At 34.0% G+C, this 59780-nt stretch overlaps 5 protein-coding genes across 6 annotated transcripts; 4 read left to right on the top strand and 1 right to left on the bottom strand.

The window, feature by feature from the left end:
• Positions 1 to 24619: 24619 nt before the first annotated feature.
• On the top strand, positions 24620 to 31152 carry LOC108214582 (squalene epoxidase 3). Its single transcript, XM_017386662.2, has 8 exons — positions 24620 to 25249; positions 26446 to 26557; positions 27381 to 27555; positions 27945 to 28113; positions 28354 to 28572; positions 28691 to 28966; positions 29690 to 29968; positions 30833 to 31152. Exons 1-8 carry the CDS (start codon positions 24728 to 24730, stop codon positions 30974 to 30976), a joined length of 1896 nt encoding a protein of 631 aa, XP_017242151.1. The 5' UTR covers positions 24620 to 24727; the 3' UTR covers positions 30977 to 31152.
• Positions 31153 to 31894: 742 nt separating this feature from the next.
• Positions 31895 to 39116, top strand: LOC108214583 (GTP-binding protein At3g49725, chloroplastic). The gene is made up of 13 exons (XM_017386664.2): positions 31895 to 32307; positions 32425 to 32489; positions 32591 to 32653; positions 32775 to 32864; positions 32961 to 33067; positions 33900 to 33968; positions 37065 to 37209; positions 37286 to 37341; positions 37472 to 37522; positions 37619 to 37673; positions 38022 to 38078; positions 38284 to 38403; positions 38526 to 39116. The coding sequence occupies exons 1-13, from the start codon at positions 31959 to 31961 to the stop codon at positions 38979 to 38981; spliced, it is 1683 nt and encodes a 560-aa protein (XP_017242153.1). The 5' UTR covers positions 31895 to 31958; the 3' UTR covers positions 38982 to 39116.
• A 524-nt stretch (positions 39117 to 39640) lies between these two features.
• LOC108213756 (probable pectin methylesterase CGR3) lies at positions 39641 to 42282 on the top strand. The gene is made up of 6 exons (XM_064088927.1): positions 39641 to 40750; positions 40868 to 40907; positions 41081 to 41125; positions 41228 to 41602; positions 41727 to 41782; positions 41936 to 42282. Exons 1-6 carry the CDS (start codon positions 40628 to 40630, stop codon positions 42086 to 42088), a joined length of 792 nt encoding a protein of 263 aa, XP_063944997.1. The 5' UTR covers positions 39641 to 40627; the 3' UTR covers positions 42089 to 42282.
• Positions 42275 to 44677, bottom strand: LOC108211629 (pentatricopeptide repeat-containing protein At3g49710). Of its 2 annotated transcripts, XM_064088925.1 has the most exons (2): positions 43709 to 44677; positions 42275 to 43594 (listed from the first exon to the last, which is right to left on the bottom strand). In XM_064088925.1, exons 1-2 carry the CDS (start codon positions 44538 to 44540, stop codon positions 42381 to 42383), a joined length of 2046 nt encoding a protein of 681 aa, XP_063944995.1. In that variant the 5' UTR covers positions 44541 to 44677; the 3' UTR covers positions 42275 to 42380. The 2 variants fall into 2 exon arrangements, with proteins under 2 accessions (XP_063944995.1, XP_017238766.1); XM_017383277.2 differs by having other exon boundaries at positions 42275 to 44677.
• A 12205-nt stretch (positions 44678 to 56882) lies between these two features.
• On the top strand, positions 56883 to 58824 carry LOC108211632 (1-aminocyclopropane-1-carboxylate synthase 3). The gene is made up of 3 exons (XM_017383281.2): positions 56883 to 57288; positions 57384 to 57544; positions 57658 to 58824. The coding sequence occupies exons 1-3, from the start codon at positions 57010 to 57012 to the stop codon at positions 58625 to 58627; spliced, it is 1410 nt and encodes a 469-aa protein (XP_017238770.1). The 5' UTR covers positions 56883 to 57009; the 3' UTR covers positions 58628 to 58824.
• Positions 58825 to 59780: the final 956 nt, after the last annotated feature.

Below are 59780 nucleotides of genomic sequence, written 5' to 3'. Positions count from 1 at the left end.
AGGCGTCGCCGTTAGGCGACGCCGAGAAATTTTAATTATAGTCATTACTATTTTTCATATATTTTATAAATGTTTTAGAAACAATTATCGAATATTTTTTTATTATTTTTACTATACAAATAATGATTTGATCATAGATTCATGAACATATAAATTTTTATTCCAAACATGAAATATTATTATTATATTAAATATTTGATTATTGTAATGATATTAATGAAAAATCTATTCCGTTATAAAATCAATATAGAATCTATTCCATTATAGATATTTATCACGTATATTCTCTTAGTATCAATTTTTAATATAGGCAATAATTATAGCATTATATAATTTTAGTAATGTAACTAAATTATGAATACATATGTATTCCCTAATTGATGTATTACTTTAAGGTTAATTATTTCTTAACATATTTATCAATTTTTATTAAGGACGGGAGGAAACTCTATCATCAGCATATTCACCTTAATTTTATAATTGAGGAATGGATGGAAGCTCTGTAATCTGCATAATCAGGTTAAGTTAATAATTATATATATTTCTAAATACAAAGATTTATATAGTCCGCGTCGTTATAATTTCTGTTGCGTGATTTTATTTTTCCAATCGACATTTGTATATATTATTTTTAACATCTACAACGTACTGTTCGCTAATAACAAGTATTTTGACTCTTACGTACGTTGCTTTCATAACTTATATCTCATATCATACTGTTTGTTAATAAAAATGTATAGGTTAACTCGATAAAAAAAACAAAAAACATACACGTGTGCGTAGCACGAGACAAAATGCTAATAAACATTTAAAATTCTATAATTTAAAACTCATAATAAATAATTTGACTGCGCTGATTACCCGCCAGATTTGGGGTTAATCACGACATAAAGTATAGATTAAGCTTTTATTTTTAAAGCAAAGTATAGATTAAGTAGATAAAAATCAAAGAATCAATACCGTGTGCGTAGCACGGGCCAAAAAAGCTAGTTATTTGTAAAAATATGAGGTTGCATTTGCAAGCATATCTGCAACTGCTAACAACCTTATATGCAATCACAAATACAATTTTCAAAAATTTGTTGAAAATTATATTTATTTGCATAATAAATTGCAAATTGTTGCAAATCGTTAAATGATTGCCCTGCGGGGCCAATACTACTAATATTGTAAAAGCAACCATATAATCAACTAAAAGCAACCAAAAAATCAACTAAAAACAAAAGTAATTTGCTAAGAAGATGATAAATCATAAGCTAATAACAACCAACATCCTCTACTACAACACGAAATGGCTCAACATTAGCATCCTCTTCCTCACCACTCTCTGTTAGGTATCAGACTATCATCCCATTACAAAGTAGAATGGACTTTAGTGATCAAAAATATATATGGATAATAATTGTATGTTTAGACAATTATTATAAAAGGTATGTTTTGGTCACAAAGTTAGAAGAGGATTGTTGGGTATTAATCCAGTTGAAATTGGATTTTGATTTGAGTTGAAAATTTCAGAATTGGATTCTAATTGCAATTAGGTATTTCAGAGTTAGAATCAGATTCTGATTTGTCTCTGTTTGATATGGCTATATATACATAGTCATATTGTGTTTAATAGGTGTTCTCAAGATGTAGACTTAGGTATCGCTTGCGGGCGGATACTTGGGTAGTAGGCTTGAGTATCCAAGTTTGGTTGATTGTATTATTGATAAGGGTTTTGATTAATAATACAAGTTGGGACGTGGGGTTTCCGCGTCAAATATATTGTTGTTTGTGTGTGCTTTGTATTAGAAGTTGAATCTTATGTTTTTATCCCTAACAAGTGATATTAAGAGCCGAGGTTAGGATCATGATTGATAGGGTTGAGGATAAATTCGGGATTTAATCGAGAATGCAGAGTACGATGAATGTTTGTTAGCAGGAAGAAACAAAGTTACGTGCGGTATGACGGTTGACTTGCACCGTGGATCAATCATGATTGATTCAAGATGGAAGAAGATTGGATCGTTCTTCTAGAGGCCGGAGGATTGTGAAAGCAAGGATCGGGTAACTCGTCAGATGGAAGGGCGGGCACTCGTGGTTGATGCACATGATTTTGTAGATGGATATACCGTTATGATGGAGAACAGTGGTTGGGAGTTCATTAAGGTGAAATTTGATGATACTCAAAGTTTGGAAGATTGAGATAGGGAGATTCTTATTCGAGGGGAGGCATTGGCGGATGGATGTCGGTGTCTTGATCGTGATTGTTGATTGTATTGGGCTGAAGGGGAGGATTGTTAGGTATCAGACTATCAGCCCATTACAAAGTAGAATGGACTTTAGTGATCCAAAATATATATGGATAATAATTGTATGTTTAGACAATTATTATAAAAGGTATGTTTTGGTTACAAAGTTAGAAGAGGATTGTTGGGTATTAATCCAGTTGAAATTGGATTCTGATTTGAGTTGAAAGTTTCAGAATTGGATTCTAATTGCAGTTAGGTATTTCAGAGTTAGAATCAGATTCTGATTTGTCTCTGTTTGATATGGCTATATATACATAGTCATATTGTGTTTAATAGGTGTTCTCAAGATGTAGACTTAGGTATCGTTTGCGGGCGGATACTTGGGTAGTAGGCTTGAGTATCCAAGTTTGGTTGATTGTATTATTGATAAGGGTTTTGATTAATAATACAAGTTGGGACGTGGGGTTTCCGCGTCAAATATATTGTTGTTTGTGTGTGCTTTGTATTAGAAGTTGAATCTCGTGTTTTTATCCCTAACACTCTCGTCATTGATCTGGCGAATACTGGAAGCAGAGTGATAGGAATGCAGGAGATTAGAACAATTATAATCAATGGTGGCTTGATTGTTTGTGGACGGTGACAATTGAGGCACAACAACGCTGTGTCCAGAAAGAGTTAGCGACTATAGAGCAGCAGCCATGTTTTCCAGCAGAGAGAAAGGAAGAGAGTGAGAAGAGAGGCAGGTGGGGCTGTTCGACGAAAGATGATGATAAACCCTCGCTTTTCAGTGAATACAATTACCGTAATTCTGCAAGTGTTTCATTTAGCTTTCTAACATTAATGTACAACAAAAGTAGACTGAACGTATGTTTGCAATTAATATATTAAAATGAGGTAGTGTCGCCAAATACCCTTTATTATTTAATAATTTATATAATAAATACATGTAGGTAAATAATATACTATAAAATTTAAAATTAATTTGTTACTATGAACGTGCCACTTAAAATCAACGTTTCAAGCACAAATAATAAAGTTATTCTAACATAAGATTTTAGAGGGAACAAATAAATACATTAAAAAGTTTAAATTATTTTGTAACAAGCGAATATAATATTTAATTATAAAATATTTTATTCTTTTATAAAATCTTATGCGAATAATATTTTATTTTATTATTTTATAAAGATAGACCTATTAATTATAGAAATTATTTGGGATTATAATTTTTATATTTATAAAAATACTATTTATTATTATACCGACGTTTTACTAGTTTGGAATGGGAGCCCAAAATTTTTCTACCAGAAGTGATACAGAACGGGAGCCCAGTAACCCCAGTTCGGTAACATACAGACCCATTATTGGTATATATTTTTGAGTAATTGACACTTTGCACCCCTCAAGTTTAGGCATTTTTTCAATTTGGTATCAAACAATTTTTTTGACAATATGCACTCAAAAGTTTAAAAAACGCTTCGATTTGTACCCTTTTGACCATATTCCGTCATATTGACTGTTAAAATCAACAGAGACCGGGGTAAAATAGTAATCTGGGGGCGGGAAGAGGGGTTCAATGATAGAGCGGTTGTATTTTCTGATTTTACTGAAATGTAATTTAACAGTCAATTTGACGGAATATGGTCAAAGGGGTGCAAATCGTAGCGTTTTTAAAACTTTAGGGTGCATACTGTTTAAAAAAATGTTTGAGACCAAATCGAAAAAACACATAAACTCAAGGGGTGCAAAGTGTCAATTACTCTATATGTTTCACATTATAGACCTTAAAATTACATAAATTACAGAGACCCAGTTTTATATATACAGGTGTTTTTGATTGCGAGAACATCTTAATTAGCTGTATTATGAGTTATGAGTCTTATAACGCTTAAGAAAGTTGCCTCAATAATTTACTACAATTTAATCTTATTCATTTCCTAAAAATTTTATTTATTAAAAATTTAAAAGTTGAAATGAAAGTAAATTGATGATTATTATGGTTAATAAACATATTAAGATAATGCTCATGTAAAAAATATAAGTCATCCCTCCAACCTCGATATTGGGAGCATCTGAAACATGAAAAAAGTATTATTATCTTACATGTAGAGGTGGAAATATGGTTGTAAAACCATTAAACCAATCCAAACCAAACCAAAATTGTGGATTTGGATCCATTTAAAATCACATTTAGAAAAATAAATTTGGTTTGGTTCCTAGTCTCACATTTCTCATAAAATATGGATATAACCACATTTGGTCTCACTTTTAAGATTTCTTATAACTCTCAACACACACTATTATGTTCCCTCTTTTCTTTCTTTCTTTTTGCTAGTTACCACACATGCACATCCCATGATTCGAACCCATGACCGTACTTGGAGAAGCCAAGAGTTTGAAGTTTGAACCACTACATCAACTCACACACTCACACACACTTTTGTTATATTTAGTATTCATTATATTGTTACTTGAGTGTATTAATTTTTATTTTTTTTTGAAAATGAGAATAAATCTCAACGAGCAGAATCGGCAAGATCTTGACCGAGGAGTTCCTTTCATTCAGGAAAGCTTATCATCTAACCATCGGACATGCAAGATGACCGGGGACATTTAGATAATAAAACTTTAATGTTTGATAAGAAAGCACCTTTCTTCTGGACAGCCTGAAATTAAAACGCAAAAATGTCTTATCTCAATGATATAGATATAATAAGTTAAAACCAAAAAATCTACATTTTCAGCGATTAGCAAAGGATTTTGTATAAAACATAAGGGAACCGATATTTTAATAGGAAAACTAAAAGTAAAATATAAAATATAGTTTAAACATATTGAGGACAGAGGTGAGAGGTCCAAATCAAAGGAAATCCTTTGGTTTGAACCTCTAAACAGTATTCAAATTTGTATCCATTCAGTCGACATATTTTTATCCAAAGGAAACGAAAACTAAAATCATTTTTAAAAGTACTAAAACTCAATTGTAGCATTATTTCATCAACTGGCGATAACTAATAACACCAATTATGTACAAAAATCACCAAATGTGATCACCAAATATAATTGACATTTTACCCTTAAATATAATTGGCATGTTTGAATGACAAAGCTCAATATTCACCCTTAAATATTTTACGGAGCAGATATTAAACATGGAAACGATGAGAACGTACGTTATGTGTGTAGAGATTCCTGCAGTTCTGCAAGACTGCAAACAGTCAAACTGACTAATGAATTCTTCGCCTCCCTCCTTTATCCTCCGTTGTCTCCCGCAGATAATCTTTGAAGGTAGGACTCTCTCATTTGTGCATCTCTCTTCCAAAATATGTATATAACATGATTTGGTCTTTTTGATATCTTATTCACACTTTCAATTCCGATCCATCTGATTTGCGTTTCCAACGGATTCAAATATTGGGATATTGATCTACTCACCGACTTATGCAAGGATATCTTTAAAGGACGGATCATATTTGAAAATGACTCATTTTGTGTGAATATACTCCACAAAATTAAGGTGTACTTTTTCTAATTCACAATCTTACTTGTTTATGTGATCCATTGATAATTTAGATATGTGCATCTAATCTTAATATTGTTATTCATAATATAGATCTTGTGCATTTTGATATTGCTCGCATAAGATTGAATTATATGCAATCACAACCAGATATGGGTTTTTAATTTAGTGTTAACATGTTGTATTTTCAAGATGATGGTGGTCTAACGGTGGTTTGCGATGGTGGTTTGAGGCTGTAATATTTTTGACTAAAATTATGACATAATTTATGATATCAGTTTTGTAGAATTGTATTTAATTTTCGGTTTTAATTGTCTGCATCTAATGTTTTAATGATTTTGGTTGTAATAGAGGGAATTTGTATTATGCGATTGACTCATTTTTATATATTTTTTTAAATTTAGATATCAACCTTTTTAGTAATTGTTATATTCATTATTGATTGATGTTTTACTTAAATTTTATAAGGACTTAATATAAAAAATTTAATTTTCTTAATTAAAATTTCCTTTATCACTTTAAAGTTGATTCTCTTATATGTATGGAAATTATTTGAATTTCTTTGAAATTGTCTTGATTGTTATTTAATGAGTTCGTACGTTAATTGTGCCTCTATTGAAGGCTAATTTTGTACCATTTATGGGTGGCCATGATGGATGACATAATTTTGGCTTGTAAGAGGCAATTATGTGCCACTTTGTTGGCTGCAATTATTTGCCACTTTGTTGGCTTTCTAATTATTGTTATATTATTTTTTCGGTATATTATCTTTTTCGTTAGTGTCTCACCAAAGATCCATCTTTGGTTGAGACTTTATTTAATTTCCTTTTTCACTAGTTGAATGATAATCACATGATGTTAATTATTATTAGTTATTGGATATATTATCCTTTATTTTTTAATTATATATATATATATATATAGAAGAAAGTTCTATGGAGACTGGATTATTTGGAGACTGTAGAGACCTAATCCTGGCCATCCAATCATTAAACATCCAACGGCTGCATATATTTTGTCCTGCACGTTTGTTTTCTCTCCCTATCCTGTCCTGCACTTCTAAATCGATGAACAACAAGCAGTACTTCTAAATCTTGCATAACATAAAATAATAATCCCATAATATTGGTGTTCAATCACCGAAATCCTAACAAATAAAAATAATAATTGCATACAAAACAAAGATGTAGTTGGACACTGCTATGATTGGCACTGAACTCATTGTCATTGTCCTGCAACGAATTGAATTTGTTGCAAGACAAAATAACACTTAGATATATCACAAATATGCGGGACAAATTATTAATATTACATTACTAGAAATGCAGGACAAGAATAGTGTAAATTACAAACATAGTTTTGAATTAAAACTAAAAACAAGAAATGCAGGACAAGAATATTAATAATACATTACTAGAAATGCAGGACAAGAATAGTGTAAATTATTAATATTACAAAACTGGAAATGCAGGACAAGAAATGCAGGACAAAGAATATTTAATCATGTCCATTAATTGCCATATTATTTAACGGTAGATCTTGTAGTCTCTAATGACTCCAAAATTTTTGGTCTCCATTGAGCCCAACTCTCTCTCTCTCTCTCTCTATATATATATATATATATGGGTGAGGTTCAAATTAGAACCTGTTTTAAATTAGAACTTAGAACTCATATAGAATCATTAGATTATTGTTAAATCAATGGTTATGATCAAATGCTGCATTTAATATTAGTTATTTAATATCTTTTTTACTTGATTATAGGTAATTAATGAATGCATTAAATGCCATAACTATATGTATTAAAAGTAAATTATTGCCTACGCATCAACGCCCCCGAAACCAAAAATTTTGTTCCTCCCTAGATTAAGTTTCTCGCCGAGAAAAAGTACTTGCGTTTTAAACCTCCGGTCCCAAATATTTTAGTTGAAATTTTCTCTAAGATTAGTGATACCAGAAACTATCTTTAGTTAAAACAAAACACATTGTTTTCCCTGTCGGCGCCTTCGCCGCCACTCACCAACGGAGTGGTGAAAATTACGATGTCGTCAGTATGCATAAAGACGAAAGAGTACCGGCGTGGATAGATAAAGTAAAACCCGATTGTGAAGAAAAAAAGATCGAGAGAGAGAGAGAGGGGCAATTAAGAAGACGGATTGTCACATGATGCTGCTCCGACTTTCAAATCCGGGGTTCCTCATGGCTCAACTGGTATGCCCTTCTATTACAATTATTTACAATATTCTTTCGTTTTCTCATGATTTTGAGTGGAATTGCGAAAGGTGTTGATTTTAATCTTGTTTGTTTGTTTGTTTAATCCCTGTGTTTTGTTTGGTTTTTGATTTTTTGGCGATTTTTCGTGTTACATATAATATGCTTCGTTGTTCGATTCGCATACGACGAGGCAACTTGATCGATAGCATAGCGGTGGTGGCCGATGGTGGCGGTAACGACGGTTTCAGGACGGGATCCGGTTTCAGAAAGGAAAGCGCGCTAATTGTGCCTTAATTGAGGGCGGTAATTGTGCCTCGTTAATTGTGCCTCGTTAATTATGCCTCTTTATTGAGGGCGTAAATTGTGCCTCAATTATCGAGGGCGTAAATTGTGCCTCTTTATTGAGGGCGTTAATTGTGTCTTAATTAAGGATATTAATATTTTATTATTATGTCTTAATTAAGAGCTTAATTGTCTCAATCATGAGTTATCATGATTGTGGGAATATTTTGATGTAATCTGTTAAATATATCGACTTATATTCTTTTGTTGCTCTTGTTTTATTTTCAGGATTCTTGGAAGAAGACGGGTTTTTCTTTTCGGACATTAAAGTTTTATCATCTAAATTTCCCCGGTCATCTTGCATGTCCGATGGTTAGATGATAAACTTTCTTGAATGAAAGAATTATCACGGTGAATTGGCGGATCATTTTTGTTGAGATTCATTCTCATTTTCAAAAAAAAAATAAAAATATAATTGACATTTAATCAAAATAAAGTCATCAAAATGACACAAATTCGTCCATTGAGGACAACAAATTATTAATAACCATAAATGTCCAAAAAGACATCAAATATGGCACTCTCTGAGGGCACAAAATAGCTAACTAAATTAGCACGATCATATAAAATGGCTCAATCCATATAAAACTTAATTTATTAAATTAGAACTCATTAACCCCTAATTAAGCACAAGCAATCATCAACCAATGATTAGTCACTAATCATCTAATTTAAAGGCAAATAAAATTGGCAATTTCAAAGCCATTTTTTTTTTGGAAAAAAAGGAAATTAATTCAATAATGAAAAGCCATACGACATCTACAAGAACAATCGAGTCGAACAAACATAAAACAGATCATATCGCTGATTAATCTAGTCTTTGCAAAGACACAATCAAGCGATTTGTTGAAATTGATATATGCACATATAACCTTCATCAAAACTTCATCAAAACCCGTTTGAGCTATCGATCGTAACTGCAATCCCATATAAATCTTTACCACTGAATCAATCCCTTGAAAATCTGGCAGATCTAACGTCCTGGACATTGAATCACACCAAAGCACACCAAAACACACCAAAAAACACACCAAGCTCTCACAAGGAGAGAGTAAACAAAACCCAAATAAATTGGGAACAAAACTCACCCAAAAAAGATTTTATCAAACAAAGATACAATCTTGAAAGATAGAAATCCTTACCTGGGGAGAAGTATTATTGAAAAACAAGAACAAAGCAAAGAAAATAATTGATTTGGGGCTTTCCACTGGTGAAAACCGATGGAAGCCCCTCACGACGGCTAGGGAAAAGGAAGAAGCCATTAAAACTACTAATTAAAGCACTATCAATAATCAATAATCAATTATTTATAAATGAACAAATAATTATCAATCAATTATAGTAAATGCGAATTAATACCTTAATAAAATCAATTAAAAACCAATATTCAAATTTGTAACTGAAAAAATGAAAGAAATCAATTAATCCCAATTTAATTAAATCAGGAAAACGCAAAATCGACAACTATTCCGACCAATGGTACTAAATCCGACCAATAACACCAAATCCGGCCAACTACATACCAGACCCAGAAACACACTAAATCAAACCAAAACTATTCCTTATTACTCCTTTGTCTCCAAGAGTCCCAAACCACCAACAACCGTATGGAAAACCAAGGCATTCCAGCAACCAACAACAAATTCGGTCACAATCCGACAACACAAAATGAATCCAGAAAATCGAATGAAAAAATAACGATAACCCCCAAAACACGATTGACAATAGTATGGAACTAAAAGTAATATGAAACGCCTATGTAAAGACAATCCATGTATATCAACAAACAACATAAGAAACTTAGCAATTAATGAAACCCAATAAATCTTGAAAAATTAAACATAAAGAGATGATGAATGATGGGATAGATAGAGGATTGAGAGAAATGAATATTGACTAATTGTATTCTCGATTTAAACTTAGGATTGACCTCGGGTTGACTTGGTAATTTGTTCTTCTCTCGCTCACACAACGCGCTAGCTAATTGACTCAATTGGGCCTCTAACTTAGACACGGCTTGCACATTAGAATGCAAAATTTGCCTATCTTGGGTTAGGGTTGTCATGAAGGTTTGTTGTGATTGAGTCAAATTAGTTTGCGATTTCACTAAGGCTTCCAAACTCTTTTCTAATGAATTAAGGCGTTTATCCGAATCATTAAAACCGGGAGGATTCAAAGGTGTTTGAATTGGGTTAGAAAATGAGTTCAGACTTTGGGTTGGGCAAGAGTTTGGGTTGGGCCTTTGAAAATTTGTTTGAGGAGTTTGAAAAGAAGTTGGGCCTTGATTCATTTGAAAATTGGGTTGAGGAACTTGACAATTTTGACCTTGGGTCCATGAGAAATTTGGGTGATTTCTCCACCTGGGATTATAAGTGGGTGCAAACGCATCATTCCTAGGATTTTGAAACATCGCATTTACTTGTTCAAGTTCATGCGAAGGTTGGGTGTCGGGATTTTGAAAATTGTAACTAGGGAGCATCGACATTTGTGGGGGAGATTTACTAGTTTCTAAGGCTTCAAGTCTCCTAGTTAGGGTGGCTAGTTTGGCATCGGTTGCCACATTATTTCCTATCGAATGCAAGCCCCTAGCGCTAGATGACTGAATTGACTTTTTGGGCTCCCTAGTTGACTCCCACATCATAGTCTTTTCCGCTAAATCCTCGAAAAATTCCCACCCTTGGTCCTCATCTTTTTCCATGAATTTACCTTGGCACATAGACTCTAATAACGCGGTGGTTTGACTATCTAAGGCCTCGTAAACTATCTTGCAAAGTCTCCATTTTTCTATTCCATGGTGGGGGCATTGTGAGAGAAGATTTTTGAAGCGGTCAAAGACAATCCAAAAAGACTCGTTTTCCTTTTGATGAAATTGATTTATTTCATTTGTAATTCGAGTAGTCTTATGATTTGGAAAATACTTTTTAAGAAACACCACAACGAACCCCTCCCACGTGGAAATAGAATTAACGGGAAGACTATATAACCATTTTTTCGCATTCTCCTTAAGCGCAAAATTAATGAGCCTAAGTTTAATCGAATCTTCCGTTAATTGGTGGAGCTTTTGGAGGGAACAAACTTCCTCAAACTCTTGGATAAAAAGATAAGGATCTTCACCCTCACTCCCGGTAAATTTAGGTAACATGCTAATATGATGAGCTTTGATTTCAAAATTGTTCCCATTTACGGGAGGAAGGGTGATGCACGAAGGTTGACTTGAACGAGATGGATAACAACGATCCTTGAGTGAAAGGGCCATGTTTACTATCGGTTCTAGAACTTCTAGGGTTTCGGAATCCGAAGAGGATGAGGGAATCTCGATTATAGGTCTTACTAATCTAGACGATTCGTTCCTAACCCAAGTAGTTCGCATAAACTAGATAGTAAACACGTAGCAAGCAAGTGCGAAAAATTAAAACACACAAAAGAAAGGGTGTAAAAGAGAAAGAAAAACCTAAATCTAGGGTTCCCTAAAAAAAATGAACTAGACCTTGCTCCTAACGTTAAGGACCACCAAAAACTCGATAAATCCAAAATTATTCGGACCGGTTTGGCCAGTTTGGAGCAGGCATTGCCAAGAGGCCAATCTCCGCGCTTAGACACCAAACCTTAATCGGCCAGGTAAGCTTTCGCTTGTCCTAGACACCGAAGAGTCGGAATAATTAAAGATTACCTCGTCTTTTAGGTACCTTCCTAATTGAGCGCGAATTCCTAGGGGCTAGCGTCTAATTCAATTTTATTAAAAGGCTAGGGAATGCAAAGTGAGGAATTAAATTGTTGTGGGCCAAGGAAAGAGTGATCAAATCCCTCCCCTTATCTTATGAATGGGTTTTGCCCTTAAGATTTATTTAAATGATGCTCCACACAACGAGATAATAAAAGCTATAAACAATTATGGATGCTCTAAACTACGTGTTTTAATCTAGAGAAAAGAAAGAAATTAACGCACCTTAGGGTCCTCCAGCGATCACCACAATTAAAGGTACGAAAATTTAAAAACAAAAATTAAAATCTAAATGATGTGCCCTAAGTGATTAAATGCATGATGCGACACATATGTAGTTCTAACTAATATTTTTGGATTTTAAATTTTTGATTTGTTTGTGTTTTTAAATTTTCAGATTTGTTTGTGATTTTCTAAATAAAAACGAAAGATAAAAGTGGAGAGATACGGTTACCAAAGCAAGCTTCCCGAATTCCAAGCGAAATCCGTCCACTCTAGTCCATGATTCCCGAATATTCCTCCTCGAAATAAAAACAAAAAGTGAGAAACAAACTAATCCGAAAGATTAAAAATAAAGGTGCGAAAAATTAATTTTAATCCCCGGCAGCGGCGCCAAAAACTTGATGTGCTAGAAATAATACCTTTAAATCGCAAGCGCACGATCACCGTTTTAATATTTATGATTCGATCCACAGAGATTAAAATTATTTTCGCAATCCTTTAATAATTAATCTAGGCGAATTAGAACAATTAATTTTTGAAGGTTTTTTTATTATAATATACTACCTAATTAATACTGTTAGCTAAATAATTAATTACATAATTAACTAATAATCGGATAAAACAATACAATAAGGATTCGTGACTGTGCGTTTACAATTCGCAGGAGGAAAACAATAGTAATAGAATAACGTGACTACCGAGCAAACACCACAGTTCAGAAAACAAAATTAATAAATTAATAATAATAATAAAAGAAATGGACGCGTGGTCGAAACGTAAAGCAGCAGTACTGACCAGAAAACAAACAAAACAAACAGAAACTAAAACATTTATCGGCCGACGGAAAAAAATAAGAGTAACCCGCCGGAATCAATGGAGGTCCCGAAATAGCTCAAATCTTGCCGGAAAATTAATTTCACCGGAAAATTTAGTCATTCCGAAATTAACTAACCAAACCCCATTAACCTCTAAACCAAATTTAACACTAAACTCTACACTAAATAGCCTCTAAACTACCCATTTCTTACCAAAACAAGATCCAAATCAAGTCAAAACAACTCCAAAATACACCATACTTTAAATCTAGCCTATATAAAATATAACTAACCAAAACCCACTAACCTCAAGTCAAAATCATAAACTAAAATTAACACCCAAAAGCCCCAAAATCAAGAACAAAGAGAACACCAAATCTTACCAAACTAACTCCAAATCACACAAAACTTTGAAACTAGCTTATCTACCATGTATCTAACAAAACCCCATGAAACTACAAGCTAAAATCAAAATCTAGAATACTAAACCATTGAACCCACTAATAATATTGAGAATTAAAAGGGGCTCAATCTAAATACTAAAAAATGCAAGCTTAAAACATATAATTAGGCTCCTTTCAATCCACAAGTAATTTTGAGTGTCATGTGGTTAGAGAAAGATTTCATAGCCTAGAAGTAAAAGTAAAGAGCAAGATTTAAGAACAAAAATGAATACTTGTATTGATAAAAGTGTTTACAAATTTAGAGTGCTACTACTAGATCTACTACATAAAAGAGAGGCTACTAAAAATATGAAATCCTAGGTTAAAAAGAAGATGATTACAAGTAAAGGGGGTGGGGGTATTTATAGCTAGAAATGTAGGGTTTAGGGGTAGGGTGGCTAAATCTAATCCATCCATGTGTGATGTGTGTTGGGTAAATCATAGCCATCCATGTGCCCCCTTGCTTGCCAACTCTCTTTGATTTTCTTCTTTTCTTTTCCCTTTTTTCTTGCATTTTCTCTTCTTTCTTTATTTATCTACAATTTCCTGAAATAAAATAAATAAGCGATTAATACTACGAAAATAAACAAAAAATAGGCACTTAAATATGCAAAAATATGGACTAATCAACTCCAAAATTTTTGGTCTCCATTGAGCCCAACTCTCTCTCTCTCTCTCTATATATATATATATATATATATGGGTGAGGTTCAAATTAGAACCTGTTTTAAATTAGAACTTAGAACTCATATAGAATCATTAGATTATTGTTAAATCAATGGTTATGATCAAATGCTGCATTTAATATTAGTTATTTAATATCTTTTTTACTTGATTATAGGTAATTAATGAATGCATTAAATGCCATAACTATATGTATTAAAAGTAAATTATTGCCTACGCATCAACGCCCCCGAAACCAAAAATTTTGTTCCTCCCTAGATTAAGTTTCTCGCCGAGAAAAAGTACTTGCGTTTTAAACCTCCGGTCCCAAATATTTTAGTTGAAATTTTCTCTAAGATTAGTGATACCAGAAACTATCTTTAGTTAAAACAAAACACATTGTTTTCCCTGTCGGCGCCTTCGCCGCCACTCACCAACGGAGTGGTGAAAATTACGATGTCGTCAGTATGCATAAAGACGAAAGAGTACCGGCGTGGATAGATAAAGTAAAACCCGATTGTGAAGAAAAAAAGATCGAGAGAGAGAGAGAGAGGGGCAATTAAGAAGACGGATTGTCACATGATGCTGCTCCGACTTTCAAATCCGGGGTTCCTCATGGCTCAACTGGTATGCCCTTCTATTACAATTATTTACAATATTCTTTCGTTTTCTCATGATTTTGAGTGGAATTGCGAAAGGTGTTGATTTTAATCTTGTTTGTTTGTTTGTTTAATCCCTGTGTTTTGTTTGGTTTTTGATTTTTTGGCGATTTTTCGTGTTACATATAATATGCTTCGTTGTTCGATTCGCATACGACGAGGCAACTTGATCGATAGCATAGCGGTGGTGGCCGATGGTGGCGGTAACGACGGTTTCAGGACGGGATCCGGTTTCAGAAAGGAAAGCGCGCTAATTGTGCCTTAATTGAGGGCGGTAATTGTGCCTCGTTAATTGTGCCTCGTTAATTATGCCTCTTTATTGAGGGCGTAAATTGTGCCTCAATTATCGAGGGCGTAAATTGTGCCTCTTTATTGAGGGCGTTAATTGTGTCTTAATTAAGGATATTAATATTTTATTATTATGCCTTAATTAAGAGCTTAATTGTCTCAATCATGAGTTATCATGATTGTGGGAATATTTTGATGTAATCTGTTAAATATATCGACTTATATTCTTTTGTTGCTCTTGTTTTATTTTCAGGATTCTTGGAAGAAGACGGGTTTTTCTTTTCGGACATTAAAGTTTTATCATCTAAATTTCCCCGGTCATCTTGCATGTCCGATGGTTAGATGATAAACTTTCTTGAATGAAAGAATTATCACGGTGAATTGGCGGATCATTTTTGTTGAGATTCATTCTCATTTTCAAAAAAAAAATAAAAATATAATTGACATTTAATCAAAATAAAGTCATCAAAATGACACAAATTCGTCCATTGAGGACAACAAATTATTAATAACCATAAATGTCCAAAAAGACATCAAATATGGCACTCTCTGAGGGCACAAAATAGCTAACTAAATTAGCACGATCATATAAAATGGCTCAATCCATATAAAACTTAATTTATTAAATTAGAACTCATTAACCCCTAATTAAGCACAAGCAATCATCAACCAATGATTAGTCACTAATCATCTAATTTAAAGGCAAATAAAATTGGCAATTTCAAAGCCATTTTTTTTTTGGAAAAAAAGGAAATTAATTCAATAATGAAAAGCCATACGACATCTACAAGAACAATCGAGTCGAACAAACATAAAACAGATCATATCGCTGATTAATCTAGTCTTTGCAAAGACACAATCAAGCGATTTGTTGAAATTGATATATGCACATATAACCTTCATCAAAACTTCATCAAAACCCGTTTGAGCTATCGATCGTAACTGCAATCCCATATAAATCTTTACCACTGAATCAATCCCTTGAAAATCTGGCAGATCTAACGTCCTGGACATTGAATCACACCAAAGCACACCAAAACACACCAAAAAACACACCAAGCTCTCACAAGGAGAGAGTAAACAAAACCCAAATAAATTGGGAACAAAACTCACCCAAAAAAGATTTTATCAAACAAAGATACAATCTTGAAAGATAGAAATCCTTACCTGGGGAGAAGTATTATTGAAAAACAAGAACAAAGCAAAGAAAATAATTGATTTGGGGCTTTCCACTGGTGAAAACCGATGGAAGCCCCTCACGACGGCTAGGGAAAAGGAAGAAGCCATTAAAACTACTAATTAAAGCACTATCAATAATCAATAATCAATTATTTATAAATGAACAAATAATTATCAATCAATTATAGTAAATGCGAATTAATACCTTAATAAAATCAATTAAAAACCAATATTCAAATTTGTAACTGAAAAAATGAAAGAAATCAATTAATCCCAATTTAATTAAATCAGGAAAACGCAAAATCGACAACTATTCCGACCAATGGTACTAAATCCGACCAATAACACCAAATCCGGCCAACTACATACCAGACCCAGAAACACACTAAATCAAACCAAAACTATTCCTTATTACTCCTTTGTCTCCAAGAGTCCCAAACCACCAACAACCGTATGGAAAACCAAGGCATTCCAGCAACCAACAACAAATTCGGTCACAATCCGACAACACAAAATGAATCCAGAAAATCGAATGAAAAAATAACGATAACCCCCAAAACACGATTGACAATAGTATGGAACTAAAAGTAATATGAAACGCCTATGTAAAGACAATCCATGTATATCAACAAACAACATAAGAAACTTAGCAATTAATGAAACCCAATAAATCTTGAAAAATTAAACATAAAGAGATGATGAATGATGGGATAGATAGAGGATTGAGAGAAATGAATATTGACTAATTGTATTCTCGATTTAAATAGCACATAGAGAGGATGATATAGAGAATCAAAACTCGTTAAATCGGTTGCATAAATAGTTTTGGATAATTCATAAAAACAGACGGCTAAATCTATGAAAAGAAAATGAATACAGAAGAAACCCTTAATGGTTTACTAACAATTAATCGAGCAGGCTATATATTTAACAAGATTTAAATTAGTTATCTTCTGGCATATTTCTGACAAGATTTGAACTCTTTAATATTCAAAGATGAAGAAGAAATCAGTCAGGATTATAATCCTGATGCTAGAGTACACAGTTGAGAGCATATTTTTGAAAAAGAGTACACTCCTATTTGAAATCAGAAGAAGTATCAAAATTTGCGAGAGTACATGGAGGAAGTATCAAAATTTGCCAGAGAGTACAGAGAGGAGGACATACCCTGAGTGTATTAATTTTTGTTCATTATATAATACTTATTTTTACTTACTAAACTAGTTACCCATAATTCAAATTAAAACCATAACCACATTAAATAATATATGGTTTGGAAATGGTTTTGGTTCAGTATTCCAAACTAAATCCATTTTATAAGAACCAAAATCAAACCAAAACCACATTTTGCCACCTCCACTTACATGAGTCTCAAGACAAAGGCTATTCTGATTCCTCTCATATTTTAAAAGGAAGTATGGTAAAGAGTGTTTAATATCATCAGTAAAAAAGGTCTCCCTGCTTCTTCAACAAATGCAAAACAATTCGGACCGAACCGTTTTTTTTTTGGACAGAACCAAAAAAATTCGATTTTGTCTGGCCAAAAAGAATCAAAAATATTTTAAAAATAATTTTTTTTATTATAAATAAAGCTAAAATTCATGATATATTTTTAAAAAATTATATTAATTAATCACTACCACTTCACCAAGAATAAATGTAATTAAATATATAAATTAGATATTATAATTATAACTTATAAAATATATATTATATATAATACACATTAAAAATAATATTATATATTGTTTGGACTATTCGGTCTATTCGGTCTGGACTAGAATATTTTTTTATGGACCAAAATATATTCGTACGATTCGATTCGGTTTTTCGATCTGGTTTGGTCTTGCGCACACCTAACTGTAAAAATAAATGAAGGTATTCACTTTATCATATAATTAAGCTCGTGATTTAACTTAAGTTGTGTATCTAATCTTATGATCTTCTTGACGGATAATACTAAACATAAGAAAGTTAGATTGAGGGACATAATTGTTGAGTTGGTTTCTCCGGTACAGCCCAAGAAGTTTCATTTATTATAGGAAGAGTTGTTGGCATTAGAGTCGATGGCATCTAAATGGTTTGAAAGCCTTTAATGAAGTGGTCACTAAATACATGATGAGTAGAGACGTTTTGGTATCATGACTACCAACCATGCAAAAAGTTGGAACAAAACAATACTGATGCTTGTAAGCTCCCGATTACTTCTTCAGTTAAAGTGTTTTTTCACAAGACGGTTGAATATTTTGATCATAGACGTATTGAGATTGCATTACAAGCTCTCAAAGGTCAAATTTTCATCAAATACGACAACAATATTTGATCCGGGTTATAAAACATGCTAGTAGATATAGTGTGAAGTTGTTTGATCAATTCACTTGGTTGTTTCATATAGTTACAAGGAAGGTTAGATTAAAAGGTGATAATACACATACCGTCCGTTTTGAGGAGTCCACTTGTATATGTGGAAAGTTGCAATATTATCGCATCCCTTGCTTTCATGTGAAGTATGATGTATTTGTTGGCGAGTGGTATATGTTGGAGCACGTGTCCAAAATTATGATGGGATATTTGAGCCAATTCTTAGTAAAGGTGATCCTCGTTGGTAAATAAAAATTGACTTTTGAAAAGTTGTTCATAACAAATGCGTTGAGAAGAAGAAGGGACGAAAGAAATCAACAAGATAAAAATAAAGTGGATGTCAAGTTTGGATTCGTGAGAAGTAAGGAGGCAATTTTTCGTCAAGAGATAGTTAATTTATTGCATAGATATTGATTTATATATTTATTTATAGACTATTGTTGTCGTATTGTTATTTAGGAGAATTGTTATGATTTTTTGGCAATCGTAATATGAGACTTATAATATTTTTAATTGAGTTTCTATATTTTAAGATTTTTCAGTCGTTGATATCTCATTTTTTATTTGTTAATTGTTATATCGTGTCACGTTTTTTATTTAAAGTGATATACGGAACAATATTTCGGCAAGACGAGCTATCGTCTTTCGTGTCGTATGATTTTTAAAAATTTAAAGTGCAAAAAATGATGTACTAGTTTTGGTTACATCGTCAAAATATTGGACAATATAATTTGAATAAATGATATTTTTAATTTTTTTCGTAAGTTGATATTTGAGACATTTTATGACATAAAAGTGATATATAGGGTCATGCATTGTGTTACTCTTACTCTTATGCCTTTATAATAAAATTGTTTTATGTCTTACATAACTTAGTTGTACTCTGTCCCCGAGTCGTTTTGACTTTTTACATGTAATTTGAGGTGTAAAAAGTATATTTCTATATATTATTTTTAATTTTTTTTAAAAATAAAAATTTAACATATATATTTTTATTTAAGAAAGAAGTTTAAAAAATAATACTATATAAAAAAATATTTTTTTATCACTTAAATTACGTATAAAAAATTCAAAACAACTCTTATTGCGTTGTTATTTTGAAATAGACGGAGCATCTTAAGAGATGTTTTGCGTGCCCTCGTAGAATTTCAACTTGTTTTTTTTTTGAAGGAAGAATTTCAACTTATTAGTATAGGGTTCGCTAAATCCTTTTTAAAATGGGTTCATTTTATAACTACCTAACTTAACTATTGGGCTTTCAAATATATGGTCCAACTTTTCACATATTACAAACTTACGGTTTATGATTTCATTTTTTTTAAAAATACGGTTGTATAACAGAAGGAGCCCAGCTCCTCTCAACTCCGGCTCTCTCTCGCACATCTCTCTCTCAACCGCGCTTCTCTCTCGCGCCTCTCTCTCTCTAACCGCGCCTCTCTCTCAACGCTCGGAAACTCTCTCTCTCACGCATTCACACTTCTCAATCACGCAGCTCGGAAACGCTCGGAAATTCTTCTTCTGCGTTCAATTGGCCCCGCAGGGGCAGTTTCACAGTGATTTCGAGCTGAATTGGATCAGCAACAAGCTGCAACGACTGAGATTTGTAAGTGATTTTACGTGTGTAATGTATGTATATATGAATAATGTCAATTTATATAGAGATAGCAAACTGAGATTATGAGTTTTGTTCTAGAATAGCGGTATGTGTGTACGTTATTTGTGTGTTTTCTGTATGTATATATACATGATTGTAGTATATATTGGTTGTTGAGAGTTGTGCTTGAATTGAATATGATGAGGAACAAACATTAATAAAAGTTGCAAATAAGGTTGCAAAAGTTGCAACTGGTAAAATTCAGTTCCGTATTGATCTTATTTGTGTGTTTTCTGTATGTGACTGTTTTAATATGTTTACTTTAACTAGTTTAATATGAAAGTTGTAGCCATGGTTGCAGAAGTTGCAACCACAGTTGCACAAGTTGTAACTGTGGTTGCAGAAGTTGCAACCACAGTTGCAAAAGTTGCAACTCTGGTTGCAGAAGTTGCAACCATGGTTGCAAAACCACATATTCTACTTATGAAATATATTTTCTATTTAAATGTAATTTCTTTGAAACTTAAGGAACTTGTAATTCTTGATCAAAGTCTAAAGAACTTGAACAAATTATAAAATTGAATAAATTACAAAATTACAAAACATGGTTGCAACCATGGTTGCAGCCTTTAAAATAGGTTATATTCTTCTTTAAAATGATGTCTAATCAACAGGTGAATCCATCAAATGAATCGGTGTTCGAAGTTTGTAATGTTGACAAAAAATGGACAGTCAATTTGGCCACCAAAAGTTGTACATGCAACAGGTAATTCTCAATATTATTTTAATGAAATATCGTAAATGCATGTTCTATGTTTTATCTTTACATGATATATGTGTTGTTTTAAAACAGATTTCAGTTGGATCAACTTCCATGCGCACATGCAATTGCTGTCTTGCAGAAAGTAAATCACGATCCTTATGATTATTGCTCACCATATTACACAAAACAGGCAATGGTGGCTGCTTATAAAGAATTGGTGTATCCAGTTGGCAAAAAAGACACATGGAAAGTTCCAGAAGAGATCAAAGTGAGGATAATGTATCCGTCGAAAGGTAGAATCAGAACAGGGAGACCCAAAAAGAGGAGGCGCAAGGCTGCGTGGGAGACAAATATGCCAACTTAACAATTTAACTGCGGAAAATGTGGTCAATGGGGACATAATAGAAGAACCTACAGAAACCCATCCAAATAAAAAACTTGGTTCTTTACAAATCATGTTGCAAATAGTGTTGCAAATTCTGAATTGTTAATTTGATTGAGTTGAAAATACTAGCGGAACCAATATGATATGTGTTTATAAATTTTCAAGTTCTTTAGACTTTGAGCAAGAATTACAAGTTCCTTAAGTTTCAAAGAAATTGCATTTAAACAGAAAATATATTTCATAAGTAGAATATGTGGTTTTGCAACCTTTGCAACCATGGTTGCAACTTCTGCAACCATGGTTCCAACTTCTGCAACCATAGTTGCAAAGGTTGCAACCATAGTTGCAAATGTTGCAAAGAAATTTCCAACTCTTACAAACTTCATTATAATACGATTTAATTTATAGTAATTTTTTGAAATATTAAAATTAATATGGTTACCCCTGCGGGGCCTATTTTACATAAAATCATCAACTGAAATAAAATTTATTGAAAAGATATGAAATATATTATGTGTGAATTGCTAATTTGAGAGTGAAAAATACTAGTGGAACCGATATGATATGTGTTTATAAATTTTCAAGTTCTATAGACTTTGAGCAAGAATTACAAGTTCCTCAAGTTTCAAAGAAATTGCATTTAAACAGAAAATATATTTCATAAATAGAATATGTGGTTTTGCAACCTTTGCAACCATAGTTGCAACCTTTGCAACTATGGTTGCAACTTTTGCAAGAAGTTGCAACCATAGTTGCAAATGTTGCAAAGATTTTCCAACTCCTACAAATAAGATTATAATACGATTTAATTTATAGTAATTTTTTAAAATATTAAAATTAAGATGGTTGCCCCTGCGGGGCCTATTTTACATAAAATCATCAACTGAAATAAAACTTATTGAAAAGATATGAAATATATTATGTGTCAATTGCTAATTTGAGAGATGAAAAATACTAGTGGAACCGATTATAATAACTACATAAAGTTTTAATTTTCGAATTGATCAAACCAAAACAACTACAAAGTACTGTCATTAAACAAATAACTACTTAATGTCATAAAACAAAGAACTACTACTTAATGTCATTAAACAACGAATACAAGTCATTCTTCAACATCTTTTGTCTTCACATCTTTCGTCTTTTTCTTTCACTCATATGCCCTTGTCCTTTGAGGCTTTTTTGATGGAACCTTTGCAGTGTAATCGGAATCACTCTCATAGCCGTGTATTTGCTTTGCCATTCCATACGAATAAAACAATAAGGCAAGCCTGCTTCTATAAGTAGAAATATCTAGTTCATCATTAGGAAATTCCGGCACAGTAGCATAATACTCGGCATATGTACACATGTATATGCCACTGTCACTGCATTAAGAAAAACATATCAAACTAAATCACAACATATAATATGATTATGCAGTACATAAACTATATCAACTTGAATAGTTTTGTCACTTACATAGTTATAATTACAAGTCGCAGATGTGGTTGCAAAGGTTGCAACCACAGTTGCACAAGTTGCAAATGTGGTTGCAACCTTTGCAACCACAGTTGCAGAAGTTGCAACTGTGGTTGCAAAGGTTGCAACCATAGTTACAGAAGTTGCAAATGTGGTTGCAATGGTTGCAAACCCATAAAAATCTATATTTAAGACTAGTGCCCCTGCAGGGCCTATATTGAAATTCAAAATAAGAATAAATGGGACTAGTCAAATACATTTATGTGTGTGTGCGCGCGCGTGTGTGTGAAGTCATACTTTTATTTGTCACTTACATAGACGATGATGTAAAATCAAAATGATGCAAAGTCACTCCAAACTGATCAAGAGATAACTTATCAGAATATGCATCTGCTGTGAAATCTATATCCGTCCGATCATAAAAACTAGTTGCCTCGAGATACTTTGGCAATAATTGGACGAATGGAGTGGCTGCCTTTACTATAATATCCCTCCCACCATCGCAGTTCAGTGTACTGTATACATGGAACTCCCTATCTACAAAACACAATCTCCCAAGAACCCAATGTTCTTGTTCGGCAAGCCAGAGAGGAATTAAAACATCATCACTTAAAGTCCAGGGAGCACTCAAACTGATCATATCGCCCTTGATAATTCTTACATTTCATGTGGCCATTTATGCTAGAAGGTGACCTTAATGCTAAAAGTGTCACCCCTGTTCAAAATTCAGCCTACTTGCTAATGCCAAAATTGAAGTCATAGCCTATTATATAGAGACTGAATTAATTAACATTCTATAGCTCATATGAATAGTAGTTACAGAACACCTCAAATGATACAAATTTTATCAATGATATGCACTGACATTTATCCAATTTGGAACAACAATACTTTCACAAAGCATATCTTTGTTACTCTTTTTAACTTCGTATGCGCTGCTTCTGTTATTTGATCATTCTCTCTGTTCAAACTAGCATATTACCAAATTGAGTTGATTTTGTGTGTGAAAATTCCACCAGTATATTGGCAAATAATAGGATACACTGAACTAATATTGTATATAAACATTAGCAGCAAGAGATGAGATATTCGGGACTTATATGAATCTAGATTCTTGGGGAACTGCCTAAGGTGCTTATCTCAAATTACTTTTCCTACAGCTCCTGCGGGGCACATCAAGCACATATGACAAATTCACACACACACACACACACACGCTTTATAGTACTATCATCTCAAGCATATAATCTCTCAAAACACGCAAATAGTACGGCTACACAGACACACAGCCACACACATTAAGAAGTTAACTTACCGAGTTGAGAAGAGTCAGGTGATTGACGAACATGAACGAGCACGATCGACGGAAAGGAACGAAGCTGATTGTGAAATCTGTAGAGAGAGAAAGTAAGTTGTAAGCGGAGAGCGAGAGAGAGCGAGAGAGAGAGAGAGAGCAGGGGAGAGAGAGGGAGAGCGAGAGCGAGAGCGAGAGAGAGAGAGAGAGAGAGAGCGAGAGAGCGAGCGAGCGAGAGAGAGAGAGAGAGAGAAAGAGAGAGTACCTGTCGAGAGAGTGGAAGTATTGCAGCAGGGTTTGAGAGAGACGATGGAGACGCCGTAATTTTAAAAAGAGTAAAGGTGAGAGACAAAGGTAACTGTATAATTAAAAAAAATAGTAATATAGAATTGAAAAGATAAGTGAGAGGGAGTAAAGTTGTAAACAAAAGTTAAAAATATATATATTCTTGTAAATTTCTCTTTTAAAATCATAGCGTTGATCAGCCAAATTGGATTGAATCAAAACAAGAAAAAAATCTTAATAAGAGCAGAAAAATCGTAAAGGCAGTCTCTGTTCTGGGGCTCCGATCCATGAATTGTGTAATAAAGCCCACGTGTCTCCTTCCTCCCAAGCTTCTCTTGCTTTCCAAATCCACACTCCACATCATCACTCTTAAACACACACACGCAGCTGCTGCTACAACATCATCATCATCATCGTACTACAACTACAAACCCCCGGCCCCCAACGTTACAACTACTAACAAACGAGTACTAGGTAACCGACTCAAACATCATCAGCAACAGCAGGACCATTTATATTGTTCTACTTCGGTGCCTCAATTGATTAAGAATAAGAAAAATACGATGATGATTCATACTAACTACATTGCCGTTACTTTGTTTGCCGGACTTTTGGGCTTTCTTTTTCTCTTCGTTTTGGGCCGGCCTCGTTCTCGTCGTCGTGATGTGAGTTCTGTTGCCGGTGATTCATATCGGACTTGTAATGACCCGACCCGAACTGATCACCCGGGACATAATGGATTTTGTGCTGACGTCATCATTGTGGGAGCTGGTGTTGCTGGGGCAGCCCTTGCTCATACTCTTGCCAAGGTACCTAGATTTATCGATTCCTTTGTTTTTTCGAAACAATAGTCTAAAATAGTAAATAATTTGCTTAAGTGAATCATGTATGTAGAGTTTTGCACTTGATATGAGAACCTATAACTCATCATTTGTGGGGGTTTTGAATCGTACAAATCGCAAAATTCCGTGGCTGTCATTGGATGATTCTCATACAATTACAAGCTTATATACGTGATTTACTTGATCAATTGTCAGAAATTATCCAATGTGACTATGTGACTGGAGTAAGCTCAGATTGTCTTCTTTTACTTTGGAGAGATATATAGTTTAATGTTTCTCTTGCAGTCTAATATTGATTTGAACTGGTTTTGTTTCTATCTCGAGGGACATGCTCTTTGCCCTACTACAAGATTTATTAAATTATGATTGTTTATAAAAAGGCATAGTCCATATGGTTTTACGTAGGGGGTGTAAATGAGTCATTGATCGTGACTTACTCGAGTTCGGCTCGTAAAATATTATTCGGTTCGACAATAATTGAGCAGAACTCGAGATTCAAATTACTCGGCTCATGAGGTTCGCGAGACGCCTCTATTTATTGTATATATTTATATATTACTAGCCTTTAACCCGTGCGAAGAACGAGCGGGTATATAGTTTGTGATATATTATTTAAATTTTAACACCATTTTATTAGTATTTTAGTATTATATGATAATGTATTGTCATGAGTGTTTTTAATATTTGAAACTGTTTAATAATGTAAGAGTATTAGACCTTCACATGTTGTAGACTTATAGTTATAGAGTGAGAGTACCAAACCAAAAAAAAAAACCAAAATTCTGGACTACAAATTATACCCTGTTGGCTTATTATAGTACAATATAGATAGTATAGATAACATATTGTTATATAAATATTTTATTTATATTTAAATAAAATTTATATATTAAATTGAGTTGAACCCGAGATGAACATATCACATTCGAGCTTTTGTCAATATCCAGTCATATCCAGTCGAACTGATTCGAGTTTTCTAACGGTGTTCGAACCTATTGAATTTCTATCGAGCCGAGATTTAAGCTTAAAAAGTATGGCTCGATCGAGCTCCAACTCGAGCCTGCCACTGTTCAACTTGGCTCGGTTCGTCTACACACCTAATTTTACGTAGACCGACTGCACTGGCCCAAGTAGACTGATAGTAATGATTCTCGTGGTTACAGGATGGAAGACAGGTTCACGTTATTGAGAGAGATTTATCGGAGCCAGATAGAATCGTTGGAGAACTTCTACAGCCTGGAGGATACCTAAAGTTAGTGGAATTAGGCCTTGAAGGTATGCATGATATTAGCAGTACGCGTCTTAAAGGTTATATAGCTTGCGGTTAGCAGATGTTCTTGGAGACTAAGGGGTCATTTGTTAAATCTAGACAATAATTTCTGAACGATTCAAATTTCTGCGTGGATAATATCTGAATGGAATGATAAATATTGTTTGATTCAAATTTCTGGACGGATAATATCTGAATGGAATGAGTAAATATTGTTTGATAAATAAAATCTAGTGCAGTTTTCTATTTGTTAAATTTTTAGATAAATTACCAAATTCCGAAATCAACCACAATAATATTATTATTTATCAATGTACACATATATATAAAAATAAAATTTAAATTTTATTATTTTTTAGAAATAAAAAGTGTTAAACAGCTTCTTTTGCGTAGGAAAAGAAATGCTACATTAAAAAAATACTACATATAATCACTAGGTACATCCAATATCACATAACTCTATTTTTTGAAATTATTGTCACTGAGATCAACCAACCATCCAGCTTCATTTTTGAGGAGGTATGGTTCAGCTGTATTTCTGTTTCGTCCAGATGAATCTCACTTTACCAAATAAGCTGAACGACTGCTCTCCTCCCCATCCAGCTCTTTTTGTCTCGTTCAGGGGTTAACAAATGACCCCTAACTACTAGCATTGACAATTAAGTAATTCACACCACAAAAGAGATATTATATAATAAAAATTTAATGCAAATACTAAAAAAGTCTAAAGAATTTGGTTTTAGGAGCTGACCAGTAATATCGCTATGCTTCTGCAGCCATAATATATCTTACTATCTAGGAATTTAAAAAAAAATTATTGGAATGCAGATTGTGTGGAAGATATTGATGCTCAGCGCGTGATTGGATATGCTCTTTTCAAGGATGGTAGAAACACTCGGATTTCTTATCCCTTGGAAAATTACCACTCTGATGTGTCCGGAAGAAGCTTCCACAATGGCCGCTTCATTCAGAGAATGAGAAAGAAAACTGCAACACTTCCCAAGTACAAATTCTCTGTCCTTAATTAAATATTATAATGTGTAGTGAACTGGTACAGAGTAAAAACTGACAATGATTATTAAAACCATTGATATGTGTCTAGTCTTTTGCTTCAGAACATACCTTTAAGATAGAGAACAAGAAAGTTGCGGACATTAATTTCTTAGGTCTTATTTTTTTACTGAATTATTTTCCATTTATCATTTTCACATCATAACTTGCATGGTGACATATTGCCACTTGATTCTCTCTAATTTCACTGCATCCCGAATGTAAAGTTTAGTAGTATCCGAGTAGGCTCTTCTTAAGATGATATTATCATTGGTTACACTTTACCTTGTATATTGAATCTATCTGTGCACTTGCTTCCACTGACAATGTCTCTATTCTCAGTGTATATATGGAGCAAGGAAGTGTATCATCTCTGCTTGAAGAAAATGGAACTATAAAAGGTGTTCAGTATAAAACTAAAACTGGCGAGGAAGCTAAGGCATATGCTCCACTTACAATTGTTTGTGATGGTTGCTTTTCAAATTTGCGTCGCTCTCTTTGCAAGCCTAAGGTAATTTCATGAAGGCCTGAAGTACTGAAATAATGGTATTGATTTGTATTTATCAAGACGTAATAATTAGTATTTTGAAAATTTTATCAAAATTCTCTGAATCATATACTATATATGCTCCATAAGGTAATTTGTTTGTTTGGAACGCTTTCTAACTTTCATCGACGAAGCATGTCAAGTACCCTATTCTGTGTCATGTAGCATCCTAACTCCTCCCACTTTCTTCTTATCGCTTTACAGGTAGATGTTCCTTCCTGCTTTGTTGGTCTGATCTTGGAGAACTGTAATCTACCACACCCAAACCATGGTCATGTAATATTAGCAGATCCTTCACCCATCTTATTCTACCCAATCAGCAGCACTGAGGTTCGGTGTTTAGTTGATGTACCTGGTCGAAAGCTTCCTTCTCTTGCAAATGGGGAAATGGCCAAATATTTGAAGAGTATGGTTGCTCCCCAGGTATAGTAGCACGCCTTGCACAGAGTTCCACAGAAATTGTCACCTTTTATATTTAAAATAGTTGGTGTTAACATTTGCAGCTAGAACCTGTACCTTGAATTACTCATACTTGTTTCAGATTCCACTTGAGCTGCATGATGCATTCATATCTGCAATTGATAAAGGGAATATACGAACAATGCCAAATAGAAGCATGCCAGCTGCTCCATATCCTACTCCTGGTGCCCTATTAATGGGTGATGCATTCAATATGCGTCATCCCTTAACTGGTGGCGGAATGACAGTGGCGCTCTCTGACATAGTCGTGTTACGGAATCTTCTGAAGCCCCTCCAGGACATGAATGATGCAGTTTCACTATGCAATCATCTCGAGTCCTTCTATACATTGCGCAAGGTAAGCAGAAATTCTGTTTGTTGTTTAGAGTGAGTGTTTTTAAAAATTGAATGTACTCCACTGTTTGAATGGTTAGAATTAGTGTTATAAATATTGCACAAAACTTATTCACTATGGCCGGCAGTAGTATGGGGACTACAACTACTAGTCTACTTTTTGTATTCTATAATATTTTTTTATTTTATTGAAACTATTTTAATAGCATGAAATTAAAATCTAATAAAATTAACAGAATTAAGAATTTGGATGTTGAAATAATGAATGATATGATTATATATACATATACTCTAATTACAGATGCTCGAATACAAACTTATATTAAAATGAATCTGATTATAAGTCTTAGTCCGCCTACTCATTTATACAACATTGCCTATAATAAAGAACGGAATCCCATTCTCTATACTAAATCCCAACATGTCATGCTAATAAGAGATATATCAAAATAGAAAGAGAAGAAAAGAGTACAGATATTTGATTAGTATATTTCATTGCTGCTGCAATAATTCTTCTAGTGAAACTTTACTGTACTTCTAAAATTAGATGGCAGAATAAATGCTATTTATGTACAATATAGATGTTTGGTAAAAAATGTTGCTACATACTTTAGATAACCTATTAAACACAATCCTTTTATTATTGTAATTAAACACTATACTGTGACTTTGAGGTTATTCCCCACTGGTTATTATTTGGTACCTAAATGGTTCACCCTTTCTGCAGCCAGTAGCAGCTACGATAAATACTCTGGCAGGGGCTTTGTACAAGGTGTTTTGCGCTTCTACTGATCAAGCAAGAAAAGAAATGCGTGAAGCATGTTTTGAATATTTAAGCCTTGGAGGTGTTTGTTCAACAGGACCTGTGGCTTTACTTTCAGGTCTAAAACCTCAACCACTGAGCTTAGTTCTCCATTTCTTTGCTGTGGCTGTATATGGAGTTGGTCGTCTATTGTTACCGTTTCCAACACCTCAACGCTTATGGGCTGGAGTCAGATTGATATTAGTAAGTAGTTGCAATCTGTATAAAGCATTTTATACAGATTGTTTATCCGTCTTCCATCATGTGTTCACTATACATCTATTTACTCAAAATATGCCTGCATATTTATTTTCTGTGCATGTCCGTGAACGTACATATACACATAAATGTTTTAATATAAAGAATGAGCAATATTTATCGGTGGTTGGCCACAGGCACTTGTCTATTTTTTTTCTTATTTAATGGGCAAATTTCGAGTTCGTCCTTTCTGTCCAGGCAACTACATCAACATAGTACTTGTACTGTGACCTTTTTTTTAAACGAGGTACTATCTCCACCCCAAATTATATGACTAGTTGATTTTGAGCACGCATATCAAGGTGCATTAATCACATAGTTCCTTAGCTTATTTTTTAAATTTTTTTTGGTAAATAAAAGTTTCATACTTAACTTATTAACTGCAAAAAAAGAAATTCAAAAAATAATTTAGAGAACTATGTGGTCAGTGCACCCTAATATGTGTGTCCATAGTCAACTGGGTCATCTAACTTGGAATAGGGAGTATATGATTTATGCAGGAACCCTTAATCATCAGCTTCTCCAATCATGTAAAACCCTATCTTAGTTTCTAAAAACAATATCTTGTTTCCCAAGAGGGATTCGTGCTTTACTTGCTGAATGCTTATTACTGGAGCTCTGTGCCATTTCTGTAATTATTAATCCGTACAGTTGTAGTCTAAAAGTTCTAAATTATTTTGTTGCTATGTTGGTGTTATTTTTGTTAGTTTAAAAGCAATTTTCTGTTTTTGTTAAAATTTAGAGATAACAAGGAACAAGCAAATGAGGACCCAATTCTAATCTACTTTAATGAACTTTATATGTTTCCAGAGTGCTTCAAGTATAATATTTCCCATCATAAAGGCTGAAGGGGTAAGGCAAATGTTCTTTCCTGCAACTCTTCCAGCATATTACAAAGCTCCTCCTGTGGATGGCATATCAAATGGAGCTGCATACAAGAATGGATTCTATTGAAGTGCTGCAGGAACTTTCTGATCTACTGTCGTACATTTGCTTTGCATTAGTTGGCGTATACATAAAAAATGGCTGTAAATGTGATTACTGAAATCTTGACGTAAAACCGTTTTCATAGAAGATGGCGTTATAAATGTGATTACTGAAATCTTGATCTAGAACTTATTAAAGGCCAATGTGTGTTCTAACTGTAGAAAATACATCAGAAGATTAACTGATTAAGGGTCCTTCTGTATAATCTCAGAATATGTGTTTATATTAGGTAAGTGGTATACAAGTGACTTGACCGAAACAAAAATAGAAATGTGTCAAAGTCCATACTTAAGTCCTTGTGCTTTAAAAATTAGATAAATAAGTCTTTTATGTTTTAAAAAAATTATATAAATATATTTTTTCTGGAAACAAATACTTATGCGAAGTCCCTTTCTTTTTTCCATGAAACGAACCCGTTCTAAAAAAGCACATATGTATATTTTTTATCCGTCAGTTCCCAAATCCAGTTCACATATGTGTACTTAATTCTATAATGTATTGTGAAATCCTATAAAATAAATTTAAAAAATTGATAAATAAGCTCCAAAGTTTACTATTTAAGCTCCAATTCAATTTTTTAATTTATCTAAATCTCATTATCACCACTAATATGGATGAAACATGTGGAGAAAGCATGAGTAAATATGGTATAAAATTTGGATTTGGAGTTTAAATAGTTACCGGAGGTTATTTATCAATTCTCTAAATTTATTACCTAATGAAGATTATCATATAAATGAGATTATTTTATATACAAAATCTGTAAATATGCTATAATGGATATTGGATACGAGTAACATTTGTTGAATTGATGAAATTTTACCGCTGCTTTATCTTTCACCCAAAGGTAAATATTTTACGGCTGTCTATAACTAGCCACTGGTAACTGAAACAGTAACTTGAGGAATGCCGGCGGAGTAAAAAGAAAACCAAAATACAAAGCAAGAAGATGTTGAGAGCGATCTCGCACATACGAAACTCCATTTCTCAAACCCTAACAAACCCGACCCAACTCCCCTCTTGTTACTTACTCACTTCCCACTCTCAGGCCCGTCTCAGACACCGTGAATCCAAGTCCGATGAGTCCAATACAGACCCAAACACTCCTCCCAGGCTATTCGTAGTCCAGCCCAAAATCCGACCCGACTCCGTTCTGAAATTAAAATTAGAAGAAGCTCTCAATCTCGCTAATTCACTTGAAGAGCAAAGAGATGGATTTTACGCTACTGAATTCTCTGATAAAGACTTGCCCTCGCATCTCGTTGTTCAAAATCCTGCTGCCCGCACCACTCGTGCAGGTACTTATTGTTACCTGTTCTCGCGCTAAAACTGTTCGATCCTATTATCGATCCTATTATATTATTTTGTGCTGGTTTGGTAAATTTAGAAATGTTATAATTTTTTGGATTTATTAGATACTTATTTTGGACTGGGGACGGTGAATAATGTTAAATGCCATTTAAACGCAGCGGATTCTGGAGTAAGGAATTTTTTCTTTTGTTTCGTTATTCGTTAATTCCAGTATTAGATGCTTATGTTGGAGAATGTTGATTGAGAAATAGAACTGTGATGGTTTTGTAGGATGGTTTTGATGCCGTTTTTGTGAATGCGATTTTGAGCGGGGTCCAGCAGCGGAATCTGGAGGTAAGTTGTGCACTCGATTCTTTTGTTTGATAGTAGGAGATGTGAATTGGGTTGAGTACATTAGTTGTGAGTATATTGTAAAGAAATGAATATTTGTTTCTGATTATGCTTTACCGAGCAGCAAGCTTGGGGTAAGCCGGTTTTGGACCGTGTCAGTCTCATTATAGAGATATTCCATGCCCATGCCCAGACTAAAGAAGCAAAACTGCAGGTCCTTATTATGTTTGCAGTTTTATTTTTTAATATATATCTTTTCGAGGTGTGTTTAGATCTTTGGTCATGTAGGAAAATCTTGTTTTTACTTTAGGCCGAGTTAGCTGCTTTGATGTATAAGAGAAGTAGGCTTGTTCGTGTACGTGGTCCTGGTGGACGTTATACATTTGGTGGAGAAGTTGAGGTCGTGAGTGCCAGAGGGTATGTTTACGTATAGTTATGTAGTTAACTGTCATAAACGTACAACTGTGGACATAAAATGCTTCTTATGATATCCAACTCGCATGCTATTCATAATCTCATCCATGCTTAGTGAATCAAATCATTAAATTGCTTGTCCATGGCCCAAACAGATACAGAACCCATTGGCCTGCTCAATGATGGTTTTTTTAAGGAGAATTTATGCTCTAAATTCCAATATTGTAAGATTTACCTTTTAACAGTAATTAAATCATGACTTGCATAATTTGTTGATAGTATAAAGTTTTTTTTCGTCTTTGAATTTGTATTATAGTGTGTATCCATGTTTGTTAAGTATCTTGGATTGTATAATCAATAGTGTATTCAAATCTTAGCCCCTAAACCTGGAGGAATTATTCCTGCAGACTTTCAAATTCTGCTTCTTTGATCCAAATTTTGAGGCTTGTCAATTGTTTTTACTTGAAAACATAATACATCATCAGTCCTCCTATCAAATTGGAATCGAGAGAATAAAAAATATCAACTTGATTGGTGATTATTTACTTTGCTTAACCATTCTCAGGTGTTAGCTGTCTTGGAATGTATTCAGTTCTTATTTTCTCTTGCACTCAAATTATGTCTTCCCTCCCTAATCATTAACCTTCTTTACCCTTTTCTTATAGCAATTAAATGGTGCAAGTCATTTGCGAACACATATGTTTGCTTTTTCCATTTTACATTGTAATCAACTTATATTGGATGAAGGACCACAGGTTGACAGTTCAACAATTGTTTGTTAACATGATTATGGTTTCGTCTAATACTTCATTAATATGAGTATTATGTTCTGCAGGAGAGGAAGTGGTGGGCGTGGTTTTATCAGTGGTGCTGGTGAAACTGAACTTCAGTTGCAACGTAGAAGGTTAGTTCATATATATGGAATGAGACCTCATCTTTTAAGCACTGCTGCATAATTTTCTATATGAAAAGCTGGTTATCTTAGAACTTATGAGCTTAGAAAGTAGCATACTTCATACTGATTTAAATGATTTATTGCTGTTCTCGACAGAACTATAATCATTTATAATAATGTTCCTTTCAAGAAATATACTCTTGATGCTATTCAAAAATTTGGCAAATTCAGAAATTAGGGATTCGGGTGCGGAGTGAACGGCAAGTATCAAAATGTTTAAAAGATATTATATATATATATATATATATATATATATATATATATATATAGGCTCATGATCAAATAGAAACCATCCTTAAATTAAAAACTAAAAACCAATTCAGTTTAGTGATATTCTCAGTACAATTTAGTAATATTCTCTTTAGAATTTAGTGATATGTGCTGCAAAAATTGGTGATAATTTCCAGAAATCGGGGAAAATCAGTAGATCAGTTCTTGTACTTGAATCTGGTGGTGGTGGCGCTGGTGGAGATGGTGGATGCGGGGGGTGGAGATGAAGGTGGTGGACATGGAAGGGTTAATGGAGCAACAATTTTAGCAGATTCAACAGGTTGCTTTGTTCTGTAGTTGTTGATAAATAGATGGAATTAGGTCTTTAAAATTGGAGTAAATCGGGGAAGATGATGGAGGTGAGAGCGACGGAGGTGGAGGTGCCGCAATTGGAGGTGGTGGAGGAGAAGAAGATGAAGAAGGAGAAGGTGGAGGTGGGTTGGATTCGTTGGTTGTAGATACGGTGGAAGCAAACATGGAGATGCGACGGATTTGGAGGGGCGGTGGACATGGATAGGCGGCGGACATGGATGGGTTGGCGGCATGAAGTTGCTGGAAGTGAAGGTGGAGGCAGGCTGGGTTGGAGGAGAAGGTGGGGTTGTGGGAGAATATAGTGATACTCTCCTTAGAGTTTAGTGATAATCCAGTGGGGATTTTAGTTTCTAGAATAAGGAGGTTTGTAGTGGAGCATGACTCTATATATATATATATATATATATATATATATATATATATATATATATGCCTATATATATACACACATACATATTTTTATTTGTTTAGTTAAAGCAAGAATTAATATTCAAATTAAGCCAAATACTGAAATACATCAGCAAATAAAAGACATCAAATACGGAAGTTCGTCATATCTTTGCATAACACTTCTACATTTCCTGTTTGTTTGAAAAATAAAAACTAAAACAATTTGAAAAAAAATTGAATCAATGCGGTACCCACTGCCAGCCTTCTCAGCCTTCTGCCAAAACATTCAATTCATTTGATGTTAATAAAAGTCAAGCACTAACCATGCTACCTAACCTCACATATGTATGCCATAATATTTCATGTATAAATTTTGAAGTGAAAAAAACATTAAAATTTGATCTAAACAGTGTATAGTGTATATACAGTGCACAGGAGAAGCTGGGTGGTTAACCAACAAGTCAACACTCATATACACACACAATCACACAATATATACACATAGTCACGCATTTATACACACAATGACGGAGTAGGAGAATCTGTAGAAACTAGAAACTAGAAACACACAAATAAAGTACATGGATCATCTTTAGTTTAATTTCTAAATTTTTCATCGCAAAATAAACAGAATCCCTAACTTTAAACAATTTGAAGATTTATTTAGGCTAGAATTCTTTAGTCAAAAATCAAAATCCTAAAACTTAATGATGCACGAGAAATTCTTTGGAAAAGAGAAACTCTCACCTTTAGGTGTTGGCATCATTCTATAAGGAAACAACGATATATATGTAATATAACTTGAATTGGTAATCAGTTACGATCTTCTAAATTGTAAATAGAGTTGTATGTTTATACTTTTTTTGATAAATTTGAAAACATGTGATTTACGTTAAAATTGTCTTAAGGTGGATGCTTGAGAATTCTGAACTGTGAGTTTGTTTATAATGTATGTTAGACAAGCATAGGGGACACTCACACGTATAGAGAAGACATATTTCATGCTTAAATTTTCTTACATATTAAAATATAACCAATTGAAAATTCCAGGCAGAATAACACAAAATATGTGTAGGGATTTGAACTGCACCCAGTAGCAGGAAATTTGAGAACCTTCGCTGCTTCAGCAATGTGAAAGTTGTGAATTTGATTCTCCAAGACCTGTGCAATCATTGAACCCTATATCTGCACATGCACAATCCTTACTCTACATGATATGAAGATTCCAAATTCACAATGCAGAGGTGCCGAGCCAGGCATACTTTACTGTTCTTAAGTAGGGTCTCATGATCCTTGATCCTGAACCGAACTTCGTCTTACCTGTAAAATCGCTTTTCGTAAGGTGCACTTTCACCCTCAGCTACAAACCTGTAAATCACTTTTTGTAAGGCACAGTTTCCCCTCAGCTACATACCCAGGCCTCAACTTTTCTTCGCAGGGAGAGCTAAAATAAGAACATATTTAAAAAAATCAATTCGTGCACGTATAAGGTGGTGACAGCCTTTGGATTTTTTTTTGGTATCTTCTGAAACAGCATATATTTTCCACTTGTATTCTATTAAATAATAAATACTCATGTCCGAACCTTACATTTGAAGAAAAGATATTGTATCTTTGTCCCTGTTTGCAGCACAGGCAATTTGTGTGCCTCTAAAAGCACTAAAATTATAAAGACTTTTGGCAAAATAAAAATAAAAATATAAAGACCGGTCTCTGCAATAAATATTAATGCTATAAAATGTACACTCAAAACAACAGGGGAATGATGATTTCTTTACTAAAGATTTAAACGTGAACTTAGTATCTTTGAATTGCAGTAGCTTAATAAATAGTATCTATACATCATGGTGCTCTATTCATATATTCTAATTTAAATACATTCTTGAACAACATCTAATAGATATCACAAACATTATATTATATATCTATTAGTAGTATTTGTTTATTGTATCTTAACAGTTATTACAGCGTAATGACTTGCATATGAATTTAGTATCTAATAATTGCTTTAGCCTAATGATCTTGCCTATATTTATATATTCTATAGTCATCCTAATTCTCCTTTGATTCCAGAATCATTGAACGTCGGAACCAGCTGTTATCTGAGATCAAAGAGGTTCGTCGCACCCGCGCTTTACAACGTGCTTCTCGAAAGCGGCAAGGGAGATCAGACGGTCAAGACATGGCCACCATAGCTGTTGTTGGGTACACCAATGCTGTAGGTGGAGAATTTTTTTTACGTTTGTACTATTGCACTTAATGAAACTACTAAAATTTTCTCTCCTTGAATCCAGGGGAAATCTACTTTAGTAAGTGCACTATCAGACACTTATCTCTACAGCGATGATCGGTAATAACTTTTACTGGGCCTCAGGATGTCACTTGAATCATATATATCGCTTACATTCTAGATTATATTCTGTTCCTTTTGATGTCCTTCTGGTTCTTATACTTTTTTTTTTTGATTTTCTAATGTCTAGATTGTTTGCCACAGTCGATCCTAAACTAAGAAGCGTTGTCCTTCCATCAGGGTACTGTTAAGCCTTTATTCATCCTGTTTGCGTCATCTTCTATCTTGTTATGTTAGGTGATTGCTTTAATCATAATGATCGGCACTGAATATTCAGGAGGAAAGTGCTTCTTAGTGACACAGTAGGATTTATATCAGAGCTGCCTGTCCAGGTAACTCGAATTACTCCCGTAGTTTGTCAAATTGCACTGATGCTATTTTTTCTTATACATTTAAAATTTGTCAAATTGCATGCCTCAGTATACACTTGTGGAATCCTTGAGATAACATACATCGATATAATATTGCTTTTGCATTTTTTTCTTGGAATGACAATATAGCTTTTACTTGATTTATTGCTTAGCATTATTGTGTATTCTATAAGAAAACTAGGATTCTTTATAGTTTAAAAGTCTATACGTCAACAATCAATCTTTAAAGCTTTTCACGAACATGCTTACAACTTGTATAAAAGTTAGAATGAAGATGTCTTCCTTTTGACGACTATGATGTTCTTGCAGTTAGTAGAAGCATTTCATGCCACCTTAGAAGAAGTGGTGGAAGCAGACCTACTCGTGGTATGTAGTTTTTGCTTTTGCTTTTGCAGCTGCTGCAGGTGCTAGTGTTTGTTCAGTTACTGTGTCACCATCTGAATTGCTCATTTGTTGTATGTAACTAATCTGATAAAAAGTCACAAAACAATATCAGTTTTGACTGTTTTTTATGCAGGGCAGTGCCCTTTTCTGCTAACATAAGCTGACCTGATTTGTTGTTCTGTTGCAGCATGTCTTAGATTCAAGTGCTCCAAATCTTGATGAGCATCGGCAAACTGTAATGCAAGTTCTTGAGCAATTAGGAGTGTCGAAAGAGAAACTTCAGAATATGATTGAGGTTTGGAATAAGGTAATATTTCTGTTCATCCTTCTCCTTGACTGTTTACTTGAAAATTTAGGGGAAAAACTTGCATATGCATTTAAATTAATCACTATGCATACTATCTTCTTCAATTTATACTCTTTGCTCAGATTGATATCGGAGAAAAGCAAATAGACGGTGATGAAACTGGTGCAGGTGAAGATGTTGAATTTGAGCATTTATCTGATGACCAAGAGGATAACAGCAATGCTGATGTAGAAGAGTTGTCACTAGGAAATGATGAAGGTGATTACTCGGATGGTTGGCTTGCTTCAGAAAATGGACAAGTGACATTGAGTGATAATGATGGTTCATCTTTGGGGTGCAAGAATACAAATGATCTACAAGAAAATCCCTGTATGATCATTGATAATGGTTCCCAGTGTCAACCTGAAAATGTTGGTCCACATGTAAAAACGTCTGCCTTGACGGGAGTTGGATTGCAAGAATTGCTCGAACTAATTGATGAGAGATTAGAAGTTCAGAAAGTCGTACATCGAAGCATGTTTAATTCCAAATGGAGGCCTTTAAATGCAGATGAAGCTGTTGTAGCAGCTGAGCAGTAACTTGCAGAATACTAGCAGAGGTCAATATATTCTCAGATTTTTATTTTCCTTCTGATAAGAGTACAACTTTTCAACTATGTATGTAAGATACATACTCCTATATCATATCAAATAGGCGCGAACCCTTGTCTTAGACGTGCTGATGTCTTTTAAATTAGTTTTTCTCCGAGAAGCAACTGTAAACACGACTTGCCAATCCAAGTTAAAAATTGCCAATCCAAGTTAAAAACCGTGTCTTAGTGCTCCTTGCTCTGTAATATTCATCATTAAAATAATATTGTTATATTTAACATGAATGAATATTCATGTAATAAAATCGAAGAATGTTCCAAAATTGCATCGCAGATATGGGACATGTAAATTAGACTGGACTGGGGATTTCATGACTTGTAAATCTGACAGAAATTACTTTACATACACATACCTAGATTATATTTATGTTTAAGATTAATATTGTTAAGAGTCAAATCTCGGTGAAAATCTGAATTTTTTTAAAATATACTGTAATAAAATTTTTGGTTGGGATGTGAAGTAAAATATAGTTATAAGAGATTACCTGCTTCTTTGGTACTTGTTTAATTTAATTTTTATATTTTATATTTAAATTTTAAGTTCTATTGATCAGATATTTTTATTATTATCTCAAAACTCAAAATTTCAATCTTAACAAAATTTCTAAGACAATTAATAGAAATATGATCAGTATATTTTAAATATTATGAAAATTGAAAGGAGTTACAAATAGTTTTTGTATCAAGTGCTAGGTTGACATACAAAAGGAGAAAAAAACTTGTGTTACAGTGTAGAGATTGTTGGTGTAATATATGCATGGACACGGACAAGAATGCATATAATTTGAGACAGTGAAAAAAGGATCACCGCCGGCAGAATAGCAGCGTTGGTAGCAAGCTCAACTATAATCATTTCTCTATCTTTCTATTACCTCCAACCTCTATTTCTCTTCTGTTTTTACGTTCATTCACGGTTCGGTTCACAAATACTTATATAATCTTTCTGGTAAATCTCGGAATTTTTCACCATTGTTAATGGTATCTCTGGCTCTCTAGTTTCTCCAATTGTATTGATGGATTTCATTCGTTCTATGTTTGCATTCTGTAAAATTTCCTGTTTTATTGCTATGCTAAATGTCTTTTCTTTAATTTGTTGTCACATTTTGTTTCAGTAATGCAAACAATTATGCAAATCCATTATTTTCATACGCATTTTAATCCTAACCTCTAATCCGAATCTGAATTGTTAGAATATATGATTCTGGTAAGCTCTCCTCCCAACATCTTGAGATTTTAGAAGAATTGGTAACTTAACATGATATCAGAGTTTAGGCTCGCCTGGTATTATGTTTTTACCAATATGTAGCATTTTTTGGTGTCTTTTCTGATTATTAGAGCAGATTTCTCTGGATTATGTCAAACAAACCACGTAAATGTTGCATTTCATTCTTGTGAATGATGATCCTTCATCCTTAGCTGCTATCTGTGTTCATTAGAAAATTTTATGTTGGTAGATAAGTTTGCTAATGCCAATGTTGTTCAACTGCTAATCGTTGAGTAGTAATAATTGTGTAAACCTTGTTGATTTTGCAATAATGTCAAGTGTTAAAGAAACAGCTCTTCAACTTGAAAGGCATGTCTAGAAGGCCAACAAACACCACACGGCGGCTTACAAACAATGGAAGTTCTCTATTTGGTGCATTTTCTAATTCAAAATCACAGATCTCTCCCCTGTTATCTGTTGTCCTTGTTTTTCTGGTAAGCAGAATGCGATATGAAACTCTCCTCTTACTCGTGCATTCAGCATTTACGCATAAACACACTATGCTGAACTTGTTGTTTACAATTACTAACCACTCTTCCTTTCTGATATAGGGTGCAATATTTTTCATTGGTTACTTTTATAAGGGTTCAGGTTTGCATCTGAACAATTGAAAATTTTGATGATTTCATATGATTTCATATGATAAAGTATTAGATATTTAACACAAGTAAGACATATATGTAGATGTTCACAACATAGCTGCTTTAAAAGTAAAATACGTTTCTCTTTTGTTGTGCTAAGTTTGATTCACTTATATGTCTCAGGTGTGTCTAAAAGGTTCAGAGAAGCTGTCAGTAGAGGAGTAGAAGGTAAAATTGAGCAAAACAATTTATACATTCACCAAGTAAATGTTTGCCAATAAGGAGTTTATGCCAGGAAATAGACTAAATAGTTTTGAAATGTGTGTTTAGGTGACTTCACTTGCACATATGATGTTCAGAGAGCTATACCTTCCCTTAAGAAAGCATATGGCGAGAGTATGCGCAAAGTTTTGCATGTCGGGCCAGATACTTGCTCAGTTGTGTCCAAGTTGTTGAAAGACGAGGAAATTGAAGCATGGGGAGTGGAACCATACGACATAGAAGATGCTGATCTGAACTGCAAAAGACTTGTGCATCGAGGCATTGTACGTGTGGCTAATATCAAATTCCCTTTGCCATACAGAGCCAAATCATTTTCTCTTGTTATTGTGTCTGATGCAGTAGACTACCTTTCTTCCAATTACCTGAACAAGACTCTTCCAGAACTGGCCAGGGTGTCCTCTGATGGCCTAGTTATATTTACAGGTGACGATTGTTTAATTTATAAATCGTGCCAAATACATTTATTAAGAATTTAAATATTGCATAGACCAATGAAAAGAAGCACTTTTTGCAGCTAAACTCTAATATCTTACATTTCAATGGTCAGGTTTTCCAGGTGATCCTAGAGCTCAGCCAACTGAACCAGCAAAATATGGACGCCCGGTACTCCACCATAAGCCTGTTACTTTTTAAGACGCACAATCAAAATTTTGTATCAATTGTCCCCAAAGTATATCTTGAAAACTCCACTATATCTGGCTGAAAATCTACAGATTCTAAATTTACCCCTGATGTTGTGCTTGCTTCACATGTTAGGCTAAAAAGCGAAGCACATCATGGTGGGTGCGGTTTTTTGCTCAAACAAGCTTGGAAGAGAGTACTCAGGCGATTAAAAGGTTTGTGAAGGCTGCAGTCGAGGATAACTACAAACCAGCATGCCAGATTTTTCAACTCGATTCATTTGAGTGACAAAACAAGATCCATGGTAATCAGTTAATCATACTCCTGTTGTTTCTGGATGAATTCCTTGAGCATGTAACACAATATTCTAAGATCTTGGCATAGAATGTTCACATGTTTATGATACAATTGATTTGTTTACTTATTATTGTTGCTATTCAGCTATCATTTTAGCAAATAAGACGATGTCAGATATTTGAAAATCACGTATGTTCGGAGACCTTTTTATGTATTGCCAATTAGGTTTCATCAATATATGTCCTGTATTCTGTGGGAAGAAATTAAACAAGTCAACAGGGTATTACCAGAAATCCCCACAGGAACACTCCCCGCCCCTGAAGGAATGAAACCTGTGTGTATCCCTAACAGTAATCTCTCTCCCTGTTATAGAAGATATCAGTTTGATCACATTGTGACAATCTATACATATTCTCAGGTTCTTAATAACAAGTATAGGTTCTCCATTCTTAGTTGATAGTAGTCCAAAAGCTACTGCTAGCTTCTCGCTATGATGCCTCAGCCTCATCTCCTTTTCGTCATCCATATTTCCATGATCCTTCACTAAAGTCCATCTCATATCTGGTACATAACCCGCTTGTTTCATTCTGTCTGACATCTTCTCCCAGAACAAATATATATCCTTTATCATTGGATGTGAATTATCTTCGGCCACAAATACATGCACCTTTTTGTTCATTTCAATCCAACTACAACCTGGTTTCTTCTTCACACCATTATCCCTCATAAGTTTTCTAACTGATGCAACTTCATCCCATCTGCCAGCATGAGCATACATATTTGCAAGCATGACATATGGAGCTGCATTTGAAGGTTCCAGTTGAACACATTGGTTAGCAGCCCTTACTGCTAGCTCTAAATTTCCATGTTTTTTACAGGCACCGAGCAATGCTCCCCAACCAATGGAACCAGGATTTAATGGCATTGACTCAACAAGACTCTCTGCTTCCTTTAGTTTTCCTGCTCGGCCCAAAAGGTCAATCATGCATGAATAGTGTTCTGCATCTGGCACTATATGAAATATATCAGTCATCATCGTAAAATACCTCCGCCCCTCTTCCACTTTTCCTGTGTGGGCACAAGCAGAGAGGACAGAAATAAAGGTTATTCTAGTAGGGAAGACATCAGTTTTGAGCATCCTCTCAAATAGATTCAGCGACTCCTGTTCAATTCCATGCTGTGCATAACCAGCAATCATTGAGTTTAAAGATACAGTATTGTGCTCTGGCATCCTATCAAATAATCGTCTTGCATCTTGCAGATTTCCACATTTTGAGTACATCGCAATCAGTGCATTGTTCACAGAGATTTGATTGTAAGGGATGTCAGATTTAAGGACCAATGAGTGAATCTGTTTTCCTTGTAATGGAGATGACAAATCAGAGCATGCACTAATCACACAAACAAAGCTACCATCGTCAGGACGATGACCAATGCGTTGCATCTGTCTGAAACAAACGATAGCATCCTCAGAATAGTCCTCATTCTGTGAATACCCTGAAATCATTGTGTTCCATAGTATCAAATCCGGGTCGTAAATTTCCTGAAACACTTTTCTACAATCTACCATCCCACCACAACATTTTGAATATAAATCAATTAGTCCACTACCTACATGGGAATTCTGATGGAACCCTGTTTTTATCAAGCAAGCATGAAACTGAACCCCACCACGCAAATCCTGCAAACAAGTAAATGCAGTTAAAACACTAGCAAGAGTGAACATATCCACATTAAACCCCAACCGAATCATTTCTTGATACAATGCCAATGCTTTTGCTCCTTGTCTATGCTGCCCATATGCCACAATCATCGAATTCCAGGACACCTCATCTTTAACACCCTCCATTCCATAGAAAACCTCCTTAGCTTCATCCAAACATCCATTCTTACTATAATGCGTAACAAGAGTATTATTCACAGAAGTATACGAAACAAACCCACCCTTAAACGCAAACGAATGCACCTGACGAATCAATGCAATGTCACCACAACACGCGGTGATCGCTGCAGAGATAGTAAACCCATCCATATCTATCCCCAAATCTCTCATATCCACAAACAGCCTCAACGCAGGGATCACATTCCCGCATTCCGCATAAGCAGAAATAAGGGTATTATACGAAACAAGATCCGGTTGGGCAATTTGATCAAACAGTTGGTGCGCAATATGAGGTTGCGACTCTTTCGCATAGGCAGCAATGATGGCATTGAAGGAAAACACGTTGGGGTCTGGGATGGTGTTAAAGGCCTTACGGGCCGCGTTAAGGCGGCCGCATTTAGAGTAGAGGAGGATGAAATGGTTTGAAAGGTAAGTTGATGGCGGGAAAATGGACTTGAGGTAAAGAGTTTGAAGAGATTTACCAGTTAGAAGGTCTCTTTTGGTAATGCATGTTTTTAATATGTTTGTGAATTGGTGGAGTGGCAATGCAATTTGACTCATCTAGTGCTATGAAAAACTTTTTATTAGAAAGGATTGGTTAATGTTTAGACGTGATATACATATTTGGGACCGGAGGTTTAAGTAAAATTTCAACCCTCTTGTGCTTAGTTGAAATGATGGGGCATTTACGGTCTAAACTCTTATTAAGATAGTATTTATTTAGCCTTTTAAGGGTGGTTAGAGCAAGTCCAACAATGTTGTAAATGGATATCCTAAATTAAAATTTAAGGTATTTGGATTAAAAATATGCTTCAACAATGTCTTAATGGTACCTTAAACTACTAAAACATACAACAAGTGCCTAAAAAATGAGGTCCTATAAACATGTCCAAAACCAATTTTCTACAATAAAATATTAACTTCCCACCATTTCAAGTATCTCTCTGCTCTTACTTTTTCACTTCCCTCCAATACTAATTCAAATAAATTATTATTTTAATAACAAGGCACGATTACGAGGCATGTTGTTGGAGTTCATGTATCAAAAAAAAATGTTCTAAATCACTAGGACGCTATGTTTTATTATATTTATAGGACAGTTCGTAGGATATTGTTGCTCTTAGAGCATCTCCAACCATGGAGACCTTTAGCTAAAAGGTGAGTAATCATACCAAAAATAAAAAATTTAGCCAACCACTTCAAAAGTTCACACTCCAACCATAGTGACCTGTTGTCTATAAATTTAGTCAACCTCCTATGGATGGCTAAATTTGTTGAACCTCTACAGACCTGTAAGAAATCTGTAGTACGATTGCACATCATTTATTAACATATTAAATTGATATATTCTATTTATAACAACTAAAATATTAATAACATATTCTTTCTAAATTATAGCCAACCAATATAGCCAATACCATTGAAGCAAAATGTCTTACAAGTTCAGCAAATTTTACCTAATGTATTACAGGTCCCATTTAGCCAACGATTATAGCCAACGCGATTGGAGATGCTATCAGAGGCTCTTTTATTCAGATTTTGCGTGTAGTTTCCGGTCTTTTTAGTATTATGTTCAAGTTTAGTTTGCTTTTCGTCTGGGATGGAGCTTCTGTTTTCTGTATGCAGCATCCCCTCACTCTTGTTGGAGTGTTGAGGTTAATTAATAAAATTCGTGCTTATTAAAAAATAATAATTTTGTTGCTAGTAATTTATTGACAACTAAAATAATAGAAGAGATTCTAGCAAGGGGCTGAAACATGCTGAACACTTCGATTGCATGTTGGGGACGCCACGGACCCGAACCCATTGTTTGAATTCATTCCCCCTATCTAGATTGCTATATACTAGCAAGTTCATGAAAGTCCAACTTATTATATACTTATATATAATAAGCGTAAGGGAGATAATTTGGTCGCATGGTCCTATGGTCCAAAAGCTTATCATCCGTTAGATCGTATATTGAACAAATAAGCACCGTTAGATTGGAACAAAATTAAATTCTGTTCTATAAGGAAACTGATATTTACTTGCATGTTTATCATTCCTTTTCTGAATCCAAAACAAATTAAGTCTTTCACGTGTTTTTGGTTTTTTTTTAATCCAAAATAAATATTTCCTACCAATTTTAATTGTAGAATCGTATAAATCGCACCACCACAAAATTATTTTTATCTATCGAATCGTATATTGAACAAATAAGCACCGTTAGATCAGAACAAAATTAACTTCTGTTTCATAAAACAACTCATATCCACTTGCATGTTTATAATTCCTTCGCGTGTTTATGATTTTTTTAACCCAAAATAAATATTTTCTACCAGTTTTATTTGTAGAATCATATAAATCACACCGTCACAAAATTATTTTTATCTAATATATTTTAATAATAATAAGCCCGATTTATGTGAGGAACGAATACAAAAACTTTTTCTTAATCCAAAACAAATTCTACCATCTTATTGCATATTTATGATTCATCTTCTTAATTCAAAACAAATCATGTTTATCAATTTTAATCTCAAACCATAAAAATTTTTTGAAAAATATTTAAATCACATTATAATAATTCTAATATAAAATACATTTATAAATATAATCTAATAGGAGTTGGTGTCACATATTTTACTTAAAATAATTTAAAATTTGATAGAAAGAATTTGATACTTGGGTATGATACATACAATTTTAATTTATTATTTATAAATTAAATTTTTTCACACCATTTAAAATATATTTAAAAAGTTTATAAATAATTAAAAAGCTCCCGTGCCTTGCACGGGCTATAAGCTAGTAATTGTAAGAGAAATTTGGGTCCTTACTCAAAGCACGAGACTTTTGGGCCTGGCCGAATGAATTGCCTTCGGAACAAGGAGAGTTATCCAAAGTCTGCCTGTTGGATAAGCTTTTCTTGTCCTACTATTGAATTAGGTTTATTTATGTTGTTATTTAATAAATGTATAAACTAATTGTCATTTATAAACTGAAAGCTAATTAATTATAAATTATAAGTTTTATTGATATATTATAATTTTTGAAATATACTATATATGTATAGTTATAATGGATAATATATTATTACTATATTACAAATTTTATACAATAAATTGCAACTTACTGAAAAATTATCTAACGTTCTATAATATGTAATTAAAAGGTCCCGCTTAGGTTCAAATTAACGTTCTAAATTCTCATGTGACCCCGCACTTCTCATAATTTATTAAGGGTTTGTCTAATGTGTGCCCATGGGCACATGTTAAGCACTAAAATTTATAGAATTGGAAGGTTTTGATTGGTGTGGTTGGTGTAAATGCAGGGGGTGCATCATTATTAAAGAAGGTTAAGCCAATAGAAACCATCCAAATTCATCAATTTTTGTGCTTAATGTGTGCCCATGGGCACACCACAGAAAAACCGATTTATTAAATTAAGGTGATCCACACCCTCACCAATAAATGGTCTTTCGAGTGAGAGGAATGTTAGAATATAATATAATCGTCGAGCTAGACTCTCTGACTCCAATATTCTCGTAATTCATTAAGGACACAAAGGCAAGTTTATGCCCCAAAGATAGACGCCGTGATCCACTCTAGATCCATAAATGAGCTTTCGAGTAGGGGGAATGTTAGAATACAATATGATCTTGGTAAACCCTCCTCCTAACACTTTGAGATTTTAGGAGAACTACTGTACCTCAAAAGATGGGCGTCCGTGATCCACTCCCCCACCCAAAAATGAGATTTCGAGTGAGGGAGAGTGTTGAAATATAGCATAAGATCCAATTGGAACCTTTCTCTAGCATTTTAAGATTTTAGATGGACTGTTTCTCAACAGATCTCCTAAAAATGGGATCGACGTTAATCGGTGGGCATGCTGATTAGAGATTAATCTGATGATCGAGGATTAATTGAAAAGATTATTTGGATTAAAAATCGGATATTCTTAAATATTATAATAAAAATTTTAATATATTAAGTTAATTTACTATATAACATACACCGTCCGTCCCTCTCATTTATTTACAGTTTTTTTTCAGCGCTCGACAAGCATTTTAAGGCTCTTATAAAACATAGTTCCGTAATTTATTTTTGAGATTTTTTTGTGATGTATAAAAATTCAAACGTCAAATTTTTATTCAAAAGAAAAATTAAAAAATAAGTTACGGAATTATGTTTTTTTAGGAGTATTCGAATGCGTGTCAAACTACCAAGGTAAACTGCCTAGGGAGAGAGGGAGTATCATTTTAAAAAATTTATATTGATTAATCGAATTTCAAAATAGAAGGGGAAGACACTTGTTGAGAATTAATCAGACGAATTATATACTTATATATAATAAGCGCAAGGGAGATAATTTGGTCGCATGGTTACATGATTCAAAAGCTTATCATCCGTTGGATCGTATATTGAACAAATAAGTACCGTTAGATTAGAACAAAATTAACTTCTAATTCTATAAAGCAACGGTAAATTTTAAATTTTATTTAATTGAAAATTTAATTTATTATCTATATATTAAATTCTTTCACACCATTTATAATATATTTAAAAAGTTTATAAATAATTAAAAAGCTCCAGTGCCTTGTACGGGCTATAAGCTAGTAATTTTTAAAATCATGATCAAGAATACTACGATTATCCGGTTCTATTGTACAATATATAATTTATGTCACAAGTAGCTAGTTCAAGTCGGGCGGCAACTTGTTTTAGTCTAAGAAGACAAGTTGCTAGGCAGCATTTGATATCTATACGTATTCTCTGTTTCAATCTAATACGATCAAGTTGGTAGGTGTAACTTTCGTTGACCTTCAACTCTTTTGGCTGCGCCGAGTTGATATGAAACTGTATGTTTGAGAGAGGTAAGCGATCAGGAGCCCACTTAATTCAAGTGTAGGAAGCAGATGGTCCAGGTATAGGCATGTTGTTGTCTCCTCGTAAACTAAGCTGTTCAAGTGCATGGGCTAACGTGAGCGTCATGTTAGTTGTTACCAAAGACGACCCTCTCCTCTTGCTTGCACTATATTTTTATATGGTCCCTGTTCATGCCTAAGGCCTAGCTTACCATCTTCAATTTAAGTATGTGAGAGTTTAACTTGTTTATAACATATCAAACAAAACAAGAATTGAATTGGTGGGGGCTTGAATGTATAAGTCTTCCACATGCACTATTGACCCTTCTTCTACTACAAACCACGTGCCTCCCCTCCCCCCTTCTGATTGTGTTCTACTTAATCTTAACATCAATGCTATTTCTTTGTACCTGTTGTTTCAACTTTGTGTTTGTGTTGGTAAGTTTTGATTAGACCAGAAAACATTAGTAAAATTAGCTACTTTGGATTGGAATATCTCATGTTCTGCCGGTCTTAACTCTGAGAGCCGATATGAGTAAGGTTGTTAATTGATATGGTCTATCAGATATCTCGACTTATATCTATTTTGAAAACGATCCAAATTTGACGGAGTCAATTAAATTTTTGGATGCAAGTTTGGGAAGCTACATTTTACAGACAACTCTAGTTGTAATTTGTAGCAAGAAATCAGAAAGAACAAAATATAATTTGCTTGGCAGTATTGTGAGGCAATAGTACATGAGAAGCTAGTCCCACCTGACCCGTTAAAACTAAATCATCAAAATAAACCTATCAGACGATGTTAACTGGAATTAGAGACCTGGTGTATGCCATGTTTATTAGAACGGTGACATTTAAGTGACAGCAGGGCCATCTCTTTCTTTCGCATTCATATACTAGTACTATCCACTAAATCCAATTATCACTCCAGAATTTAATGAATTTTGTCTTGTTTATTCAATCATTGTTCACCTCAATATCTAGATCTTATGTTACCTTAATGATTCGATGTGATTCTAGCGTATGATTAGAGGTATTGAGTTGTCCCATCTGCATATATGGAAATTTCAGTTAATCTCAACCCCATAATGCAATTTGTTTCAGGCTTTCAGCTGTGATACTCCCTCCGTCCCATCATTTCTATACATTCCCAAAATAGCAATTTTTTATAATATAAAACACTACTACACCCACTACATTCTCCCACTATCTCCATTTTATAATAATAAAAACACTATTACACCCACTATCTTCCTCCACTATCTCAAATCCATTACTCCCTCCGTCCCAGTCATTTGTATACAAATGGCTGGGACACGGAGACCAAGAAACTGGGTAAGAAATGAGTAAAGTTGGATGAAAAGTGGGTATAGTGGTGGGATCTATTTATATTTAATAATAAATTTAAGATAATGGAGGAAAGTAGTGGTTGTAATAGTGTTTATATTATTATAGAATGGAGATAGTGGAAGAAAGTAGTTGGTGTAATGATGTTTTATATTATAAAAGTTTACTACTTTTGGAATGTATACAATTGATGGGACGTCCCAAAAAGGAAACTGTATACAATTCATTGGGACGGAGGGAGTATTAAAAAATATATGGGTCCCACCACTTTACCTACTTTTCATTTAACTTTCCTCCTTTCTTACACTTTTTCTTGGTCTCCGTGTCCAATCCCAATGTATATAACTCACTGGGACGGAGGGAGTATATATTTAACATGCAGCAGGCTACCAATGCTTTTTTTCTTTTTGCATTTTAAGTGCCATACCTGCCGCTAATTTGATCTAAAAACTTAATTATATATATAAAAAACTCTTTTTTATATAAAGTCTTGTTCCTGTACAAACGGCTGAAAACGAGCCAATATTTTCAAAAGTATGGAATGTTTGTGGATCCCGAGAATGAATTCTGAGGTGGGCCTTGATTAGACTTGGGGTAGGGGTGTGCATGGTGCGGTTCCGAACATTAACCGTTATCAAACCGATGAATGCGGTTCGGTTCGGTTCGGTTAATCATCATCAACCGTAACCGCACCGATTAAAACGATTTTTCGGTTGCGGTTAACCATTAGTCGATTCCGATTTTTTCCCGGTTTTTTCACTATTATTTACTACTCTTGTGCATAATGATTTTTTTTAAAAAATATAAAATTTTCATGAACATACACAATATGTTCGGTTACTATTTACTACTATTTCTATATGAGGATATAGGAAACATTACATACTTTCATCTAAAAAACTGTAGTACACAATAAAAACTAAAACATACATATTTTGACAAGAAATTAGATGATGTCAAGTCAATAAAATTACCCAAAATCAACTAATCATGAAATTCAAATAAAAAGTTTTCAAAAAGTACATAAATAAAAAAAGTAGAATAGGTTTCATAATAAAATTTGATCAACAGATTAACAGCAGAGATATTTCTGTTTTGTGGCAAATCACAATAGCCCTAGTTTTCGATCAAGCGCTCCTCCAAATATTTGGGTGCCCGGTTATTTAAGTGACTCAGCAAGTATGCAAGTACGGGTCTGTGGAAGAAGAACCTCCATATAAAATTAGATGTGAAGTTTAAAAATGACTAAGGTGCTTTATTACTAATATATATATATATATAAATATATATATATATATATATATATATATATATATATATATATTTTTCGGTTCGATTAATTTCGGTGCGATTTTAGCATAAAATCGAAAATAAAACCGCACCACTAATTTCGGTTTTTTATCTCGGTTATTTTCGGTTTTATTTGCGGTTTGGTTTTTTTGGGGGTGATTTTTCGATTTTTTTAGGTTTTTTTGCGGTTTCGGTTTTTCCTGCTCGCCCCTACTTGGGGACTCAGGCCTCATTTGTTAACAGGGGAATGGTACCAAACTGAAGGACACCTGCTATTCAGATCATTTGTCATAGTAATACTTAGCTGGACGACACAAAGATTTAACTGGACGACAGTAAAATTTAGCTGAATGACAGGAGCATAAAAAGCAAGCTGGATGATCCAGGACAGTAACGAGTGATGCCCATCAGTTTTTTTTCCTTTGTGTGCAGTTTAGAGCTTGAGCATTATTTTTCTTTTTTCACTATTTCATTGTTTTTATTATGACTTATTCCAGAAATATTACCCAATATTCTTTTCAAGAAAATTCTTTAATTAGAAAAAATATAATTTCTTTAAAATTTTATTTTAAATTAAATATTTATATATGTGATTTAATCTTTCTTTTTTACAACAAGTAATTTTAATCAAAAGAACCTCATAAATATTATCATGGAACTATGTTATTTAATTTCGTTAAATCTTCTTGCAAGAAAATAATTAAAACAAAGGATTTTAATTATAGCATTGCATAATATTTATTCAATTTCTTAACAAACATAATAATAATTAAATATCACACAATATATCTACATTATCATTCAGAAAATTTTTATCAAACAATATCTATTCATTCAGCGTTCAGAAATTTTTATCATTCAGAAATTTAATCATTCAGAAACTGTCGTTCAGATTTAACAAATGAGGCCTTAGTGGACGGGTGTGGACCTTAGCAAGAGGGGAAGGCCTAAACTATCGGCTTTGAGCTTGTCTGGAGCACTTATAGATCCTGCCCGGAGTCTAAATAGGGCTTCGATAGATTGAGTGGGATCGGGAATGGAACTCAAGTGGGAGATGACATTTAGGGATGAGTGATGTCATATATGCCTAAATTTTCTTAGTTCGTATTTAAGATTCGCATTTTTTACACACACACTAATTAAACCGAAATATTAAAAGTTTGGACGATGGGTCGAGTACGGACTTCTACTGAATTATGAGTCTACTTATATAATCAATTATCCCTTTTAACTAAATTTATTATCTTTTCCAATATTTTTTAACTAAAAAAACTCAATTATTCTACTATAAACCCCACTTATTGTACAAACTAAAAACCAGCTGAAATATCACTAAATCCTAAAGTAAATATCACTAATTTATATAACAACACATCTCCACCTCCATCTTCATCAACCCCACCTCCGCCACAGGCTCCACCTCCGTCATCGGCTCCGTCACCACCGCCTCCACCTCCATGCCACCCGCCCCCTCCAGAACCACTACTTCCATGCCACCTCCAATCCCTTATTTCTCCAACAACATAGTCTCACCTTCATCTTCACTAAGCCCATCTCGGCCACTGCTTCCACCTCAGCACTCGTTCATACTTTTTTTTTCATCTCGGTTCTAGTTTAAAACACGGGCTTCCACCTCCTTCAGCTCTCGTTCATACTTTTTTCCTCACCTCGGTTCTAGTTTAAAATACAGCGGAGTCACTATTTCGAAAATAATCAGAAAAAATTTATATGAACTTAACATTAATTTAATTTTTGGAAAATACTCGAAAAAATTATGAATTTAGAAAGAATTGATATAACTTGGTGAAGTTTAAAATGCTTTACTAATAAAGAGTTTTTTCCTCATATTAATTTTTACTTTTTATATTATAAATTCTACAAAAAGTGAATCCCCTTTCAGTTTTTTTTGACCACTTTCTTTCTAAACTATCCTCAGATAGGTCCTTAGTTGATGATTAAATATGTATCCGTATTTAGCTCATGTATAATTTGAATTACAGTTCATAAATTTTTCTCTCGCATTCATATATTTGTTTATATATCCAAAATACAGAGTTTGAGAGTTGAGACTCTGTGTATTTTCATATTTAATTAGAATGAAGAGACCGTTGGTTTGGCAAATATATAATGGTCCCCGGGCATTGCATTAATGCAGGGAAGCGACAGAATTCACCATTTTTGTCTCTTCCTGGTGACTAAGTAAAGATGCTAAAAAAAAAAGGTGAAAAAGTATATTAAACAATGTCCCGGCATTATGTGTTGTCACTTGTCCCTCGGTCTATAGAAAATCTCGTATATATAAAGTAGTAGCGAGAAATTAGTGTAAATTCGGCCATAAAAGTAAGGGAAAGGCCTCTAAATCAGGGCGTCAAGGGTAGGGGTGTTAACGAAACGAATTCGAAACGAATACTATAGTTTTTGTATTTGTATTCGGTTTAAATATACATATTCGGATTTGTATTCGTTTATTATCCGAATAGTTATTTGTATTCGTATTCGTATTCGGTTAAGTTCACGAACTATTCATATTAGTTTAAGGCACTCATTTAAAAAAAAATGAAAAAAATAACTAAACTGCTGACACGTGACAAAAGTTATAAACTCCCATATTTCACCAATTCAAGCAAACTATAAAAAGTACTAATAATACAGACTACAGTCATCCAACTCAAATAATATAAAATTCAAATTACTGATTGAACAAACCTGGATAAACCAAAATATGTGACATTTTGTTTCTGATTTGTCGGTCTGTGGCTATAACTAGAAGAGCTCCCCTTACCAGTACATAATCTTATTAAATAAAAATATAATATTTTTCAATATAATATAAAATAATATGAACAAAGTTCCATGTAGTCCACATATTTACTGTAATAACGTAGACCACGTATGTTCTGCAACTATAGAATGACATAAAAACATTGCAAAATGTGTTATTTTGCAAATCATGTTCTATAAACATCATTATTTTATTAAAAAAATTGACAATCCTAAACATTCTACAAGTTAAATAGTGAAAAACACATTATTCTGCAAAACATGTTAAGTTTGCAGAACATATTTACATATTACAGAACATATGTGTTCTACTTGTCGAACATAAATGATTTTCAATATTTTTCATGAAATAGTGATATTTATAGAATGTATTTCACAAAATAACAAGTTTCATACATTTTGCAATGTTTTTATGTCATTCTATAATTGCAGAACATACGTGGTCTACGGTACTACAGTAAATATGTGGACTACATGGAACTTAACTCAAAATAATATATATATATTTATATATATATAATTTAATTTCCGAATAATTAAGCGAATAGCGAATACGAATATTTATCTATTCGAATTTGTATTCGTTAACAAACCGAATATTTTTTAAAATTTGAATTCGTATTTGTATTTGCTAACAAACGAATACGAATAATGTTAAACGAATTCGAATACCGAATATTTCATTAAATATTTGTTTCGTTAACAGCCCTAGTCAAGGGTCACCCTTTCACCTACTTATTTTTTGTGGGTGATATCTGATGGACTCCCAAACATACTCACATTGTTGAATCTTATATGGTTTTTTTTAGTGTATTTAGGTGCACATGCTAATTATTAAAATCTATGAATTTGGATATTTTTTATTGGTGTGATTGTTGTAAATGTAAGAAGTCCATCATTATTAAAGAGTATAAGTTAATTAAAACAAATTTTTTTTATCGAATTTTGTGTTTATTGTGTGCACATAGACATTATAAAATAACCGATCTTATATTAGGCTTTCGGGTGTATATACTAAGTACATGTCATGAACACAAGTTTTGTATGCTTAGAGTCGAGATCTTTCGTGACATTTAAAATGGGCAAGCTGTAGCACAAATATGAACATAAATCAGGTGGCTACCATTAGTGGTATAGCTGGTAAAACCCTTATATAATTGAAGCACTTCAAGTAAACAACGAGTAAAGTGCACTTTGAGATCCCTGTGTCTCAGTTGTAAAGATTGTGCGTATATGTATATGCTCCATAATGAAACTTTCTAGTCTCAAATTGTACCAAACAAAGATTAATTAGCTGCGTTCACGATTTTCTGTGATCATAAAATATTTTACACCAGATGTCTAGAGTTGACAAATGAATCAACACCTGATCGGCGCATAAAGAAACACATTCTTTCATTTTCATTTTTCTGATTTGTAAACGAAAACAAATGAGGTTTTAGCTTGCCCATTGGAATAATATGCGGCTGCTGACTTATTACTATCGCTTACTAGGCCTACAATAAATCGGTTGACTTGAGGTGAAAAAGAAATCCCAGCAAATTGCATGATTAAACAAAGAATGCGAAAGTAACTTGTATTTTAAGGGTAGAGGAAGAGGGAGGAGGGGTGGGGAGTTGTGGCCGACACGAGAAGGCGAGATGGGACACGGGAGGTTGGGAACACATGGACCATGGCACAGTCCTCGGTCCAATCTTGCATGGGCTAAGTGAGCTCTTCACCCATGGTATGTTCAAACCTCTTCACGATTCGCTGTCGGCAATTGCCTTGCGTTCTAACATTTCCTCTTTCTCCCTACATATTATTTCACTTTTTTGAATTTGTTTTTTCTTCTCTTTTTGTTTTATTCATCCAGCCAATTTGTTATGACAATTACTTTCCTGGCCACAAATTACAAATATATGGACAAATAAATTCCGGAATGAATAAGAATCAAACATATAATTTAGGAATACGAGATAAAATTTTCTCTCCGGATTATCCTATCGATCACGCTTCTCCTATATATTAAATCGGCCAATACTAGGTATCTCAAATTATTTTGCCAAAACTGTTTCAAAATAGGTCATATGTCAATTTGGAATGATTATATTAGTCAAGTTGACGTAACTGTAGGGGTCCATGTCTATTTAATAGCTCGATATCCAATTAAAAGATGAAGACGTGAAATTTTAGGGAATTTTTTTTAGAATACCTTATATTTTCTTATTAAATCACGGAATGTTAATAATTTGGGTTTTTTTTAATAATTTATGCATAGTAAAAATAATATTTTTACAACTGGTTTGCACTATATAAATATTTAGTGTGAAGAGAAATACATCTGGTAAAAATAGAAAAGAACATGGGAGGAGAGAATGATCTGTAACAAGTGAGACAAGCATTAAAATCCTGATGGAATAGGAATCCAAACAAGAGAATAGAATTCACTGTAGACTGATTTGGACAAACACGGTCTCTACAACTAGTAGAAAGAGTGTTGTAATATTGCCTTAGTCAAGCGCGTGTGATACTCGTCCAGCAAAACTGATGTTAAATAAGCAAGATTAAGAAGGTCCTTCCACATATATCCAAGATAAATTGTTTAGTCACGGCTGAGTTGGCATAATTTTGCTATATATACCCAGCTTTGCCACCACATTTCTCACAACAAAAATCAATCAAATATCTCTCTCTCTCTCTCCACTTTTCTCCTTCCAGCCAACACTTAAAAACACCATTCCGTGGTTCACATAATTGCCGATACATTATTTTCCGAAACAAAAAATGAAGATGCTAGCAAAGAAAGCCATGTGTAACTCTCACGGACAGGATTCTTCATACTTCCTAGGATGGGAAGAGTATGAGAAGAACCCATACGACCAAACCAAGAATCCCAACGGAATCATTCAAATGGGTCTCGCCGAGAATCAGCTCTCGTTTGATCTCCTTGAATCGTGGCTCAAGAGCAACCCAGATGCAGCTAGCTTCAAGAGAGAGGGGGAATCCATTTTCAGAGAACTCGCTTTATTTCAAGATTACCATGGCCTTCCCGCTTTCAAAAATGTAAGCATCTTTATTTTATTTTTCTCTCGTCAGGTTCGAGACTAACAATTGGGTTTCGAGACTAATTTTTTTTTTTTACCTTTAACTTGTTACAGGCATTAGTTGATTTCATGTCCGAAATTAGAGGAAACAAAGTCACTTTTAATCCCAACAATCTAGTTCTCACTGCTGGTGCAACCTCGGCTAACGAGACCCTCATGTTCTGCTTGGCCGAGCCTGGTGACGCGTTCCTACTTCCCACTCCCTACTATCCTGGGTATGTACGACCGCCCTTACTTTCGATGTTTATTTCTAAATTGCCGTTACCAAATGGACATATGTTTCTTGAGCATCAAGCAAGTTGCTAATAATAATTTTAAAATTATGCAGATTTGATAGAGATCTCAAGTGGAGAACTGGAGTCGAGATTGTACCCATACATTGCACTAGCTCAAATGGCTTCGAAATCACTGAATCGGCTTTAGAAGAGGCCTATAAGCAAGCACACAAGCTGGACCTGAGAGTAAAAGGTGTCTTGGTCACCAACCCTTCCAATCCACTAGGCACAACATTGACCCTTAAGGAGCTGAACCTCCTCGTCGACTTCATTCAAGCCAAACGTATTCACTTAATCAGCGACGAAATCTATTCAGGTACCGTCTTTGATTCACCAAGCTTCATTAGTATCATGGAGGTACTCAAAAACAGAAACTTGATGAACACCGAAGTGTGGGAGAGAATTCACATTGTGTACAGCCTTTCCAAAGATCTCGGTCTACCGGGTTTTCGCGTTGGAGCAATTTACTCCAACGATGACATGGTTGTGTCAGCAGCCACAAAAATGTCAAGCTTTGGATTGGTCTCTTCACAAACTCAGTATCTCCTATCCGCTATGCTATCCGATAAGGAGTTCACACAAACCTACATTTCCGAAAATCAAAAGAGACTTAAGCAACGTCACGATATGATGGTCTCGGGACTTCTAGAAGCCGGTATCAGCTGCCTAAAGAGCAACGCTAGCTTGTTCTGTTGGGTAGACATGAGACATCTCTTGAGCTCCAACACCTTCGAGGCCGAGATGGAACTTTGGAAGGACATTGTTTACAATGTTGGACTAAATATCTCCCCTGGATCATCTTGCCATTGCACTGAACCTGGATGGTTTCGGGTGTGTTTTGCTAATATGTCTGAGGAAACACTTAACCTCGCAATCCAACGCATTAAATCCTTCGCAGAAGCTACCATTAAGACACTCATCGACAACAAGAGTCAGCAGCAATCTAACAAGAACTCTAAGAGAAAGTCATTCACCAAGTGGGTTTTTCGTTTATCGTTTGGCCGGGAAACCAGCGAACGATAGTCGGCGTGCATGCACAATATCTACATTATTTTTTTTTTATCTCAATGTATCATTGAGTTACATTCTTTTGTAATTTATGTATACGTACATACAGAGAGTTCACTCAATCCCTGTGGATTAGCAGTGGCATCTAGTTAATTACTTGTATACCTATACTTGAGTTCTTACATGAATGAAATCACATCTGAATCAATACTTCCACAAGCTTATAATATTCTGTCAACAACAAGTAGCTAGTTAAATGAGCGGAGTATCTATTCAATTCTTCTCCTACTTTGCATAATCCTAAATAAAATATATAACATGTAATTAATATTAGGGATATTTATAGGCAATAGTATTTAACATCATTCGATTTTTAACTATAACATGGTTCTGTTTGGAACCTGACCATGTGTGTGTGTATATAGATATGTGTGTGTGTATGATTCTATTCTAAATTCTATAATTATTCATTTTAGTAATTTGGATAAGTTTGGATGTTATATTTCTTATATTAAGTTTAATTGGTGTTAATCTGTGTAATTACGATCTTAACAAATCATTTTCTATCAAAAATGAAGTGTTATGATAGTCTTATTTGTTCTTTTTTAAGGGTGTTTCTTCTCAAGTATATATATATATATATAGGCAATTGCTCAAATACAAATCACTAAAATAAAAAATAAAATACAAACCAAGAGAAACTATACCTAACTAACAATACCCGCCCCTATATGTCATCACACACCTCCTATATGTCATCACCCATCTAGGGTGGGCCCTCGCCTCCCACTCAATCCACCCCGGGCCCGCTAGGGCCTCGCCAAAGCTCCGCACATGCCCTGGACAGGCTCCAGACAACCTTAAGAGCCAAAACTTTTTTTTTTTTTGCTAAATGAAAATTAAATAAAAGAGAAAGGATTACATATCTAGGGGCATACCCCGCGAGATAAAAAGAGCAAGAAACAGATCAATCAAGATCATATTCCCTTAACATAAACTTCTCAGAACATAGGGGTTCCTCCAATCATAAAGCCATAAACGGCAAGCTCCTAACAGGAATTAAAATAGAGATAAGTTAATATAAATGAGAAGCTAGATGGGGGTTCTTCTTGACGCATCGCTGAAAGTCGACACAACTAAACAATTTAGCCCTGACATATCTTTTAAC

Source organism: Daucus carota, chromosome 3 (genome assembly GCF_001625215.2).
Source record: "Daucus carota subsp. sativus chromosome 3, DH1 v3.0, whole genome shotgun sequence".
Lineage (NCBI taxonomy): Eukaryota > Viridiplantae > Streptophyta > Magnoliopsida > Apiales > Apiaceae > Daucus > Daucus carota.
Note: the sequence above shows the minus strand (reverse complement) of the source record. Positions and strands in the feature narration are given on the sequence as shown.

What these genes read in the sequence shown, in the direction of transcription:
- LOC108214582 (XM_017386662.2), top strand. Translation starts at nt 24,728, where the DNA reads ATGAATTGTGTAATAAAGCCCACGTGTCTCCTTCCTCCCAAGCTTCTC. An exon ending in TTGCTCATACTCTTGCCAAG is followed by an intron (nt 25,250 to 26,445) that starts GTACCTAGATTT and finishes TCGTGGTTACAG; the next exon opens with GATGGAAGACAGGTTCACGT. An exon ending in GCTCTCTTTGCAAGCCTAAG is followed by an intron (nt 28,114 to 28,353) that starts GTAATTTCATGA and finishes ATCGCTTTACAG; the next exon opens with GTAGATGTTCCTTCCTGCTT.
- LOC108214583 (XM_017386664.2), top strand. Translation starts at nt 31,959, where the DNA reads ATGTTGAGAGCGATCTCGCACATACGAAACTCCATTTCTCAAACCCTA. An exon ending in TGCCCGCACCACTCGTGCAG is followed by an intron (nt 32,308 to 32,424) that starts GTACTTATTGTT and finishes TGGATTTATTAG; the next exon opens with ATACTTATTTTGGACTGGGG. An exon ending in TAAACGCAGCGGATTCTGGA is followed by an intron (nt 32,490 to 32,590) that starts GTAAGGAATTTT and finishes ATGGTTTTGTAG; the next exon opens with GATGGTTTTGATGCCGTTTT.
- LOC108213756 (XM_064088927.1), top strand. Translation starts at nt 40,628, where the DNA reads ATGTCTAGAAGGCCAACAAACACCACACGGCGGCTTACAAACAATGGA. An exon ending in CTGTTGTCCTTGTTTTTCTG is followed by an intron (nt 40,751 to 40,867) that starts GTAAGCAGAATG and finishes TTTCTGATATAG; the next exon opens with GGTGCAATATTTTTCATTGG. An exon ending in CAGCAAAATATGGACGCCCG is followed by an intron (nt 41,783 to 41,935) that starts GTACTCCACCAT and finishes TTCACATGTTAG; the next exon opens with GCTAAAAAGCGAAGCACATC.
- LOC108211629 (XM_017383277.2), bottom strand. Translation starts at nt 44,540, where the DNA reads ATGAGTCAAATTGCATTGCCACTCCACCAATTCACAAACATATTAAAA.
- LOC108211632 (XM_017383281.2), top strand. Translation starts at nt 57,010, where the DNA reads ATGAAGATGCTAGCAAAGAAAGCCATGTGTAACTCTCACGGACAGGAT. An exon ending in GCCTTCCCGCTTTCAAAAAT is followed by an intron (nt 57,289 to 57,383) that starts GTAAGCATCTTT and finishes AACTTGTTACAG; the next exon opens with GCATTAGTTGATTTCATGTC. An exon ending in CCCACTCCCTACTATCCTGG is followed by an intron (nt 57,545 to 57,657) that starts GTATGTACGACC and finishes AAAATTATGCAG; the next exon opens with ATTTGATAGAGATCTCAAGT.